The sequence below is a fragment of the Triticum urartu genome, chromosome 5, assembly GCF_003073215.2.
Source record: "Triticum urartu cultivar G1812 chromosome 5, Tu2.1, whole genome shotgun sequence".
In the NCBI taxonomy this organism is placed as follows: Eukaryota; Viridiplantae; Streptophyta; class Magnoliopsida; order Poales; family Poaceae; genus Triticum; species Triticum urartu.
The window spans coordinates 526,424,499-526,496,587 of NC_053026.1; the positions used below are offsets into that span (position 1 = coordinate 526,424,499).

A 72,089-nucleotide genomic window follows, 5' to 3' on the forward strand; every position below is an offset into this window, starting at 1 on the left:
ATATAAGGAAATAAAATAATAACATTATTATTGCCTCTAGGGCATATTTCCTTCAATATATACCTATGTACCCCCAAACGAACAGAGGGGGAGCCAAAAACCTAATTCCACCGCCGCAACTTTCTGTATCCACGAGATCCCATGTTGGCGCCTGTTCCAGAGCTCCGCTGGAGAGGACCGTCATCACGGAGGGCTTCTACATCATCATAGCCTCTCCGATGAAGTGTGAGTAGTTTACCTCAGACCTTCGGGTCCATAGTTATTAGCTAGATGGCTTCTTCTCTCTTTTTGGATCTCAATACAAAGTTCCCCCCCTCTCTCGTGGAGATCTATTCGATGTAATCTTCTTCTTTTTGCGGTGTGTTTGTTGAGACCGATGAATTGTGGGTTTATGATCAAGTCTATCTATGAATAATATTTGAATCTTCTCTGAATTCTTTTATGTATGATTGGTTATCTTTGCAAGTCTCTTCGAATTATCCGTTTGGTTTGGCCAACTAGATTGGTAGTTCTTGCCATGGGAGAAGTGCTTAGCTTTGGGTTCGATCTTGCGGTGTCCTTTCCCAGTGACAGAAGGGGCAGCAAGGCACGTATTGCATCGCTGCCATCGAGGATAACAAGATGGGGTTTATTTCATATTGCATGAATTTATCTCTCTACATCATGTCATCTTGCTTAAAGCGTTACTCTGTTTTTAACTTAATACTCTAGATGCATGCTGGATAGCAGTCGATGAGTGGAGTAATAGTAGTAGATGCAGAATCGTTTCGGTCTACTTGTCACGGACGTGATGCCTATATACATGATCATGCCTAGATATTCTCATAACTATGCTCAATTCTGTCAATTGCTCAACAGTAATTTGTTCACCCACCGTAGAATACTTATGCTCTTGAGAGAAGCCAGTAGTGAAACCTATGGCCCCCGGGTCTATTCTCATCATATCAATCTCCATCACTTTAATCTTGCTTTGCTTTTTTACTTTGCCTTTTACTTTTCACTTTGCATCTCTATATCAAAAATACCAAAAATATTATATCTATCAGATCTCACTCTCGTAAGTGACCATGAAGGGATTGACAACCCCTAATCGCGTTGGTTGCGAGTAGCTATCATTTTGTGCAGGTACGAGGGACTTGAGCGTGGCCTCCTACTGGATTGATACCTTGGTTCTCAAAAACTGAGAAAAATACTTACGCTACTCTGCTGCATCATCCTTTCCTCTTCGGAGAAATCCAACGCAAGCTCAAGAGGTAGCATATGCCAACGCTTAAAGTACGTCCCCGTAAATGGGGCTGATTTCAATGCAGCAGCAAAACCATGGATCAAAAATTGCCTACACAAATTAGGTTTTTGGATTGTTGGGAAATTAAGCAATTGTTCGATTAATTTAATCCAATAATAAATCATGAACATGACATAGGCAGTGCTAATGACATACTGAATTATGGTGATGTACGCACGTGCTAGGTAGATAGTAGAAACATCTATGCAAACTACTAGTACTACACACATGAAAGTAAACAGGAGCGGTGTAAATGTGTTATACCCTCCAGTAGGCCAGTCGGTCGTAGCAGCAGCGGAGGCGTCGGCCTCGTCAGCAATCCTCTTGTCCGCAGCAGCCTTCTCGGCAGCCGCATGATCGGAGTCGGTGCTCATGGTGAAGACGAAGGTGACACAGAAGTAGTCGACGTAGATGAAGTAGTTGAACCAAGGCGAGCAGTCGCGTAGGAGACGCTCCCCAAAAACCTAATCGCCTCTATCCCGTGCAGGATCTGGAGAAGCGGGGTTTCGGAGGCCTGCTCTCCCGTCAGCCGTGTACGCGGCAGACGGGATGGGATCACGGAGGCCAGCAGCAGTGAAAGGAACGACCAGGGAGTAGTGGAGGTGTGAAGCGCATGGAGTTGAGCTGCGATGCCTTATATATATAGTCAGTCGGGTAGGAGAACGATCCAGCAATAAAACGCGTTTAATTACAGACGTTTCATCTCCATAAAAACATGTTTAATTACAGACGTTTCATCTCCATAAAAACGCGTTTAATTATAGACGTTTCCATCTCCACAATAAAACGTATTTATTATGGACGTTTTAAGATGTCACATTCATTTTGTGTCTTTAATGGCTCTCCAATTTTGACCGGCAAAACATTGCATCGGCTCGGCTCATTCCCGCAACCCGCAACCCGCGGCGCGCGCGCGCATCGTGACGAGGCGAGGCGTGGCGTGGCGTGGCGAAGCGGGCGGCGGAGGAGGACGCGCGTGTGGAACACCTCTCCTTCCTTCACACCAACTCATACTAGTGGGAGAAGAGCTCACCTTATAATTTGGTGTACACCTCTCTCAACTAGCCATGTGGGAGTAAACTTCCCACCACTCAATTTACAGCATGGGCCCTTAGGGATTTTCTGAAATTGTTAAATGGGCCTATAGCCCAACTAATATTCAGCAACAACAGTGCGGATGTTGCAGTTGCAACGCTTCGTGGTATGCAACACCCTGTGTGTTGCAATCTAGCACCATCGATGGTAGCGACATGCAACACCGATGATGCTACCCATTGCAACAAGCAATCATGGTGGCGATTGAGCCTTGCAACATGTCTAAAAAAAGTAGTGCCCCTAACGCCTTCGCAACAGGCATGGCGAGTTCACCCCTCCAGCAAAAATCCCACCATTGCACGCGAACGCATGCAAGAGATGAGCCAGGTGGCAGGTGCGCATGCCGGGCCGCGCTCTTGCCTTGGATTCGAAGGAAAACAACATGTGGCGTTGGATCCAGGGCGACGCCCATTGCGGAGCGCAGCTATCGAGGCGATGGCGCGTGTGGTGGCCCCATGGTTGCATCATGCGGGGGCTAGGGCGGCGTGTGTAGCAAACAAAGGCGGTGGCCGAGGCTGGTGCACAGGGAAGGGGAGGGGTGGTATTGCTAAACAATGCGGTGGAGTAGGGGATCTCGAGTGTAAGAGGGCAGGGAGAGAGAGAGGCTCTCTTAGGAGAAGCAATGCAAGGAGCCAACGAGAAAAGGGATTAATTCGGTTGAAAAACGATGCGATGAGAACGCTTTCAGATAAGAGACAGCGAAGGTGTGTATGGTTCACAGGGACACGTGGCATACGGGAAAGGAGGCCCACGAATGCGTAGTCGCTCTGCAATAGCTCCAAAGGGTCGCAATAAGGGTCATGTTGTGCAGACCATTCGATAAACTCGGATCGAAGACCCGAGATCTTAGTCTTGATTTCGGGAAGGTTTTGATCGAGCATTGTAACCGCGAGTCAAATATGGTAGCTCATGTGCTAGCACAAAAAGGTTGTGATGATCCAACAATGTGTGGTTGGACTCACCTCCTGGCTTTATTTGTAATTTTTAGCTGATGGTGTAAGTGTTATTTAAATTTTAATAAAGCTAGCCATGAAGGCCTTCCTTTAAAAAAACTCGGATCCAAAGCCACGGAGGTGGTCGATGCATGCATGAAGAGTTAGGGAAACTCCAACACGCCGATGCATTTGGTCCACGCGTGTTCGTTTGGGTTGAAAGAAACGAAAACGCGGGCCCAAAGTGTGATGCAAATCCAAATCTCGTCCGCTTGTCATATGTGTGGACACATTTCCGGTCCAAATTTGTGCCTGATTTGCGTCCACACAGACACGAGATAGACGTGCCACACATCCCCTCGGTGTCCACCTCGGACCCACGTGTCGGCCGCCCCACTACCACCCGCGGTCATAGTCAATGCGTCCACCTAACTCGGGCCCGCATGGCAACGGCTGAAAGCGTCGCTAGTCCATGCTCTTTTTAAATGGCAAGCGTGCGCAGGGGCACATCCACTTCTAATTTTCACTTCCGTCCACATCTGGCCACACGTGCCCCCTCGCTGGCAGCTAGGAAAACCTAGATGCCATGGCCAGCTTCTTTGGCAAGGGCCCAAGGCCAAGCATGACGCCGAGGCCAGCTCGTCGTGCGGTCCAGTGAGATGGACACTGGTGCCAGCAGAGGGGAGGGGGCGCTCGCCGGCCACGGGATAGGGTGGCATGAAGGAGGCGCTCCAGCTCTTCGCGGCATGCGATTGCGTCTATCCGCTACCGCCACTGTCACCACGGGTACCGCCCACGCCCACGCCGGTGCTAAATTGCCCGATGGTGTCCTCGAGAGGTAGCAGTGGCCCGGTGTCGCTCAGGAGCTGTTCAACGTGCCGGCTGTGTGGATGCACTCCACTGACGAGGAGGAGGTGCAGCACTCGAGGTCTAGAAGGCGCACTAGCTGGCGGACGAGCGGGCTGATGCGGAATGGCGAATGCAGCGGGAGCACGAGGAGGACGAGGAATGGCGGCAACATGCGGAGGAGGCGCGTGCGTTGCGCTAGGCAGGAACAGCCGCCGAGGCAGAAGCCAAAGGAGGCGGCCGGCGGGCCTTTCTTTAGGCAGAAGCGCCGGTGTACTTTGACCTCACGAGCTCTGACTCTCGGAAGAACAACTAGGGCTGCCGGATGCGGCGGGTGGGGAGTGCTTTATTTTTTGAAGTTTTATTTATATTTTATGTATAAATGAACTTTGGCGCCGTTTTTTATTACTCCTTACGTTATACATCCGTATCTAGACAAATCTAAGATAAGAATTTTAGGACGGAGGAAGTATGTTTTATTATTTATATTAATATGCATGCCTATTTGTTAGTTTTTATTAAAACCATGTGGACTAAAATACATAGGCGGTGTTGGACGCACCGACAAATCAGACACGCGCATCCGTTTTGCCGATTCAAACGGATAAATAGCACCGACAAATCGGATACGCTCATCCGTTTTACCAATCTAAACGAATAAATAGCGGACAAAATCATGTCTGTTTACGTCGGGCGGTTGGAGTTGCCCTTATCGTTCGGATGAACCCTAGTTTTTCTTTCTTTCTTATAGAAAAGAGATTTTTTGTGATATGTATATACGTGTGTATATCGTACATATTCCAAAGGGAAACACTTGTTTTCCACCGACTGATAACGACGAAGCTTAAGCCGTCTCTCCCTCCCGCCACGTGTCCGCTGTGACCCACACACCGCTTCCTCTCTCCTCCTTATCTTCTCCAACGGCCGCACGATACTCCCGTATCGCCGTTCTCTCCAGCGAGGAAGCAACGAGCAACCACCGGCCACCGGCGCAACAAAGGACGGAGCACGGCTGCTTCCCATCCCGGCCATCCGGCGTCACCGCCACGCACTGCATAGCGGCAACCGGCGCCGCAACCTCGCGCTGCATAGCAGCAACCGGCGTCGCCGTTCGCTACGTCATCCCTCGTCGCTGCCGCGCGCTGCGTCGAAGTATCCGCTGTCGCCGCCATGCGCCATCAACACCGCGGGATGCATAGCAGCAACCCTCGTCCCCGCCACGAGCTGCATATCAGCAACCCCCGTCGCCACCACGCGCTGCATAGAAGCAACCGTCGTCGCTGCCGCGCGCTGCGTCAAAGCATCCGCCGTCGCCGCCATGCGCCGTCACCACCCCAAGCTGCATAGCAGCAACCCTCGTCCCCGCCACGCACTGCCACTGCATAGCAGCATAGCAGCAACCCCCCCCCCCCCCCCCCCCCCCCCCCGGCCGCCGCCACGCGCTGCATAGAAGCAACCGCCGTTGCCGCCGCGCGTCGCGGCATTCGCCGTCCCGGCCACGCACTGTCACCGCCGCGCGCTGCATTGCAGCAATCGTCGTCACCGCCACGCGCTGCATAGCAGCAACCGCGCGCCGCGTCGCCGTGCTCCACGGATGCTGCAAATGGTGGCCGCCGCCGGCGCTCTCCCGGCGAGGTTCGCGGCATGGCAATGCAACAGGTGGTGTTGCCGTGAACTGCTCGCGTGACGCTGCCGGCGTGCTACGATGACAGCTTTCGATGCTGCTGCGACGCGTCCGTGAGCAACGAGCAAGCATCACTCGGGATGCTGCTACCGCAGGGCGAGTCAGACGGCGCTCCATCGAGAGAAAGCATGCTGTTGTGGAGCGAGTCGGGCAGGGACGGTGCGTTCTGGCGACATGGGGAGAACGCAGGAGTGTTATTCTGTGTTTGTGCGTTGTGTGCTAATGGCTACCTTGGAATCCAGATCATGACGAGATCAGACGGCTACCAACCCGGCTGATTTCTAGGGAGAAATCAGTCGGTTGACGCCTAGCAGCGGCCCCAACCCGTTAAATAGATCGCTCGGGGGTGACAGAAGATTCCAACCTAATTCTCGGATTTTTTGGGCGGCAGCGTCCATGAACGATGTGGCGGCTTCCCTATCCAAGAAGCGGAGGCGGGACGATCCGCAATCTCCGGCAAGCATGGACGTCAGCGGCGGCGATGGTGCGAGCCTCGCCCTCGATCTCATCAGCTGCCTCCCTGACGAGATCCTCGGCACCATCATCTCTCTCTTGCCCACCAAGGACGCCGCGCGGACAACCGCTCTCTCTTCCCGGTGGCGCTACCTCTGGCGCTCCGCCCCGCTTAACCTCGCGGTCGACTACCTCGTCGGCCATATCTGGCGCACCGCCTCGTTCAACCGCGACGTCGACTACAAACCTGTTTACCGCCAGGTGAGCGAGCGCATCGCCGTCATCGTCTCCAAGATCCTCGCCGTGCATACCGGCCCCTCTCGCCGCCTCTCCTTGGGTGACCGCCACGTACGGCATCCACCTCAGCCGTGACCTCTGCGCCAAGTTCGACGGTTGGTTCTGGTCCCCCGCCTTCGATGGCCTCGAGGAGCTTGAATTCTAATTGGGCGACAATCCGTGGTGGACGCTGCCGCCGTCCGTGCTCCGTTTCACGCCCACGCTGCGCATGGTCAGACTGTGCGGTTGTGATTTCCACGAGATTAAAGTTACCCCCTCACTTCATCTCCCTCGGCTGAAGGAGCTCAAGCTCTGTGGTGTCGCTATCTCGGAGGCGACCCTCCACTGCCTGCTCGCTGCCTGCACTGCGCTAGAGAACCTTCAGCTTGATAACATCCAGGGGCCCAGCTCCGTCCGAATCATCTCGTCCACTCTACGGAGTGTTGGTGTCGCTGGTTCTTACTCCTACGGTGAAGAGTCCCTGCTTCAGGAGCTTGTCATTGAAGGTGCACCTTGCCTTGAGAGATTGATCACACTTGGTCCATTTGGTGGCCCGAGGATAGTCAGAGTCCTTGCGGCGTTGAAATTGATGGTGTTGGGCTGCTTGTCTAGCGAAAATTTCAAAACTGTGAATGGAGCAATTCTGCAGGTAAAAAACTTGCATGCATTTCGGTATTTTCTACTTGCAATCTATTGATGCGTGTGTATCTGTTTTCTCTAGGAAATTGTCCCCACTAGCTTGACCGCGTCGGGACGCACAGTGAAGGTTTTGGTTCTAGAATCTATCGGCCCCAATCTAGATGCAGTTGTTGGCTTCCTTATATGCTTTCCCTGCGTAGAGAAGCTATACATCCAGGTGAAAATCTTTGTTGTTAAATCTAGTTACATGGTATTTTAACTTTGATCAATTATATATCTCTGGAAGTTTGGTTTGGACGTAATATTTAGTACATTTTGGTAAAATTAGCCTTCATAGTAAAGATTGTTGTGTAATTTTTTCCCCTATAATTGTACAATGAAAAATATGGTAGTCAAAACTACACGTAGGAGATTTTTAAGTTAAAATGAAGTAAGGGGATTACATTGTTCAGTAATCCCTAATTAATTCAATCATCATGCAAATACAACTAATCCTTATCTAACTAGGTGCCAACTATGTAAAATCATTGTTTCCCTGCCCACAGTAAAGTCACTCCTTTTATCACGACCTAAGTGGCCACCAATACCTATTTTGTTCTTTTGCAGTCACGCCATAGGAAGGATATGAAAAATGTGTGCCAATATAGCACACTCGATCCCATCGAATGCCTTGAACTCCATCTCAGAGCAATAGTTTTGAACACCTATGAAGGCAAGAGAGCAGATGTTAACTTTGCCAAGTTCTTTGTTCTGAACGCAAAGGTGCTCAAGGTAATGAAATTTGGTGCCAGTGGTACCTGCAATGATAAATGGGTGGCTAATCAGCGCAGGCGGCTACAACTGGATATCAGTGCTTCCAGAGGTGCAAGATTTTATTTTAAAAGAGATTTTGATATCCCCAGCTTTTGCGATCACTATCACTTTCATGATATGTGGACAGTTGATCCCTTTGGTAGCTCGTAGTGCAAATGTTGTTGTCTGGTATGATGCCCTTTCAGTGGAGTCTCTTGCAAAACAACAGTAGCCTAAAGTATGCTGAAATTTAGAAGTTTCAGAGCCAGGGGATATATGTGTCTCAGGGTGGACATGGTCCGGGCCGGTCTGGTCCCTGACCGAGCCGCCGTTTGGACCGGCCGGTGGCGGACCGGACCGAGCAGCTCCTCGGTCCTCTTTTCCTGGACCGGACCGGCAGTGGTAAAGCTCGGGCCGGACCGAGTGGACCGCCCATGTTGGTGTACGGCCACGGCGAGTGGCGGCGGACGGTGACGGCGAGCGGCAGCGCACGGCGACGGGAGTCTATAGGGTATGGGAAGGAGAGGAAGGAGAGGGGAAGCAGCCGCGGGCCTCGTCGCCACGCTCGACATGGCCTTCTCTGAGCTCGTTGAGAAGAAGCGCAGGGACGCCTTGAGTAGCAGCGCCGGCGTCACCGTCAGTGCTTTCTGGCTGGTGCCCTAGTTCTTCCTTCCTACCATGTGTAGCTGGAGTTTTTTCATCTGGGAGGCTCCTGAGCGGATGAATCCCATGGACACAGCCACACAGCTATGTTACTCACAAGGTAGTGTTATGCAGTTAATGGTGTTGCCTCGTTGCTTCCTGTTTTTTTGACACGTTAATTCTGATTTCTGTCACGTTAATTCTGTTGAGCCGAGAGGAGTCTGCACTGCAGGGTTGTTGCATGTGCCATGTTGATCCTCTTTACAATTTGCATGTTGCAAATAAACAGGGCCTATCACGGCTATGCCCACGTACAAAAGTATGGTCTGCCTCTGATCGATCTTCAGTTAGATGGCAGATCGTGGGGAGGTGTAGCGTAACGACTGGTCATGATCTCCGAGATGTGTGGATCGGACAGAGTAAAAAGGAAAGAAAACAAAAGAACGCCGATTACGCGCATCGCAGAATCGTGTGCTGGGTTGTTTTTCAGTTGTGTTGTTTCGATTAATCGAGTTGGACCGAGCTAAAACCGTACCGGACCGACACTTTTACATGCCAATATTTCGTAACCGGACCGATCATATTGTTGAGCGGGCCAAGACCGTACGGTCCGGTCCATAGCGGGCCGCGAGCCGGGCAGAAAGCCCGCTCGCCACGTCCAGGCTGATATGTGTGTCTATGCTCTTTCCATACTGAAATAAATTCGTTTCTATCTCTGAAGTATAGTGGACTTCAGAAGTCGGCAGAACCAGAGTTCAGAAGTCGGCAGGGGATTAAGTAAGCACAAGCTCCTGCCTCAGCCGGTGGAAGGGAAGGGCAGCCTCTTACTTTGGTCTCTGAATATTTATGTAAAAGAGTTTGTATTGTTTGCAGAACTGTCTTGCAAAACTATCATGTGATTTGCCACGTTTCAGTGGGTCCTGTAATCTTTCAGTTGGCCAAATTAGGTGTTGTGCATAATCTGATGTCATTTGATTATATCATGATGAATTAGGCCAACTCCACCACGCGACCTCATCTTGTCCGGGTGCGTCCGTTTGGGATAGAATGGACGAATAATGCGGCCCAACGCACAGCCCCAAACGGAAAAATGTCCAGCTTCCGTCTGCTTTCGACCCATCCCCGGCCAAACTTGCGCCGAGTTTGGGGTGAAACGGACATCGCGCGGACAGGCTCGCCGCACGCCCTTGTCTCCCCGTGGCCCGCCTGTCGGGAACACTAGCAGTCCCTTCGCTTCCAACGCTTTCACCCCCTTTCCCCGCCCCTCCCCGTCGCCGGCGCCGCCGCTATTCTCTGGCCGCCTCCTCACCGCGCAGCCCCCGACCGTTCATACCAAACCACGACTCGACATGGCGGCCACCACGCCCGCGCTTTCGCCGTAGTTTTGACCGTCGATTGGAGGAGGTTTGGCCGTTGACGTCGCAGCCGGCGGCAGAGGGAATACGACCGCTGGCGACGTACCACGGCGGCCGCGACAGCTTCCAACGAGTGCTCCAGAGCGGCCAGTAGCCGGCCGCCAACCACCCCTGCTGCATCGATGTGACCATCGTGGCCTCTTTGCCACCATGACCACAAGGTGTTCGACACTTTGCCCACAAAGGTATGGACAGTGGAGATGAGTTTTTTCTTCCACCACTTCATTTGTTCATCAGACGATTCATCGTCAGATGATGAAGATCTTGTGGTGGCTGCACTGGTCGTTCACGGCCACATTCAACGGCAGCTTCCTCGGTACAGGGGGTCACTCCCTGGTCGTCCTCCCAACCTGAACCGCAACAGGAAGAGAGGCCACGCCCTGCTCTATGCCGATTACTTTGTGAACACCCCGCTCTTCAAGCCGGATAAATTCTGTCGCTGTTTTCGAATGGCAAGGCATGTGTTCAATCGTATCCGAGAGGGAGTGGTTGCTCATGACCCATACTTTGAGTGCAAGAGGGATGCCCTTGGCAAGCTTGGATTCTCCTGTTACCAGAAATGCACCGCGGCCATCCACATGCTTGCATATGGAATTCCAGGCGATCTGGTGGATGAGTATGTGCGTATAAGTGAGACAACATGTCTGATATCAATGTACAAGTTCTGCCAGGCTGTGATCGAGGTGTTTGGCCCAGAGTACTTGAGGCAGCCAATTGCCGCTGATACAGAGAGATTGTTGGCGACCAACGCAGCTAGAGACTTTCCAGGCATGCTTGGCAGCATATATTGTATGCACTGGGAGTGGAAGAACTGTCCATTTGCTTGGCAGGGCCAGTACAAGGGGCATGTCAAAGCATGCACTGTCATATTAGAAGCGATGGCTTCGCAGGATCTTTGGATATGGCATTCTTTCTTCGGCATGGCAGGTTCTCACAATGATATCAACGTGCTGCAGCGTTCTCCAGTCTTCGCAAGGCTTGTAGAAGGACACTCCCCACCTGTCAACTTTGAGATCAACGGCCACCAGTACAACAAGGGATACTATCTAGCAGATGGTATATATCCTCAGTGGTCAACTTTTGTGAAGACAATCTTGAACCCCCAAGATGAGAAGAGAAAGAGATTTGCCCAAATGCGAGAGAGTGCTAGAAAGGATGTGGAGCGTTCTTTTGGCGTGCTTCAATCCCAATGGGGTGTCGTTCGAAACTTTGCACTGTCATGGGATGAAAGGAAGCTTTGGGAGGTGATGACTGCTTGTGTGATCATGCACAACATGATCGTCGAGAACGAGCGTGATGACAGTATCTTCGACCAAGGATTTGATTATCAAGGTAAAAATGTTGAGCCCCTGCACCAAGAGCCGACCACGTTTGAACAGTTTGTCCAATTCCATCGTGAGCTGCGTGATCGGCACACTCATTTGGATCTTCAAAATGACTTGTTTGAGCACGTGTGGGATCACATTGACAACCAATAGATGTATTGACTCATTTTTATGTTCATTCAAGACAATTTCGATTTGGTTGTAAAACTATTTTATTAGAGACAATTTTGATTCGGTTGTAGAACTATTTTTATTTTGAGTTGGACGTGCAAACATGTTTCGATATGAAAATATGGGCATTTTTGGCCCTGGCGGACAGGATGGGACAAACGGATGCGGCTGCGCGCTAGGCGCACGGCCACCGCATCCCCGGACAGGCCTGGACACGCCCCCATTGCCCTACTCAAACGGACCGATTACGGGTAAAGCGGACGTCCGTTTGGGGTCACGCGGTGGAATTGGCCTTACTGCTTGATCATTCCATCACAGAGATCCATCCACTAGTGGGGTCTGTTGCAAAAGCAGGACAGGCTGAAAATGGACTAGTACTACCCCCTTTCTTCTCTAAGAGCATCTACAGCTGGGCGCTCCAAATCGCACTCAAATGCCAAGACGGATTGTCCGGTCACAAAAAGTCGACTCAGCCGAGCGCCTCAAACGCCCGAGCTGACCGACACCTCTCATATCCAACCTAAATATGAGGAGTCATATTTATCATATGTGGTTGTAGATGCTTTAACTATAAGAACTTTTAGTTTTTTTTGATTCGTATGTATCTAGGCATATTTTAGTATGTATGTAGTCAATATTTTGAAATAGCTAAAAAGTATAATATTAGGAAACGGAGGAAATAGTAACACAAAGAAATGGCGTTTCTACTAACGAACTCCGTATGAAGACTTTACAGATGGAATGTACGGGAATTCTCCCTGATCCCTTGCAAAACTGAACTGTTCATGGTGACGGCAGAAAGTGCCACCCTCTTGCACGCTCGTCAAAACGCGTCCGTCCTCGAGACTCCGGTGTCATGTAAATCTTTCGGTTGGACAAAGTGTCGTGCAAAATCGAAGGTTGTTAGATTATATAGTGAATCGGTGCTTTTTTGAAAGAGGGGATAAGTGAATCAATGCTTGATTGTTTCTCTTACAAAAACAGGGCATTGCTGAAAATGAACTACTCCCTTCGTCTCATAATATAAGAACATTTTACATATTAATAGTGTAAAAAATGCTCTTATATTAACGGAGGGAGTAATATACAGAAAGAATAGACTGTCACGCTGTGTGCCCATCTCTCTAGACATGGAACCTACACATGGAGCGCGGGAGTTATTCCCGATCATCCCATACAAAACCCAACCGCAGAACGAGTCAAGACGCCAAGGCGCGAGGAATAAATTCAAGCCAGGACGAGAGGATGGACGGCGCGAGGGCGGCGACGAGGTACGCCCACAGGAAGCTGCCCGACGTCAAACGATGAGATGAAGACGCTTGCACGGGAGATGTGCAGGGTCCACGGGAACACGTGGCATGAGCGCTAGCGTTTTTTGTGATATATGTTTACCTGTGTAAATCGCACATGTTGCAAACTTGTTAAATAGATCGCTCGGGGGTGCACAGAAGGTCCCAACCTAATTGCCAGATTTTTTGGGCGGCGGCAGCCATGAACGATGTGGCGGTTTCGCTACCCAAGAAGCGGGGGCGGGACGAGCGGCAATCTCCGGCGAGCAGGGATGTCAGCGGTGGCGATGGTGCGAGCCTCGATCTCATCAGCGGCCTCCCCGACGAGATCCTCGGCACCATCATCTCTCTCTCTCTTGCCCACCAAGAACGCCGCGCGGACAGCCGTTCTCTCCTCCCGGTGGCGCCGCCTCTGGCACTCCGCCCCGCTTAACCTCACGGTCGGCTACCTCGCCCGCTATATCTGGCGCTGCGCCAGGCTCGACCACTGCGGCGGCGTCGACTCCGAACTTGTTCTCCCTCAGCCGTGGTCTCTGCGCCATGTTGGACGGCTGGTTCTCCCCCGCCCTCCACGGCCTTGAGGAGCTCGATTTCTACTTGGGCGGCAAGCCCTGGTGGACGCTGCCGCCGTCCGTGCTCCGCTTCGCGCCCACGCTGCGTGTCGTCAGACTGTGCGGCTGTGATTTTCTCGAGATTAAAGCTACCCCGCACTTCGTCTCCCTCGGCTAAAGCAGCTCGACCTCTCTTGTGTCGCCATCCCAGATGCGACCCTCCACTGCCTGCTCTGCTCGCTAGCTGCACTGCGCTAGAGAGCCTTCAGCTTGATAATATCCAGGGGCTCAGCTCTGTCCGGATCATCTCGTCCACTCTATGGTGTATTGATTTCTCTGGTTCTTACTTCAACGTTGAAGAATCCCTGCTTCGGGAGCTTGTCATTGAGGGTGCACCTTGTCTTGAGAGATTGATCGTACATGGTGGCCTGGGGATAGTCAGAGTCCTTGCGGCGCCAAAATTGATGGTGTTGGGCTGCCTGTCTAGCAACAATTATAAATCTGTGAATGGAACAATTGTGCAGGTAAAACTTGCATGCATTTGGGCATTTTCTGCTCGCAATCTACTGATGTGTGTGTATCAGTTTTCTCCAGGAAACTATCCCCACTAGCTTGACTGCGTCGGGACGCGCAGTTAAGGTCTTGATTCTAGAATATATCGGCCCCAATCTAGATGAGATTGTTGGTTTCCTTAGATGCTTTCCCTGCTTAGAGAAGCTATACATCGAGGTGAAAATCTTTGTTGTTAAATCTAGTCACATGGAATTTAACTTTGATCAACAATATGTAGGAGATTTTCAAGTTAAAATGAAGTTAGGGGGTGCATTGTTCAATAATCCCCAGTTAATTCAATCATCATGCAAATGCAACTAATCCTTATATGCCAGTGATGAGGTCACTGTTTTTTTACCTGCAGTAAAATTACTCCTTTTATCACGACCTAAGTGGCCACCAATACCGATTTTGTTCTTTTGCAGTCACGGATTAGGAAGGATATGAAAAATGTGTGTAAATATAACACACTTGATCCCATCGAATGCCTCGAACTCCATCTCAGAGCAATAGTATTGAACACCTATGAAGGCAAGAGACCAGATGCTAACTTTGCCAAGTTCTTTGTTCTGAATGCAAAGGTGCTCAAGGTAATGAAATTTGGTGCCAATGGTACCCGCAATGATAAATGGGTGGCTAAACAACGTAGATGGCTACAACTGGATAACAGGGCCTCTAGAGGTGCAAGATTTTATTTTAAAAGAGATTTGGATATCCGCAGCTTTTGCAATGACTATCGCTTACATGGTATGTAGACAGTTGATCCCTTTGGTAACTGGTGGTGCAATATGTATACTAAATTTAGATGTCTGCACAGCCAGGGGATATATGTGTCTATGCTCTTTCCATACTGAAGTAATATGTTTCTATCCATGAAGTATACTGGAATTCAGAAGTCTGCAGAACCAGAGTTCAGAAGTCGGCAGGGGATTAAGTAAGCACAAGCTCCTGCCTCAACTGGTGGTAGGGAAGGGCAGGGGCAGGGTAGCTTCTTACTTTGGTCTCTGAAAGTGTATTTAAAGGAGTTTGTATTGTTTGCAAAACTGTCTTGCAAAATTAAGTGTTGTGCAAACTCTGATGTCCTTCGATTTTATAATGAATTAGTGCTTGATCATTCCATCACAGGGATCCTTCCACTAGTGCAGTCTGTTGCAAAAGCAGGACAGGCTGAAAATGGACCAGTATATTTTTCCAGAAAAAATGGACTAGTATTTAGTATACAGAAAGAATGGCGTGTCTACTTACAAACTCTGTAATGAACACTTTACAAATGGAATCTACGGGAATTCTCCCTGACCCCTTACAAAATTGAACTGCTCGTGGTTGCCTGCTTCAGGAGAGGATGGACATGAAAACGGTGGACCAGGTGGTGAGCGCCACGGCCGCGACGAGGTACGTCCACAGGAAGATCACCGAGCACTCCTCCTGCCCGACGTCGAACAGCTGTGCCATGGTCCCGATGTTCATGGCAGGCGGCAGGGCGAATTGCATCATCAGCACGTAGCGGTAGAGCGGGTCGTGGGGAAGGAACCCAACGCCGTGTGCCACGCGCACGACAGCGATCCCGATAACCGGCATAGCCACGTAGCGGATGCACACGATCGCCATGATCACCGTGCGCTTCAGCACCGACTTCCGCAGCCCTACAGAAGAATTTTCAAAGTGACTTCAGAGAATATTTTTCGGGGACGACACGACACTATGCGGATGAACTGCTACCAAATGATCTTGATGGTCGGGACAGTGATGTGTCAGATCCCTACCTTGGGTCAGGTTTCCTCCGAGGATGAGGGTGATGCAGGGTATAGTGCCATTGCTGCAAATGGAAGTACGAAGTCATTGGAGTGAGACTGGATGAATACTGAATTACGTTCAGAGCTTTCAAAATGAATACAGGAAAAAGTTTCATCAGCAGGTATGTTGCTTTGTACCCCATCAACTCTAGAGAATCCTGGATAACTCTGAGAGGGGCGCCTTCGCCGATGATCAGCGACTTCAGCCATGGCACTAGCCCAACAACGAATCCAATTATCTGCCAGGATGCAGTTAAAACCGAATTCAGTCAAAAAAAAAAACCTTTCCCCTAGAAATGATAAATGTTGCAGTTTGTTTGGCAGAGACGTACCGCGGATATGGTCGGCGGCGCCATGAGCTCCTCGATGAGCTGGTGCACGGCCTCCTTCAGGTTCGTCCAGAACCCTTTGTTGTTGGCGACATCGCTCTCGCACGACAGGAGTGGAGTCTCCTGCATTTTTGTCCTAGTCAGTTTCTCTGAACTCTGAGATGCTCCCTAGAACCAACCAACCAACATGAAGAATTCTGAACTTACAATCTGGCTCCCCTCATTCTGTTCTTCAGGTCTAGCGGACGCCGGGAGAGCCGCTTCCTCGTCGCCGGCTTTGAATCCCTCGAGATGCTCCTCGTCACTGTCGGCCGGGCACTGGATGCTCTTGGACTGCATCTTGTGGTACAGCTTGCCAGACTTCTGCATCAGACTGTAGGTGTACGTCCATATGAAGAGGCCACCGAGCTGCAGACATCCTCAGAGTGAATTAACGGCCTGATCTCTCGGCGGCGTCAGAGGGACGAGCAACTGGTACTGGTGGTAAATTCTGCTTACAGCCATGGACAGCGACGAGTAGGAGAGGCCGCGCGAGCGGCACTGGTTCCGGTCGCTCCCAAACGGGTTACCGTCTTCGTCGCAAACGGCCGGGACGACGATCAGCAGCAAGTTTCCGAGGTTTCCTACATTTGTTTGGTCGATGCCGGACACTGTTAATACCATAATACCAACATCAGCATGGCAACTCAAAGTCTGACATTGTGTACCTGCTGAGCAGAAGGCCATGATGAGGCCACGGAAATGCGGCGGCGGTTTCAGGATCTTGCACGCTAGCCAGCCTAGAGCACTGCCAACCAGGAATGTGATTGCTATGTTCACCGGCATGAACCACCTGTATGATGCAAATCTTATCCGTGTCAGTCCACTTGAGCTGGATGTTTATGCAGACATGTTTACTGAATGTTTTGACTCTTGGGGAAAAAATGTGTGTCTTCTTTGACATTCAGAGAACTTGTAAATGGAAGCATGGTGCTAACTCTGGCATATGTTCACCGAATTGCATGAAGCCTGACGAAAGCACTGACTCACCAGGAGATGACGTCGGAGAGTGTGACCGTCTTGGCGAGGTTGGCGAAGATGAGAGATGGGGTGAAGACTGTAAAAACAACCTGCCCAAGAAAACCGAAGGCAGTAAGTATGATGGTAAGGATGTAAGAGAATTGCATGTGCCAATGGAAGCTGGATGACCTTGTTCATGTCCCTGCGGGCGCTGGCGGTGAGGACCTTGCTGTACCCCGAGGCGAGGAAGGCTCCGATGACGCCGATGAGCAGGACCTGCACGATGGGCATGGAGGCCACCACGAGCAGCGACAGGAAACCCATCTTCCCGGCCGGCCCTGATGTAGGAGCAGGATCAAGTCTCCTCCTCAGTCCCCTGCTGATCTGCTTAGCTTCTGTCCTGTGGTGTCAAGGATGGTTTTCAGACACGCCTCCTGACAGATTCAGATAAGAGAGCGACAACAGAGATCAAAATGGCTGGATGATCCACGGAACTGCCGGTAGCCGCAATAAGTCTGGATGGCATTGCTCCGGGGAGCTAAAGCTTTTATCTACTATTTACGAAATCTTTGTTGCTGCTGCTAGACTGCTAGCTTCTGGTATATGCTAGTAGTTGTACTGTGATCCGAAAGAGACGGCAGCAAGTTGCAAGATGTATGCCTGCCTTGTCAGCATACAGGTGGAGGAGGCGAAGGCGTAAAGCACTTGTGCGTTTAGACAGGCAGCACAAGCGTTTGAGGAAAAGAAAACCTGCCGGCGACGATTCAAGCGGACGGACGGACGCAAACTCTCCAAGACTCACGGAACTTACTAATGTTCCCCAAGGTTGAAGAAGAAAAAGAAGAGGAAGAAGAAAGCATGGAACGCAGCAGCATGTAGGAGATGGCCGGACGGAGCTTCCAGAAGAAGGAAAAGCAAATAAAGACGGTGATGGTCCTCGCCCACGGCACGGAGCTGCCGGCTGCATGCTCGATCGCGGACGCAGGAGCGAAGTAATTAAGCTTAATAATTACCTGAAGAATGCGCGGCGAGGCGGAGGAGCGAGGAGGAAGGAGAGATCCGCCGGAGTTGTTCGTGGCCGGACCGCCGGAGACGGGGGAGGGGGCGTACGGTGGTAGCCTGCTCTGGATGGATGGATGCGATGCAGTCAGAGCCCAGAGAGGAGGAGGAGGAGGTTTAAATAGGATAGCGACGGAGACACGTACGTACAGAGTCAGGCGGACTGGGCCGGAGAAGAGATGGCGCCTACACCGCATCCACCTTCCCGTGCTGCAGGCAGCCGCCGCCAACACAGACGTCCGTCCGTCCGTCTGTCGCTTAGCTACCTATACTCGCTTCCCTCCTCCTTCCTCTGCTAATCCCGTGCAGTCAGGCTAAAGCGCACATGGACATGGTTGGTTATCTGGTTGCCCGATCAGCTAGCCGATCGATCGCCTCGCGTCTCCATCTCTTTGACCACGCACGCGCCACACGCATCCAGTGGCAAGTCTCCCCCTCTTTACGAAAGAGCGAGAGCAAGTTGGGCTCGCCTTGGCTTCAGTAATACTCTCCCTCCGTTCCAAAACAAGTGTATCAAAACTTAGTACAATTTTATACTAATATTAGTACAAAGTTGAGACACTTATTTCGGAACAGAGAGAGTGATTAATTGATACAGCTCTACTCAACCTCCTACTACTAAAAAATCATATCCAAATTCAAAATACACACTTAGAAACAAAAATAACTAATCTAAAATGAATAGTGTCACCGAAAGACAACAGGATAATTGGCAATGTTCACAACTGGATTTGTCATTTTCGTTTCTCAATGTGCATTTCGAATTTGAAGCTGAAATTTTTATGAGTTGTAGATACATTCCTTGTGTTCATTCATGATTGTTTTTCAGAATTTTATTCAACACTGAAAATTGATTTTTAAATGGTATCATAGGAGCATTTAAAAGGTGTCGTATCACTGGATAGTCCCCCCTCCTGCTCGTGCTCTCTTCTGCTATAGCTTTCTCTGCTTGCTGCTGATGTACACTAGTCAATGACTACGACACACCCCTCTGTCGGTTGAAGCTAGGAAGGTTAATTGTGTGGAAAATAGTAGATTGCACAAGGATTCAAGACTTGTGAGTTCAGACCGTATGATTGTCCCACTTGTCTATCAGAGGCGATGACGATGGGCGGCGATGATGGTGATCCCGTAACCTGCGGCAAGGGCAGGGCTGAATGCAGGTTCCTACACAAGAAAAAGAATAAATACCCAGGTGCCCACGAGTCGAACGCAACATGTGTTGGAAATGCACTTTTTCGATGAATTTAATCCCTAACCAAATCATGAACCAAGCATTAACAGTATCAACCTCAACTGAAATCTAAACATGTGAGCTCGGACCAAACATAGAACCAAGACATCTATGAACGCATCATATCTGGTTAGCACATGAGCGAGTAAATAGGGGATGAACAGATCATACCCTCCAGTAGGCCAAGCTAGGGTCGAGGCGGAGGCAGTGGCTGGAACTTAGTCGGCAGCCTTCTTCTTGGCGGCGTCAGGGGCGGAGCCAGGGGGGACGAGCAGGGGCCCGCCCCCCCCCCCCCCAATGATCAACAATTTTAATAGAAGCAACTAGTAATTATCAACAAGATTTGATCAATATACGTACTCCCCCCCCCCTATACTCGAATCCTGGCTCCGCCACTGGGCGGCGTCATCCTCAGCCATTGTGTCAGAGTCGAGGAAGTAGTGGAAGCAGAGGACGGAGGCGAAGACAAACTGGGAGCAATCATGCCGATATGCTCCCCAAAAACCATATCGCCCTTCTCTTGGTGCAAGATCACAAAGGACGAGGTTCCGGAAGCCTACTCTCTCGACCGGCCGTGCATACAGTCGTCGGGATGGGATCGCTGGAAGCAGTAGAAAGAGAGGAACAATAGATGACAACTAGGGTTGCACAAGAGGAACTGAGTTAGTCGACCGCTCTAGTCGGCCAACGCCTCCAATGTATAAGCCCACGACAAAGTCGGCATGCAGTCGGGTAGGAAGTCATGGGCTAAGCCCATGATCGAGTCGACATGTAGCCTGGTAGGAAGTCGTAGGCCTGAGCCAACGACCGATTCCGCATGCAGCCGGGTCCAACGTCTCATACAGTGACGCATCTATTAGTGACTCGTAATTAATTCAAGATTAATTAACCGTTCCTGCCCGTTAAAAACATAGCGCAAGCATGGCATAGGTCTAAGCTCGGCTCATTCACGAAACACGACACGCACGAGTGAGGCTAGCATCAGGGAGGGAGTGCGTTGGTCAGGGTTCAGGCCGGAGGGGGAGGCACGTGGTGGTGCGCCATGCAGGAAGGTAATGTTGGGGTTGAAACCACCATGCGTCTCGCCGCCGGAGTAGCCAGACGACGGTGCGTGCCCCAAGGGCGGCGGCGGTGAGAAGTTGGCCGGCGATGCGACGCTCTGTTGGCTCCCCATGTAGCTTGCGGGCAGTGGCCGGGCAGATTCATCATCCCCGCGTGAGACGCGTCTGCCTGCTCCGCCGCTGCTGTGTCCTTGGTCTTGGTGTTGAGCCTGCTCCGCCGGTCGGTGGTGACAGCCTCTCGGTGCTGAACCTCCGCCCTTCACTCGGTGTTGGACACGCCCGGTGGTTTTGCCATCAGCGCCCTCGACTTCCTCTGCTTCGGCTGGGTGGAATCGGCAGCGACAGCGGGGCGAGGAGCCAAATACTTCTTCGGCGGCATGGCGGACGGATGGCGGGGCGCGGGAGGAGAATGGCGGGAGCATCGAGGCAGAAGGGGGGGCAATGAGGAAATGAAGGGAAAGGGAGAAAAATGACGGGAAAAGGCCTGTCTGTCGCCGACAGAGCGGGTGAGGGAGTCCTGGATTAGGGGGTATCCGGACAGCCGGATTATATCCTTTGGTCGGACTAGACTCTCCTTGGCGTGGAAGGCAAGCTTGGCAATACGGATATGTAGATCTCCTTCCTTGTAACCGACTCTGTGTAACCCTAGCCCCCTCCGGTGTCTATATAAACCGGAGGGTTTTAGTTCGTAGGACAACATACAATCATACCATAGGCTAACTTCTAGGGTTTAGCCTCTCTGAACTCGTGGTAGATCAACTCTTGTACTACTCATATTATCAAGAATAATCAAGCAGGACGTAGGGTTTTACCTCCATCAAGAGGGCCCGAACCTGGGTAAAACATCGTGCCCCCTGCCTCATGTTACCATCCGCCTTAGACGCACAGTTCGGGACCCCCTACCCGAGATCCGCCGGTTTTGACACCGACATTGGTGCTTTCATTGAGAGTTCCTCTGTGTCGTCATCATTAGGCTTGATGGCTCCTTCGATCATCGATAGTGATGCAGTCCAGGGTGAGACTTTTCTCCCCGGACAGATCTTTGTATTCGGCGGCTCCGCACTGCGGGCCAACTCGCTTGGCCATCTGGAGCAGAACGAGAGCTACGCCCCTGGCTATCAGGTCAGGTTTGGAAACTTGAACTACACAGCCGACATCCACGGAGACTTGATCTTCGACGGATTCGAGCCCTTGCCGAGTGCGCCACACGGTCACGATGAGCATGACTTAGCTCCACCATTGGACAGTGTTCGGGAGATCGCACCGGCGACCGCTCCGACCCTCAAATCGGAGCCAATCGCCATCCAGTGACGGGTGGATAGACCCCGCCGCGGAGGCCGCACTCTCATCGGCGATCGAGCCGAGTATCGACCTTACCCTTCACAAGAGCCGTGACGCCAAACTGTCGTATTCTTCCCCGGCCACGGACACCGAACCGCCTGCGCCCGTGCCCATCGAATCTGACTGGACGCTGATGTCTACTACAGAACCTTCTTCCTGTAGACGTTGTTGGGCCTCCAAGTGCAGAGGTTTGTAGGACAGTAGCAAATTTCCCTCAAGTGGATGACCTAAGGTTTATCAATCCGTAGGAGGCGTAGGATTAAGATGGCCTCTCTCAAGCAACCCTGCAACCAAATAACAAAGAGTCTCTTGTGTCCCCAACACACCCAATACAATGGTAAATTGTATAGGTGCACTAGTTCGGCAAAGAGATGGTGATACAAGTGGTATATGGATGGTAGATAAAGGTATTTGTAATCTGAAAATATAAAAACAGCAAGGTAACTAATGATAAAAGTGATCGTAAACGGTATTGCAATGCGTTGAAACAAGGCCTAGGGTTCATACTTTCACTAGTGCAAGTCCTCTCAACAATACTAACATAATTGGATCACATAACTATCCCTCAACATGCAACAAAGAGTCACTCCAAAGTCACTAATAGTGGAGAACGAACGAAGAGATTATGGTAGGGTACGAAACCACCTCAAAGTTATTCTTTCCAATCAATACGTTGGGCTATTCCTATAGGTGTCACAAACAGCCCTAGAGTTCGTACTAGAATAACACCTTAAGACAAAAATCAACCAAAACCTTAATGTCACCTAGATACTCCAATGTCACCTCAAGTATCCGTGGGTATGATTATACAATATGCATCACACAATCTCAGATTCATCTATTCAACCAACACATAGGACCTCAAAGAGTGCCCCAAAGTTCTACCGGAGAATCACGCCAAAAACGTGTGCCAACCCCTATGCATAGGTTCATGGGCGGAACCCGCAAGTTGATCACCAAAACATACATCAAATGAATCACGTGATATCCCATTGTCACCACAGGTATCCACGGCAAGACATACATCAAGTGTTCTCAAATCTTTAAAGATTCAACCGATAATATAACTTCAAAGGGGAAACTCAATCCATTACAAGAGAGTAGAGGGGGAAGGAAATATCATAGGATCCAAATATAATAGCAAAGCTCGCGATATATCAAGATCGTATCACCTCAAGAAAACGAGAGAGGGAGATCAAACACATAGCTACTGGTACATACCCTCAGCCCCGAGGGAGAACTACTCCCTCCTCGTCATGGAGAGCACCGGGATGATGAAGATGGCCACCGGAGAAGGATTCCCCCTCCGGCAGGGTGCCGGAACGGGTCTAGATTGGTTTTCGGTGGCTACGGAGGCTTCTGGTGGCGAAACTCCTGATCTATTGGGCTCCCAGATGTTTTTTTAGGGTATATGGAGATATATAGGCGAAAGAAGTACGTCAGGGAGGCCACGAGGGTGGAGGGAGCGCCCAGGGGGGGTGGGCGCGCCCCCCTGCCTCGTGACCTCCTCGCAGATCCCCCGACGTGCACTCCAAGTCTTCTGGGCTTCTTTCCTTCCAAAAATGAGTTCCGTGAAGTTTCAGGTCAATTGGACTCCGTTTGATTTTCCTTTTCTTCGAAACCCTAAAACAGGGTAAAAACAGAAACTGGCACTGGGCTCTGGGTTAATAGGTTAGTCCCAAAAATGATATAAGAGTGTATAATAAAGCCCATAAACATTCAAAACAGTAGATAATATAGCATGGAGCAATCAAAAATTATAGATACGTTGGAGACGTATCAGCATCCCCAAGCTTAATTCCTGCTCGTCCTCGAGTAGGTAAATGATAAAAACAGAATTTTTGATGCAGAGTGCTACTTGGCATAATTTCAATGTGATTCTTCTTAATTGTGGTATGAATATTCAGATCCGTAAGATTCAAGACAAAAGTTCATATTGACATAAAAATGATAATACTTCAAGCATACTAACTAAGCAATTATGTCTTCCCAAAATAACATGGCCAAAGAAAGCTATCCCTACAAAATCATATAGTCTGGCTATGCTCTATCTTCACCACACTAAATATTTAAATCATGCACAACCCCGATGACAAGCCAAGCAATTGTTTTATACTTTTGATGTTCTCAAACTTTTTCAATCTTCACGCAATACATGAGCGTGAGCCATGGACATAGCACTATGGGTGGAATAGAATGGTGGTTGTGGAGAAGACAAAAAGGGAGAAGATAGTCTCACATCGACTAGGCGTATCAACGGGCTATGGAGATGCCCATCAATAGATATCAATGTGAGTGAGTAGGGATTGCCATGCAACGGATGCACTAGAGCTATAAGTATATGAAAGCTCAACAAAAGAAACTAGTGGGTGTGCATCCAACTCGCTTGCTCACGAAGACCTAGGGCATTTTGAGGAAGCCCGTCATTGGAATATACAAGCCAAGTTCTATAATGAAAGATTCCCACTAGTATATGAAAGTGACAACATAAGAGACTCTCTATCAAGAAGATCATGGTGCTACTTTGAAGCACAAGTGTGGTAAAAGGATAGTAGCATTGTCCCTTCTCTCTTTTTCTCTCATTTTTTATTTTTATATTATTATTTTTTATTTAGGCCTGCTCTTTCTTTTATGGCCTCTTTTTTTGGGGCTTCTTTGGCCTCTCTTTTTTCGTCCGGAGTCTCATCCCGACTTGTGGGAGAATCATGGTCTCCATCATCCTTTCCTCACTGGGACAATGCTCTAATAATGATAATCATCACACTTTTATTTTCTTACAACTCAAGATTTACAACTCGATACTTAAGACAAGATATGACTCTATATGAATGCCTCCGGCGGTGTACCGGGATGTGCAATGATGCATGAGTGACATGTATGAATAATTATGAATGGTGGCTTTGCCACAAATACGATGTCAACTACATGATCATGCAAAGCAATATGACAATGATGAAGAGTGTCATAATAAATGGAACGGTGGAAAGTTGCATGGCAATATATCTCAGAATGGTTATGGAAATGCCATAATAGGTAGGTATGGTGGCTGTTTTTAGGAAGGTAAATGGTGGGTTTATGGAACCGGCGAAAGGTGCGCGGTACTAGTGAGGCTAGCAAGGGTGGAAGGGTGAGAGTGCGTATAATCCATGGACTCAACATTAGTCATAAAGAACTCATATACTTATTGCAAAAATCTACAAGTTATCAAAGCAAAGTATTACGCACATGCTCCTAGGGGGATAGATTGGTAGCAAAAGACCATCGCTCGTCCCCGACCGCCACTCATAAGGAAGACAATCAATAAACAAATCTTGCTCCGACTTCATCACATAACGGTTCACCATACGTGCATGCTACGGGAATCACAAACTTCAACACAAGTATTTCTCAAATTCATAACCACTCAACTAGCATGACTCTAATATCACCATGCTCATATCTCAAAACAATTATCAAGCATCAAACTTCTCATAGTATTCAACACACTCATAAGAAAGTTTTATTAATCTTGAATACCTAGCATATTAGGATTTTAAGCAAATTACCATGCTATTTAAGACTCTCAAAATAATCTAAGTGAAGCAAGAGAGTTCATCTATTTCTTCAAAATAAAACTACCACCATGCTCTAAAAGATATAAGTGAAGCACTAGAGCAAACGACAAACTACTCCGAAAGATATAAGTGAAGATCAATGAGTAGTTGAATAATTATGCAACCATGTGAGGACTCTCTAACATTTAATAATTTCAGATCTTGGTATTTTATTCAAACAGAAAGCAAATAAAAATAAAATGACATTCTAAGAATGGCAAACATTATGTGAAGAAGCAAAAACTTAGGATCAACCGATACTAACCGATAGTTGTTGAAGAAAAAAGGTGGGATGCCAACCGGGGCATCCCCAAGCTTAGACGCTTGAGACTTCTTGAAATATTATCTTGGGGTGCCTTGGGCATCCCCAAGCTTGAGATTTTGTATCTCCTTAATTCCTCTCATATCACGGTCTCCCTAAATCTCAAAAGCTTCATCCACACAAAACTCAACAAGGACTCGTGAGATAGGTTAGTATAAACCATTGCAAAAACCGTATCATATTCTACTGTAGAAAATCACTAAAATTATTATTCAACATTGCATACTAAATGCCTCTGCATATTTAATAGTCCTATCCTCAAATAGAATCATTAAAGAAGCAAACATATGCAAACAATGCAAACATAACAGCAATCTGCCTAAACAGGATAGTCTGTAAAGAATGCTGCAACATCCATACTTCCCTAGCTCCAAAAATTATTAAAGAAAATTCCCACTGTATTAAATTTATCAGAGCTTAATATGTAAAAGGTTTCAACATTTTATCACATTCTGACTTTTCTAGAGAATTATTGCAACAGAGGTAAACTTTCTGTTTTCAAACAGCGACATGTATACTTGTAACATAGGCATAGTAAAGGCTATCAATGCCACTTTTATTAAAATAAAAGATGCAAAACATTGTTCTAAATAACATAAAGCAAATCCTAACAAAATAAATTGATGCTCCAAGCAAAACACATATCATGTGGTGAATAAAAATATAGCTCCAAGTAAAGTTACCGATGAACGAAGACGAAAGAGGGGATGCCTTCTGGGGCATCCCCAAGCTTAGGCTTTTGGTTGTCCTTGAATATTACCTTGGGGTGCCTTGGGCATCCCCAAGCTTAGGCTCTTGCCACTCCTTATTCCATAGTCCATCGAATCCTTACCCAAAACTTGAAAACTTCACAACACAAAACTTAACAGAAAACTCGTAAGCTCCGTTAGCGAAAGAAAACAAAACACCACTTCAAGGTACTGTAATGAACTCATTCTTTATTTATATTGGTGTTAACCCTACTGTATTTCAACTTCTCTATGGTTTAGAAACTATTTTACTAGCCATAGATTCATCAAAATAAGCAAACAACACACGAAAAACAGAACAGTCTGTAGTAATCTGGATCAAACGTATACTTCTGGAACTCATAAAATTCTCAAATAAATTGCTGGACCTGAGGAATTTATCTATTAATCATCTTCAAAAATAATTAACTAAATAGCGCTCTCCAAATAAAAATGGCAGCAATTCTCATGAGCGCTAAAGTTTCTGTTTTTTACAGCATGATCAACAAGACTTTCCCCAAGTCTTCCCAACGGTTCTACTTGGCACAAACACTAATTAAAAGCATAAAACCACATCTAAACAGCAGCTAGATTAATTATTTATTACTAAACAGGAACAAAAAGCAAGGAGCTAAAAAAAATTGGGTTGCCTCCCAACAAGCGCTATTGTTTAACGCCCCTAGCTAGGCATGATGATTTCAACGATGCTCACATAAAGGATAAGAATTGTAACATAAAGAGAGCATCATGAAGAATATAACTAGCACATTTAATCCTAACCCACTTCCTATGCATAGGGGTTTTGTGAGCAAACAACTTATGGGAACAATAATCAACTTGCATAGGAAGGTAAAACAAGCACAACTTCAAAAATTTAAGCACATAGAAAGGAAACTTGATATTATTGCAATTCCTAGATGCATATATTCCTCCCTCATAATAATATTCAGTAGCATCATGAATGAATTCAACAATATAACCAGCATCTAAAGAATTCTTTTCATGATCTACAAGCATAGAAATTTTATTACTCTCCACATAAGCAAATTTCTTCTCAGTCGGAATAGTGGGAGTATCATAAGAGACTTGAATACTATAAAATGTTTCCACATTAAAAGAGTAATGTTCAGAGAAAGGGTACTCATAATCATGACAAGTTTTATAAATATAATCATCACTACTCTTTATAGCATAAGTTTCATCACAATAATCATCATAAGTAGCAACTTTGTTCTTATCATAACAACTTTGCATATCAAAACTTGGAAGACTAAAAATATCATCATTAATAAACATAGCATCCCCAAACTTGGGACAAACATTAATTGCAGCAAATATATTCTCAAAAACATCATCTTCATCAAACATAGCATCCCCAAGCTTGGGCCTTTTCATATCATAAGCATAATCACTCTCATCATTAATTGTATGAATAGCACCAATAGTATAGCAATTATCATATTCTTCCAAGCAAGTGCCAAAAAGATTTTCAAGATCATAAGAAGTATCATTATCTTCCACAATTATATTTTCATGAGGCACAATAGTAATAGGATCAGCATTAATTGGAAGAGATATCTTTTTACCTCTCTTCCTTTTTCTTTTCTTCTACTTCACCACATCATGTGTGGGTTCAATCCTCTTTTTGGAGCTCCTTATTAATGAGATTGGTTGAATAGGAGGCTCTTCCTCGTTACCTGATTCATCATAAGAAATAATAGGAGAGTATTGGGAAGTCTCTTCCCTTTCATTAGTATTCTCTTCATCTTCTATTTGTTTTCTTTTCTTTATGTAGTTGGCAATATAAGGATTTTCAATACAATTCACCGCACAATACATATAAATTTCCTCTAGATCAAAATGAAGAACTCTATCAAGATTAAATTTTGAAATTCCCTCAGTTATACGTTTCATTTCTTGATAACCCAAAAGAAGGCTAAGGTCTTTATGATGCTCAAGGGTAATCAAATTATCACAATGTTTGGACACGACTTGATCATGAAACAAATAGCATTGGAGCTTTAAATGACCATGTTCATTGCAAAGTACACAAGGGGCGTGAAAAATATTGAATTTTTCAGCACAATCATCAAGACTCTCTTGCAACAATTTAGTTTCTAAGTACTTATGCCTCTTGCAATATCTATCTTCCCTATTTGGTGTGTACTTACAAACCCAATGCACTCCACAAAAATTGACATGTTTATAGGAGACATTTTCATCATAACTAGTGCAATCATCATTAGTGTCATGGATATTCAAAGAATTCGTACTAACAACATTGCAATCATGCTCATCATTCACATATTTTATGCCAAGCATTCTATGTAATTCTTCTTCTAGCATTTGAGCACAATTTTCCTTTCCATCATACTTACGAAAAATATTAAAAAGGTGAAGCGTATGAGACAAACTCAATTCCATTTTTTATAGTTTTCTTTTATAAACTAACTAATGATAAAACAAGGAACTAAAGACTCGATTGCAAGATCTAAAGATATACATTCAAGCACTCACCTCCACGGCAACGACGCCAGAAAAGAGCTTGATGTCTACTACACAACCTTCTTCTTGTAGACGTTGTTGGGCCTCCAAGTGCAGAGGTGTGTAGGACAGTAGCAAATTTCCCTCAAGTGGATGACCTAAGGTTTATCAATCCGTAGGAGGCGTAGGATGAAGATGGTCTCTCGCAACCCTGCAACCAAATAACAAAGAGTCTCTTGTGTCCCCAACACACCCAATACAATGGTAAATTGTATAGGTGCACTAGTTCGGCAAAGAGATGGTGATACAAGTGGTATATGGATGGTAGATAAAGCTATTTGTAATCTGAAAATATAAAAACAGCAAGGTAACTAATGATAAAAGTGAGCATAAACGGTATTGCAATGCGTTGAAACAAGGCCTAGGGTTCATACTTTCACTAGTGCAAGTCCTCTCAACAATACTAACATAATTGGATCACATAACTATCCCTCAATATGCAACAAAGAGTCACTCCAAAGTCACTAATAGTGGAGAACGAACGAAGAGATTATGGTAGGGTACGAAACCACCTCAAAGTTATTCTTTCCAATCAATCCGTTGGGCTATTCCTATAGGTGTCACAAACAGCCCTAGAGTTCATACTAGAATAACACCTTAAGACACAAATCAACCAAAACCCTAATGTCACCTAGATACTCCAATGTCACCTCAAGTATCCGTGGGTATGATTATACAATATGCATCACACAATCTCAGATTCATCTATTCAACCAACACATAGGACCTCAAAGAGTGCCCCAAAGTTCTACCGGAGAATCATGACGAAAACGTGTGCCAACCCGTATGCATAGGTTCATGGGCGGAACCCGCAAGTTGATCACCAAAACATACATCAAGTGAATCACGTGATATCCCATTGTCACCATAGATATCCACGGCAAGACACACATCAAGTGTTCTCAAATCTTTAAAGACTCAATCCGATAATATAACTTCATAGGGGAAACTCAATCCATTACAAGAGAGTAGATGGGGGAAGAAACATCATAGGATCCAAATATAATAGCAAAGCTCGCGATACATCAAGATCGTATCACCTCAAGAAAACGAGAGAGAGATCAAAACATAGCTACTGGTACATACCCTCAGCCCCGAGGGAGAACTACTCCCTCCTCGTCATGGAGAGCACCGGGATGATGAAGATGGCCACCGGAGAAGGATTCCCCCTCCGGCAGGGTGCCGGAACGGGTCTAGATTGGTTTTCGGTGGCTACGGAGGCTTCTGGTGGCGAAACTCCTGATCTATTGGGCTCCCAGATGTTTTTTTAGGGTATATGGAGATATATAGGCGAAAGAAGTACGTCAGGGGGGCCACGAGGGTGGAGGGAGCGCCCAGGGGGGGTGGGCGCGCCCCCCTGCCTCGTGACCTCCTCGCAGATCCCCCGACGTGCACTCCAAGTCTTCTGGGCTTCTTTCCTTCCAAAAATGAGTTCCGTGAAGTTTCAGGTCAATTGGACTCCGTTTGATTTTCCTTTTCTTCGAAACCCTAAAACAGGGTAAAAACAGAAACTGGCACTGGGCTCTGGGTTAATAGGTTAGTCCCAAAAATGATATAAGAGTGTATAATAAAGCCCATAAACATTCAAAACAGTAGATAATATAGCATGGAGCAATCAAAAATTATAGATACGTTGGAGACGTATCAGGTGACGATCATGGAGTTCACCTCTGCGGATATCTTTCGGCACTCGCCTTTCGGAGACATACTGAACTCATTAAGGTCTCTGAGGGAGTCCTGTCCGGATGGCCGGACTATACCTTCAGCCGGACTCCTGGACTATGAAGATTCAAGATTGAAGACTTCGTCCCGTGTCCGGGAGGGACTTTCCTTGGCGTGGAAGGCAAGCTTGGCGATACGGATATGTGGATCTCCTACCATTGTAACCGACTGTGTGTAACCCTAACCCTCTCCGGTGTCTATATAAACTGGAGGGTTTTAGTCCGTAGGACAACATACAGAACAACAATCATACCATAGGCTAGCTTCTAGGGTTTAGCCTCTCCGATCTCGTGGTAGATCTACTCTTGTACTACCCATATCATCAATATTAATCAAGCAGGACGTAGGGTTTTACCTCCATCAAGAGGGCCCGAACCTGGGTAAAACTTCGTGTCCCTTGCCTCCTGTTACCATCCAGCCTAGACGCATAGTTCGGGACCCCCTACCCGAGATCCGCCGGTTTTGACACCGACATTGGTGCTTTCATTGAGAGTTCCTCTGTGTCGTCGCCGTTAGGCTTGATGGCTCCTACGATCATCAATAGCGATGCAATACAGGGTAGGACCTTCTTCCCCGGACAGATCTTCGTCTTCGGCGCTTCGCACTGCGGGCCAATTCACTTGGCCATTTGGAGCAGATCGAAAGCTATGCCCCTGGCCATCAGGTCAGATTTGGAAGTTTAAACTATACGGCTGACATCCGCGGGGACTTGATCCTCGACGGATTCGAGCCACTGCCGAGCGCGCCGCGCTGTCACGACGAGCATGATCTAGCTCTGCCGCCGAACAGTGCCCTGGAGGCCGCACCCGCATAGGCTTCGACCCTTAATTTGGAGCCAACTGCGCCGATCGAGGATGGTTGGTTGGACGCCGCCTCGGGGGCTGCGTCCCAACAGCGGTCGAGCCGAACACCAGCCCTGCACTCCGCGGGACTCGTGACTCCAAGGAGCCGGACTCCTCTCCGAACTCCGAACCCTCCGCGCCCCTCCCGATCGAATCCGATTGGGCGCCGATCATGGAGTTTACTTCCGCGGACATCTTTCAACACTCGCCTTTCAGCGATATTCTGAAGACACTAAAGTCTCTCTCTTTATCAGGAGAGCCCTGGCCGGACTACGGTCAGCAAGGTTGGGATACGGACGATGAAGAAATTCAAACCCACCCACCACCCACTTTGTAGCCACTGTCGACGATTTAACCGACATGCTCAACTTCGACTCCAAAGACATCGACGGTATGGACGCCGATGCAGGAGACGATGAAGAACCAGCGCCTATTGGGCCCTGGAAAGCCACCTCGTCATATGACATATACATGGTGGACACCCCAAAAGAAGGATATGGCGATGGAACAACGGAGGATGACCCCTCCAAGAAACAACCTAAGCGCCGCGTCAACGGCGCCGCTCAAAATCCTGCCAAAGCAAATACGGTGATTCCAGCACGGGAGATAATAGTACTCCGGAGAGTGCCGAAGAAAACCCCCTCCAGCAAGATTCAGCACAGGAGAATGGAGAAGCCATCCCTCATAAGAGAGCGGCAGACAGAGAGGTCGAGGACGATAATCATATGCCTCCCTCCGAAGACGAGGCAAGCCTCGACGATGACGAATTCGTCATGCCAGAGGATCCCGTCGTGCAAGAGCGTTTTCAACGCAGGCTTATGGCCATGGCAAGAAGCCTCAAGAAAAAACAGCAACAGCTTAGAGCTGATCAAGATTTGCTAGTCGACAGATGGACTGAAGTCCTTGCGGCCGAAGAGCATAAACTCGAACGCCCCTCCAAGAGCTACCCAAAGCATAGGTTGCTACCCCGATTAAAGGAGGAAGCACTTAAACCTACATCACCAGCACTTGATACGGCCGACTGGCCACCTCGTGGCCGCGACAGAGAGGCCTCTCGGCCCTCGACTCAAGCCGCACCCCGTACTAAGGCACGGGAAAATGCGCCAGGCCTGCGAGATATGTTGGAGGACAAGGCAAGGCAAACAAGATCGATCTACGGATCGCGTGGGCGCCCCACGACTCGAGACGATAACCGTCACGCCGGACACAAATCCGGTAGGGCCGAACACAGTAGACAAAGCTCATTGGAGCTACGTCATGATATAGCCCAGTACAGAGGCGCCGCACACCCACTATGCTTCACAGACGAAGTAATGGATCATCAAATCCCCGAAGGTTTCAAACACGTAAACATCGGATCATACGATGGCACAACAGATCCTGCGGTATGGATCGAGGATTATCTCCTTCATATCCACATGGCCCGCGGCGATGATCTCCACGCCATCAAATACCTCCAACTCAAGCTTAAAGGACTAGGTCGGCATTGGCTTAACAGCTTGCCAGCAGGATCAATCAGTTGTTGGGAGGACCTGGAAGCCGCATTCCTCGACAATTTCCAGGGCACTTATGTGCGACCACCAGACGCCGATGACCTAAGCCACGTAATTCAGCAGCCAGAGGAATCGGCCAGGCAATTCTGGACACGGTTCCTAACAAAGAAAAATCAAATAGTCGACTGTCCGGACGCAGAGGCCCTAGCAGCCTTCAAGCACAATATCTGTGACGAGTGGCTTGCCCGGCACCTTGGACAGGAAAAGCCGAAATCTATGGCAGCACTCACGACACTCATGACCCGCTTTTGCGCGGGAGAAGACAGTTGGCTTGCTCGTAGCAACAATATGACCAAGAACCCTGGTAATTCGGATACCAGGGACAGTAGTGGTAGGTCGCGTCGCAACAAGTAGAAGCGCCGCATTAACGGCGACAATGCTGAGGATACGACAGTTAACGCCAGATTCAGAGGCTATAAATCCGGTCAGCGGAAAAATCCATTCAAAAGAAATCCTAGGGGCCCGTCTAGTTTGGACCGAATACTCGACCGCTTGTGCCAAATACATGGCACCCTCGAAAAGCCGGCCAATCACACCAACAGGGATTGTTGGGTGTTCAAGCAGGCAGGCAAGTTAATGCCGAAAATAAAGACAAGGAGCTGCATAGCGATGATGACGAAGAGCCCCGGCCACCGAACAACAGTGGACAGAAGGGTTTTCCCCCACAAGTGCGGACGGTGAACATGATATACGCAACCCACATCCCCAAGAGGGAGCGGAAGCGCGCGTTAAGGGACGTATACGCGGTAGAGCCAGTCGCCCCAAAGTTCAACCCATGGTCCTCTTGCCCGATCACCTTTGATCGATGGGACCATCCCACTAGCACCCGTCATGGCGGATTCGCCGCATTGGTTCTAGACCCAATTATTGACGGATTTCATCTCATTAGAGTTCTTATGGACGGCGGCAGTAGCCTGAACCTGTTTTACCAGGATACAGTGCGGAAAATGGGCATAGATCCCTCGAGGATTAAGCCCACCAAAACGACCTTTAAAGGCGTAATACCAGGTGTAGAGGCCAACTGTACAGGCTCAGTCACACTTGAAGTGGTCTTCGGATCTCCGGATAATTTCTGAAGCGAGGAGTTAATCTTCGACATAGTCCCATTCCGCAGTGGCTATCACGCACTGCTCGGGCGAACCGCATTCGCCAAGTTCAATGCGGTACCGCACTACGCATACCTTAAGCTCAAGATGCCAGGCCCTCGAGGAGTAATTACGGTCAATGGAAACACCGAACGCTCCCTCCGAACGGAGGAGCACACGGCGGCCCTTGCAGCGGAAGTACAAAGCAGCCTCTCCAGGCAGTTCTCCAGTCCGGCCGTTAAACGTCCGGACACCGTCAAGCGCGCCCGGAGTAACCTACAACAAGACCGCCCGGCACGTTCCGAGCAGGCGTAGCAATGCGGCCCCAACCCCAACCCTCACAAAAATGCGACACCAGTGCTTCGCGTACATAACTACGCTCTAGAAATACCATGGGTACAGGGGGAGGGGCACCATCACGGCACGCCCGAAACACGGCTTAAACCACACCAGGGGCTGCCGATTTTTTAATTTTCTCTTATTTTTAGGACTCCATTCTTCGGAAGGCCTGTTCGGCAGTTCAATTGCCGCACAAATGATGCAAGAACCAAGGAAGCAGACAAGCCATGCTGCATTACGGAACTCCCAGGTGGTCTCTATCACGAGCAGTATACCTGTTTCGCATACCATTCCGCAGCCAGCCCCTGGAACGGACATGTTAAATAGTTCAACCTTTTGCTTATCGCATTATTTGTATCGTTCTGCTTTGATCACAGCCCTTTTTAATAAACAATGCATAGCTTTTGTCTATTTTTGCATTACTCTTTTTTTACAAATATATGTTCCTTAATGACATGTTGCACCCGTACACTTTGGTACGACCAAAACATGCCAGGGGCTTTAGTACCCCTCAATATGGTGTGAGAAGTCCGAACACTTTAATAAGTGCGGCACCCCGAACTTATAGCATTATATGCATCGGCTCCGAATCATGTCTTGGGTCAATAGTTGGGTTTGCCCGGCTCCTATGTTTTGGTGCCTTACGTTCCGCTATATCGGCTAAGGTAGCACTAGGAGAACTACTGCGATTGTGCCCCAGTTGAGCTGGGTCAAGCACCTCAGTAGAGAAAGCTAAAACTGACTGTCATGATGAAGCGAGAGCTGGTCGCTGTTCGAGAGGTTTTTCGAGTCCCTAAAGACTTATGCCGCTTAGAGCGAGGAGTCGGCTCTGTACGGCCAAGGCGTGGATAGCGCCCCGAACTCGGTCTTCCGAATACCAGGGGCTTCGCCAAAATTTAAAATTATAGAATTCTATGGCTAAGTGAGATTGTTCACGCATTATAGTCTGATTGCCTTGTTCGTTGTGCTGAGCGCCTCCCTCGAAGGACCCAAACATGGGAAAAAGAGCGCTCAGGTTTATCCCCGAACACCCCAGCACTAGCGGCACAGGGGTAGAAGCCGACGACCCGCCATCTCCCAGAATTGATAAACAGCCGCACAGAAGGTAATATTTTAAATTCCAACAGCATTGCTTAGCGCATATGAACAAGTTTTCAGCGCACAGGACAAAACGAGCGAGTTTTACTAAAAAATTACATCCCTGGAACATTCATCCGCCATAAGGCGGGCACCCTTCAGAACATCCTTATAATAATTCTCGGTCTTGCGATGCTCTTTCCCCGGCGGTGGCCCGTCCTTCACAAGCTTCTCAGCATCCAGCTTGCCCCAGTGCACCTTAGCACGGGCAAGGGCCCTACGGGCACCTTCAATGCAGATGGAGCGCTTGATGACTTTGAGCCTTGGACAGGCCCCCACCATCCGCCGCACCAGCCCGAAATAGCTCCCAGGCAGAGCCTCTCCAGGCCACAGCCGAACTATGAGGCCCTTCATGACCTGTTCGGCCGCCTTGTGGAGCTCGACCAGTTGCTTCAGCTGGTCGCTCAGGGGCACGGGGTGTCCGGCCTCAGCATACTGAGACCAGAACACCTTCTCTGTCGAGATGCCCTCCTCGGCTCGATAGAACGCGGCGGCATCGGACACGCTACGGGGAAGATCTGTGAATGCTCCTGGAGAGCTCCGGATTCGGGTAAGTAACAAGTAACTCACGTTTATGTGTTTGCTTTGCATAAAGAATGCCTTACCCGCCGCTATCTTTTTCACCGCATCCAACTCCTGGAGGGTCTTCTGGGATTCGGCCTTGGCAGACTTGGCATTTTCAATAGCCACCGCGAGCTCGGACGCTCGCGTCTTTGAGTCAAGCTCCAAACTCTCATGTTTTTTCATGAGAGCCTGGAGCTCTTGCCGCACCTTGCCAACCTAGGCCTCATACTTCTCCCGCTCGGTGCGCTCCGTGGCCGCCCTCTTCTCGGCCTCGAATACCGCTTGCTTAAGGGTCGCCACCTCAGACGTGGCCCTTACAATAGCCACGATAATCCTGTCATTTTTTGCAATTGCACTTTATATATATATATATATATATATTTAAACAAGGTATTTCTTACCTTCCTTGTCCTCGAGCTGCTTCTTGGCATGCCCGAGCTCTTGCTCGGACTGCTCGAGGTGCTGGTTTAGCATGTCCACTTCCGCAGTCAGTGCGGCGGACGCCAGCAGAGAAGCCTACATACGCATATTGACTCCTTTTTGTTAGACTCCTGCGAGTTTTATTTGATCCTCTATTCGGCTTTTCTTCCCGAACGCCAAACAGAGCATCAGGGGCTACTGTCTATGCGGTAATATTATTTGCACATTCTTTACTTACCTCAAAGCCTGTTAAAAGGCTAGCACAAGCTTCAGTCAGTCCGCTCTTGGCGGACTGAACCTTCTGGACCACCGCACTCATAATGGTGCGGTGCTCCTCGTCGATGGAGGCGCCTTTGAGCACCTCCAACAGATTGTCCGGCGCCTCCGGTTGGACGGGGGTCACCGGCACGGTGGGCTTGCTCCTCTTGGAAGGAGGTCGCCCGCCGGACTCTGGAACCTTTGAAGGTTCCGGAGCGGTGTCCGGCCTAGAGCCGGACTTGGAGCCCTGGGGGGTTTTATCCCCTTTACTCCTGGAGTCCGGGAGGTCGCCTTGCGGCGCCTCCAGGACCACCTCCTCCTGGCTTGGAATATGTTGGGACAACACTTCGGCATCGTCCGTAGGGCGGGGGGAGGTAGCCGTCGGAAGCGAATTCACATCCGACGAGTCCAGTGAGCCGCTCGGCGACGCGTCGAGCCGGTCTTTGGGTGGGCTGCATAATCATATTCGACGTAAGGGAAAGCTGTGCAATAAAGGAATACTATGAATTACTCTGGTATCCGGATACTTACGATTTCGCCAGGGGCTTGGCCCTGAGCGGCCACTCCTCTCCGCCATCGTCGGCGTTGGTGGAGTAGTCCGGAGGAAGGGTTTTCCCCTTCTTGGACCCTTCGGCCTCCCCAGTGAGGGCGGCCTTCCTTTTCTTCTCTCCCCCCGCTGGAGGGGGAGAGGTCTCTTCTTCCTCCTCCTCGTCTTCACGGGAGGAATGTGCCTTGGAGCCGTCGGATGATGAACCCAACACCTCCTGGCGCCGGGCACTTTTTTGAGTCCCCGTGGCCTTCTTCTCCGGCACCACATAGGGTGCCGGAACCAGCAGCTTCGCCAAGCGGGCATCGGCTGGGTCTTCAGGCAAAGGAGCCAGACAGTCGATCTGTCCGAACTTCGCTTGCCAATCCTGTCAACGGTAAGGGAGCTTAGATCCCGCATAGAGTTAAACTATGAAAAACTAATACCCTGTAAAAGGTACAAACAACTTACCGCGCTAGCGTGACGCTGCACGCTGAATCCGCGATCCTCGATAGCGGATGCGGGAGCCTCGGCGCCCTTGAAAAGCACCTTCCAGGCATCTTCGTACGTCGTGTCGAAGAGCCTGCTCAGAGTTCGGTGCTGTGCCGGGTTGAACTCCCACAGATTTAAGGTCCGTTGTTGGCACGGGAGGATCCGGCGGATGAGCATAACCTGGACTACGTTGACAAGCTTGAGCTGCTTGTCCACCAGGGTTTGGATGCATGTTTGCAGTCCAGTCACCTCTCCTTTGCTGCCCCACGACAGGCCCGTCTCTTTCCAGGACATGAGCCGCGTTGGGGGTCCGGACCGGAACTCGGGGGCTGCGAACCACTCAGGGTCGCGCGGCTCGGTGATGTAAAACCACCTCGATTGCCACCCCTTCAGGGTCTCCACAAAGGAGCCCTCGATCCATAAGATGTTGGGCATCTTGCCCACCATGGCGCCTCCGCACTCCGCCTGGTTGCCGCGCACCACCTTCAGCTTGACATTGAAAGTCTTGAGCCATAGGCCGAAATGGGGGCGGATGCGGAGGAAAGCCTCACACACGACGATAAACGCCGAGATGTTGAGGATGAAGTTTGGGGCCAGATCATGGAAATCCAGGCCGTAGTAGAACATGAGTCCCCGGACGAATGGGTGGATAGGAAAGCCCAGTCCACGGAGGAAGTGGGGGTGGAACACTACCCTCTCATGGGGCCTTGGGGTGGGAAGGAGCTGCCCCTCTTCGGGAAGCCGGTACACGATGTCGTTAGACAAGTATCCGGCCTTCCTCAGTTTTTTGATGTGTCCCTCCGTGACGGAGGAGACCATCCACTTGCCTCCCGCTCCGGACATGGTTGGAGAAGGTTGAGGTGGGGAGTGCGGACTTGGGCGCTGGAGCTCGAGTGCGCGAAAATGGATAGGCAAAGGAGGAAGAAGGCATAGGTGAAAAGGTGGATCCTTATCCCCTTATATGGGTGGACGCAACTATGTGTCCCCACCAGTCTGGTAAAACTCGCTTATCTCCAAGCGCCGTAATCAATGGCGCAGTTGGGTTACCCACGCCCGTATTGATGAGAATCCCGGAATAAGGGGACACGATCTCTGCTTCGACGAGACGTGCCAAGGAAACCGCCTCGCATGACACAATGAGGTGGGACAATAAAACGATTCGAATAAAGGCTTGGCCATGGTGCGATGTCACACTACGGAATACGTCAGCAGATTAGATTTGTGTAAATATTATTCTCTCTATGGCAATATGTGGAAACTTATTTTGCAAAGCCGGACACTATCTTTGTGTTCAAAATCTTCTATAAAGTACTTGGAGTAGGAACCCGCCTTGCAATGCCGAAGACAATCTGCGCGCCGGACTCGTTGTCATTGAAGCCTGGTTCAGGGGCTACTGAGGGAGACCGGATGGCCAGACTATACCTTCAGCCGGACTCCCGGACTATGAAGATACAAGATTGAAGACTTCGTCCCGTGTCCGGGAGGGACTTTCCTTGGCGTGGAAGGCAAGCTTGGCGATACGGATATGTGGATCTCCTACCATTGTGACCGACTTTGTGTAACCCTAACCCTCTCCGGTGTCTATATAAACCGGAGGGTTTTAGTCCGTAGGACAACATACAAAACAACAATCATACCATAGGCTAGCTTCTAGGGTTTAGCCTCTCCGATCTCGTGGTAGATCTACTCTTGTACTACCCATATCATCAATATTAATCAAGCAGGACGTAGGGTTTTACCTCCATCAAGAGGGCCCGAACCTGGGTAAAACTTCGAATCCCTTGCCTCCTGTTACCATCCAGCCTAGACGCATAGTTCGGGACCCCCTACCCGAGATCCGCCGGTTTTGACACCGACAGTCTCTCTCTCTGTCAGGAGAGCCCTGGCCGAACTATGTCCGGCAGAATTGGGATGCGGATGACGAAGAAATTCGCCGCCCACCCACCACCCACTTAGTAGCCACTGTCGACGATTTGACCGACATGCTCGACTTCGACTCCGAAGGCATCGACGGTATGGACGACGATGCAGGAGATGAACAGGAACCACTGCCCACAGGGCACTAGACACTCACTTCATCATATGATGTATACATGGTGGACACACCCAAAGAAACCGATGACGAAGAACGGAAGGACGCAGCGAAGGGTTGTTCCCTCGAGAAGCAGTCAAAGCGGCGGCGTAAGCGCCGCTCCAAATACCGCCTCAGCAGAAGCAGCGATCATATAAACCCAGCGATAGAGCAAGGCGAGCCAGCGGACGACGAACACGGCATTGAACCATCGTCCGACCGCGGCAAAACGGAGAATCAAACCGAACAACCCGACTCCGTCGAAGATAACAGTCCGTATGACATCACACCGGACAGGCACCCGGAGCAACAGAATACCCATCAAAGGCTTGTTGCCACTGCGAGGAGTCTGAAAAAGCAGAAGCAAAGGCTCAGGGCTGCACAAGACACACTCAGAATCAGATGGAGTGAAGTACTCAACACTGCAGCGAAGTACGGTGGTAATCTCCACACCAAGAGCTACCCGAAGCGAAAGTTGCTACCAGAATTCGATGAGGAGGCCTTAGATCCCCCGCAATTAAAAAACAAAACGGCCATCCGGTTGGATAGACGACCTCGTGGCCAACATAGAGCGGCAAACGACGCCGCACATAAGCTAGTACATGATCCACGTGAGGGCTCGCATCAAAAGGACGGCGCAACCAGATCCATCTACGGGCCACGCAAGCGCGCTCCAGCATGCAATGCAACACAACAAACATCCCAACACCATGGTACACCCAAATACAGGGGTGCCGCACACCCCCTGTGTTTCACCAATGAGGTGCTGGACCATGAATTTCCAGAGGGATTCAAACCCGTAGACATAGAGGCGTACGACGAAACGACAGACCCTCGGGTCTGGATTGAGGACTACATCCTCCATATCCATATGGCTCGTGGAGACGATCTCCACGCCATCAAGTACTTACCCCTCAAGCTCAAAGGGCTAGCTCGGCACTGGCTTAAAAGCCTCCCCAAAAACTCCATTGGAAGCTGAGAAGAGCTCGAAGACGCTTTTTGGGCAAATTTTCAAGGGACCTATGTCCGACCATCGGATGCAGACGATTTGAGTCATATAACTCAACAGCCTGGAGAGTCAGCCCGAAAGCTTTGGAACAGGTTTCTCACCAAAAAGAACCAAATAGTCGACTGCCCGGACGCTGAAGTCTTAGCAGCTTTTAAGCACAACGTTCGAGACGAATGGCTTGCCAGAAACCTCGGCCAAGAAAAGCCGCGAATAATGGCAGCATTAACAAGCCTCATGACCCGCTTTTGCGCGGGCGAGGACAGCTGGTTAGCCCGATGCAGCACCAGCGACCCAAGTACATCCGAAGTTAGGGACGGAAACGGGAAACCACGACGCAGCAAAAACAAGCGCCGGAATAAAGAAGACAGCCTGAAGAGCACGACGGTAAATGCCGCATTTAGAAGCTCTCGGTCAGGTCAACAAAAGCTGCCCTCCAAAGGCAACGGAGACAAACTGTCCAGCCTAAACAAGATTCTGGATAAAATATGTCAGATCCACACCACCCCCGATAAACCTGCAAATCATACCCATAGAGAATGTTGGGTCTGCAAGTAGTCCGGCAAGCTCAACGCCGAACACAAGGGGCAGGATACACCAAGCGAAGACGAAGACGAGCCTCGCAAGCAAAGCACTGGGGAACAGAAGAAATTCCCACCAAAAGTCAAAACAGTAAACGTGTTACATGTGACAAAGGGGAGAAACAAAGCGGCACTCCTAGAGACACATGCCCCAGGGCCTATCACCGCGGAGTTCTGCCACTGGTCATCCCACCCAATCACCTTTGACCATCGGGATTACTCGGCAAGTATCCGGCGTGCAGGATGGGCTGCCTTGGTATTAGACCCAATAATTGACAGATACCACTTCACACAAGTCCTAATGGATGGCGGCAGCAGTTTAAACCTGATATATTAGGACACAGTCCGCAAAATGGGGATAGACCCAACAAAAATTAGCCGCAGCAATACTACCTTTAAAGGAGTAACGCCAGGCCCAGAGGCCCATTGCACGGGCTCCCTGCTACTAGAGGTTATATTCGGCTTTCCCGATAACTTCCGCAGCGAAAATTTAACGTTCCACATCGCTCCGTTCCAAAGTGGTTATCAAGCACTACTCGGACGCGAAGCTTTCGCTCGCTTTAACGCAATACCGCATTACGCTTCTCTCATGCTTAAGATGCCCGGTCCACGTGGCATCATTACATTAAATGGAAATATTGAGCGCTCCTTGCGCGCGGAAGACCGTGCGGCTGCCTTGGCAGCCGCACACTAAACAGCCTCACCAACTAAAGCATCTGACAGGTCGTTAAGACCACGGACGCGGTTGGACGAGTCCGGTGCAGCTATATATAACCATCGTGCTACACCCGTCCAGAATACGGCACAACGGAGACACGGGCACAGACGTGCAGCAGGGACCCGTTTTGAGGATTCTTTTTAGATTAAGACCCTGTGTAAACCTTTTTTACTGTCTCTTATTGATACACATCCCTCGAATTCTCAGTACAATCGAGAAGGATGTTGACATATTGGCATGTGGCCACGTCAGAATATTGCACGTACCTGGACACCAGGGGCTCATTACAAAGGGCACTGTTTCGACCCGGTTTACATCATAAAGACCGAATACCCTAGGGAGTGTTCGGCGTCGCGAGTTTGGTCTTATATGCATCAGCTCCGAATCATGTCTTTGGTCAAATGTTGAGTTTGCCCGGCTCCTGTGTTTTGCTGCCTTACGTTCCGCTCTATCGGCTAAGGCGGCACCAGGAGAACTACTGCGATTGTGCCCTGGTTCATCCGGACGAGCACCTCAGTAGAGAAAGCCGAAAACTGACTGTCATGATATAGCGTGAGACTGGTCAACCACTCGATGACCTAGAGGAATCTTCGGGATTCCTCCGCCTTAACGAAGGGCCATTTCCCGGCCAGGCATGTACGCGCCCCGAATCCGGATGAGCGCGGAGCCACCAGGGGCTATATAGTAGCCCCACTGTCAAACTCCTCTGGCTAAGTGAAAGTGTTAAAGCATTACAGTCTGATTGCCTAGTTCGCTGCGCGATCACCTCCTTAATGGACCAAGACGTTGGATCAAGTGTGAACATGCGTCTTCTGCGAACACCCCCGCATTATATGCGTGGGGGCTGAAGCCGACGACTGCCATCTTTCAGGTTATATACATATATACATAAACGGTCGCACAGGAGGCATCATAGCACTTTCGGGCAAAAGTATAAATACAGCCTTGATAAATTCAATAAAACATTGTTCTTACACTGGGAATACATGTCACTTAAACATAATATTCTTTGAGCACTGGGCCTCTATCAAACGAGCGCCTTCAAGAACTTCTTGAAAGTAGTGCTCGGCAGCCACTCGGCCTATGGCCGAACTCTGTGCCGCAACAGTGCTGGCATCCATCTCCGCCCAGTATGTTTTGACACGGGCAAGGGCCATCCGCGAGCCCTCTATGCACGCCGACCTCTTTACAGCATCGATGCGTGGCACAGAACCAAGGAATTGTTGCACCAAGATAAAGTAGCTATTCGTCCTTGGCCCTCCCGGCCACAGATGATCCACTACGGACCTCATGGCAAGTCCAGATAATCTATGGAGCTTGGCCCAACCGGTCAATCGCTCATTCAGCAACAGCGGACCGACTGGAGCGTGAAATTGTGACCAGAACAGCTTCTCCACTTTAGGACCCTTCTGATCCTTGAAGTACTCGGCCGCATCAGCAGCACTTGTAGCCAAATCCATGTACTCGTCCGCAGAACTCCATAGCCGGTCTAGAGGAGCATATTTTGGATCTCCGAACTTAGTCCGTAACAAGAACGGCTTACCAGAAACGATATCCGCAGCTTGATTCAGCTCCTCATTCGTCGCTCTAATTTTGGAGCGGGCTTCCTTGGCAGCCACCCGGGCCTTCTCCAGGCCGGTCGCCTTTGCCCGGTTTTCTTCTTCAAGAAGCCGGTAACGGTCAGCAGCATCTTTTAAATCCACGACCATCTTGGCAATTTTTTCTTTGCTCTCGCAATGTGCGGCCAGTTCGGCCCTTAAACCCTCAGCCGCCTTTAAAGCGGCCGCATTACTGCTCCTTGCATGCTCCTTGGCTCGGGCAAGCTCCGCCCGAAGGGTCTCCACGGTGACAGCTCCATCTGCAGTCACAACACATTAAAGATACTGTCATCATGCTGCTCTTATTATGTGACGATCACCAGAAAAATCACTGACCATGTGCCTCGTCAAGCCGCTTGTTGACAAGAACGATGTCGGCATCTGCCGCATCCAGCTGCCGCCTTAGTTCGGCAAACCCATCAGTCCGACTAGCCACCGGAGCTTCAACCACCTGCATATAAAAGCGGTCTAGTTATTACCTGGGACTATGATCCTCTGTTTGCCGCCGTTTTCGACGACAACCAGAGTCTCAGGGACTATTATCTACACAGGGCACATCTAAAAATATGCGGTACTGTAAAAAATGTACATCATTTCACATACCTCAAAACCCGTCAGTAGACTCATAAAGGCTTCATGCAACCCGCTTTCGGTGGACGAAATCCTTTCAATCACCGTACCCATCAACGTGCGGTGCTCTTCTGAGATAGCCGCTTGCTCTAGCAGATCCCTCAGTACGCCCGATCGCACACCAGACGGTGTCGGACTCTTTTGGTTGCTCTCTTCAAGAGCCGGATACTGAGGACTTCAGGTGGCCATAGGATTACCTTCCGGCCTTGCCGGATCAGGAGAAACCTTCCGCGACGACACCTCAGGGTCGCCCGCCTCTTGAGGCGGTGTGGCAGGGGGAGGCGTTTCGCTCTCCATCATCTCTGGAAGAAGATCCCCTGAAGACGAGCTCTACTGAGAAGGGCTAAGATCCGAACTGCAAGATAAATGCTTCGGTTATTTTCCTCAGAAGTAAAGCGAGATATTTTCATTATTAAGTACCCTTTTACTTACAGCTCGGTGGAGGGCTGATCCCCTTGAGGGCGTAGTGCGGCCAGGGTAGCCCCCGAGGCAGGACCCTCCGGCGAAGATTTCTTCCCCCGTTTGGAGACCATTGTCTCCGGGTCCTCGGAGGCGGTCCTCTTCCTTCCCTGGGGAGAGGAAGTTTCAGTCCCTCCTTCCCGGCTAACCTCCTTCATGGAGGCGCTAACCTCCTTGTCCCCCCCTTTATCTTCTCCCAAGGGCGCTTGATAAGGCGCGATCTCCAGCATCCTGGTTAGCACGGGATTTGGTGAGGTCTCAGGGAGGGGGGCCGGACACCTGATCAACTTTGCCTTCGCTATCCAATCCTAAGCCAAGAGCGGTTTTTCTTTTTTAGGGCAACGTTGCTATAAATAAAACGGACAGTGTGTTCGGATGCGGGGCTACTTACCTGGGTATCTGGGCGATTGCAGCTCAGACCTGCATCCTGAGTGATGTCCAGACACATTATTTGTGGTCCGAAAAACAATTTGTACATCTCTTCGTGCGTCATGCCGAGGAAATGTTGGATAGCTCGCGGTCCTTCCGGGTTGAATTCCCACATGCGAAGGGCCTAACGTTTGCAAGGCTGGACTTGACAGGCTAGTATAACTTGCACTACCATAACCAGACTGATATCTCTCTCGATGAGATCTCATATACGGCTTTGCAGTATTGGCACGTCCTTGGCTGGACCCCAGCTCAGCCCCCTGCTGATCCATGACATCAATTATGGTGGGGGGCCTGAGCGGAAGGCAGGGGCAGCTACCCACTTGGCACTTCGGGGAGCTGTGATGTAGAACCACTCCCGCTGCCACAATCCGGACACCTGTGGGAAGTAACCCTCAGTCCATGGAGCGTCAACAATTTTGCTTATTGAATCGCCTCCGCACGCTGCGTGCTGCCCCTCGATCATCTTCGGCTTCACATCGAAGGTCTTGAGCCACAGGCCGAAGTGAGGGGTAATGCGGAGGAAGGCCTCACATACGACAATAAATGTCGAGATGTGAAGAAGGGAATCCGGGGCCAGATCGTGAAAATCTAGCCCGTAATAGAACATAAGACCCCTAACAAAGGGATCCAGAGCGAGGCCTAGTCCTCGGAGGAAGTGGGAGACGAACACGACGCTCTCGTTGGGTTCAGGAGTAGGGACGACCTGCCCTCTGGCAGGCAGCCGATGCGAAATTTTGGCGGTCAGATATCTGGCCTCTCTCAACTTCTTGATGTCCTCCTCTATGATGGAGGAAGGCATCCACCGACCTTGAAGGTTGGATCTGGACATAGTTGAAGGTCCGAAGTGCCTAAACCTGAGCTTCGGGTGTTGGAACTCAATGCGAGAGGCGGATTCGATTAAGACCGAGAGGAAAAGGCCTTGTCCCCTTTATAAAGAGGGTGAATATCAAGCGTCCTCCTCGTGGCCGTTTAGGACTTGCCTGAGATTTAGCAGTCCTACTAATAGGCGCGGTTGGGTTACCCACGTCCGTACTAATGGGGATCCCGTAATAAGGGTACACAATCTCTGCTTCGACAAGACGTGCTAAGGAAACCGCCTCGCGAAACACCCTGAGATAGGTTAGGAAAAACGATTTGAATAAAGACCTGGCTGTGGTGTGATGTCACACTACGGGATACGTCAGCAGATTAGATTTGTGTAAATATTATTCCCTTTACGGTGGTATGTGGAACTTATTTTCCAGAGCTAGACACGATCCTCGTGTTCAAAATCTTCTATGAAGTATTCGGAGGAGAAACCCGCCTTGCAATGCCGAAGACAATCTGGGCGCCAGACTCATCGTCATTGAAGTCTGGTTCAGGAGCTACTGAGGGAGTCCTGGATTAGGGGGTATCCGGACAGCCAGATTATATCCTTTGGGCGGACTGTTGGACTATGAAGATACAAGATTGAAGACTTCTTCCCGTGTCCGGATGGGACACTCCTTGGCGTGGAAGGCAAACTTGGCAATACGGATATGTAGATCTCCTTCCTTATAATCGACTCTGTGTAACCCTAGCCCCCTCCGGTGTCTATATAAACCGGAGGGTTTTAGTCCATAGGACAACATACAATCATACCATAGGCTAGCTTCTAGGGTTTAGCCTCTCCGATCTCGTGGTAGATCAACTCTTGTAATATTCATATCATCAAGAATAAATCAAGCGGGACGTAGGGTTTTACCTCCATCAAGAGGGCCCGAACCTGATAAAACATCGTGTCCCCTGCCTCCTGTTACCATCTGCCTTAGACGCACAGTTCGGGACCCCCTACCCGAGATCCGCCGGTTTTGACACCGACAACGGGCCCACGTGCCTTTTCGCTTCGGCTGGCGCCCCCCCCGGCGCCCCCCGGGGGGGGGGGGGGGGGGGGGGCGGTTCAGCTCGGGTACGCCGATTATTATTTTGACACAAACTGATGATAAACAAGAACGTGAGACGCGACTAGACTGATTTTTCATCGCGGACGTTAAAAAAGACGTCCTGAGGGCCTGTTGTGGGAGGGTGGAGGGGGCGGGGGCAGAGTGGAGATGCTCTTAGGTATCAGCCGTGGTCCTGGACGGATGCGCCGGCCGGAGAAAGACGTAGGTGGTGTTTATATATGGGCGAGCCGCGCAACCACAGGGGGAGATGGCGCCTACACAGCCCCGTGCAGCCGTGCTTCCATTCCACCCGTGGCGTCGTCAAATACATGCACAACGACGTACTACGTCGCCAGCCCATCCCGGCTGCAGCCGCAAGTCGCCAGTTTCCCCTTCCCCTGCGCTCTTATATCGCGGCCAAGCTAAATAAAACACGTGGTTATCTATCTATATCAGCTCGTGACCACGACGAACGCTTGGCATTTTGTAAGGACCCGCGGAGCGCCATCCATATCCATGATCGATCAGACTCCTCTCTCTACGGTCTACGCAACCTTTTTTTTTTTAACATACGGTCCACGCGACTTTTTTTTGAAGCATACGGTCAACGCGACTTTGCAGATCGTTCATCCATATCCATGATCAGGACGGGCCGCGCGCCGCACGCGAGTGCGACGAGTCGACACAGCGTGGTTTTCGCACGGGCGCACACGCCTCGGGTGCGTGCCAGCCACAAAAAGAAAAATCAAATCGGATCAGCTCAGCTTGTGTGATTAAGGCCATGAGCCGCACGCGCGAGCTAGCTAGCCAGCCAGCCAAGTCCTCTTGGAAATTTGCTTGTTGGAGCCTGGCCTTGGTCAGGCAGGCGGCTGTCTGCTTGGGCCGCATGCGTGCTGCAGTCCCTCTACGCGACTTTGCAGGTGGTTGTCTGCAATGAGGGCCGGCCGTGTGCCGCCACGCGAGCGCGACGAATCATACACGCCGCCGGGCGTGGTTTCCGTACGGGTGCACACGTCTCAGGTAGCAGAAAAGAAAAATCAAATCGAATGAGCTCTACTACTACTATACTTGTGTAATTGCAGGTGATTAAGGCAAGAGGTGCACGAGCTAGCTGACAAGGATCGTGGATCCATCTCAGGCAGTTCAGCGGCAGCGCTCCGAATCCCCATCGGCGGCGGCAATCTATCCAGCCGGTGGGCATGGGCATGGGCATGTGCGGGAGCGGGACAGCGACTGGGCCGTGGCTGATTTCCTGTGGCCGTGCTGGACTGGAGCCGTGTCGGTTTCAACTGGCCGGAGTGCTACTGTGTGTGAGTCAGCCATGACGTACGTACGTAGCAGGCGTTTCTCTGTCGGCCTTGCGTTGCGTTGCTGGCTCCTGGATTGTGGGGGTGCAATCAGCATGCTCGACGGCTTGGCTTGGCCTGGCTTGACTTGACCTGCCCGACAGGGAGATGAAAGGAAGGAAGGTGCGAGCGATCTCATCATCATAAATTCATAACTAATAACGCATGGTTGGCTCTGCTGCCTCCGTCCCCCGCAGCCTCAGATCTCAGACGCTGGACTGTCAAATAAGGCTGATATGCATGCATGCTCCTGCTCCTGCTCCACCCACTCCATCCTGTGTGGCGGCCGGCGTTCGTCGTCAGTGCAATAACAATGCACATGCCATGCGTCTTTGGACGCCAACATACATAAACGGAGCAAGGTCCTGTTGAACGGAAGGCCAACAAGAGAGAAAACGTGGTACGTCCGTGGCGAGGGGAAATGGCCAATGGGCTATGGACGCATATGCCTCTTTTGGAACTGTCCGTAAATACCATCTGGTCCAACCAAGTTTTTTTTTAGGCAAACTGGTCCAACCAAGATATTCTGGGCCGTACCTCCGGCAAGATACACCTAATTTGGTCCACCTAGCCTGCAATCAATTTGGTCCACCTAGCCTGCAATCAATTTGGTCCACCTAGCCTGCAATCAATTTGGTCCACCGAGGAGACGATCAATTTTTTTTTTGACGGGTAACTAGGGACTTTATTAAAAGGAGACGATCAATTTGGTCCACCTAGCCTGCAACCACAACGTGATCCATAGCCCATTGTCCATGGCCCATGGGCCTACCGGTCTGTAGGATATTCGCATCTACTCTCTCCGTTCCAAATTACTCGTCGCAGAAACGGATGTATCTAGAACTAAAATAATTTGCTCGTGGAAATTTCCATCGGTGGATCACAAGCAAATATCTGCGAATTCGAGACTACTCCCTCCGTTCCAAATTACTTGTCGCAAGTATGGATGTCGTCAAGACTGGCCTCTCTCTTTAGGTGCATCCACGTTGAAGATGGTGTTGCTTCCTCGTTCACACGAATGAGGTGGGTACAAGAATGAGTTGATCCGCCTTGACGTACATTATTGAAAAAAGGAGTGTCTGAATACTGGTTGGTTTGTGCATAGTATTACCTTGCAACAGAATATGGATGTGTGTAGGCCTTCTTCGTCTTGAAAACATTGCTTTGTAATGACAACTTATTACGAAATATGTTTTTTGGGTTTGATAATCATTGTTCAAACAATTGTTAGATAGTGTCATATATGTCCATCACCACTTGTTTTGATCGCCTCGTGGTACGCTAACTTCTCAGTCAATGTTGGTCAATGTGTTCAGCGGGCATTGCCCCTCTCTATAATTTGGTGGATCAAAGTTGAAGGTGGTGCTACTGTCCCGGCCACGCGGACAATGGTGGACACAATTGTAAGATTGCCCGAACTTGTGTGAATGCGCAGTTGGTTTATGCACAAAATATTATCTTCCAAGGTGTTACTCTGGACAAAACATGTTTTTTGTTCATATGTTTATACCTCCCCTTTGTATTTCGTAGTAGTTGATCCCGCCAACGGTGGCCATACTCCAAATGTCACAAATTGTGATTGCTTGCATCATGCAGTTGTAGAGGCCACAAATAGTTTTTTCCTCCAAAGTAAAAACACGTGACCTCACGCAATCTTCACCGTCGATATATAGTAACTGGGCGGGCATGCCGATGAGAAGAGACAGTAGGCATCGCGACCGAACGGTGAAGGTCCTCCAAGCCCAATGCCATTATATTTATTTTATAAATTTTGGCATCACGAAAGAACGGTGATTTTTTCATTATTTTTATAAAATTTAAATATTATTTTATCTTAACAGGTAATTCAAATATCACTAGTTCATTCTTCTATAGAAACTTCACTTGTTCTTTAATTCATTTTCGTTCTTTTTAAGTGTAATATCAATGCCACTAATTTGTTCCTTCTTAGAAAACGTCTTTTGCGAGAACTCCACTATTATATTTTTATTCTCGCATAAATTGTGTGCTTTTTTTATTATTTATTTGTTTCATTCTTTTTCTTCATAAAGCGCTATACCAATGCCACTAATTCATTTCTATCAGCACCATTGCTAGAGAGCTTAGTTTTTTTGTTCATCTATTCTTTAAGTCTATAATAGGTTCATTCTTGCATATTATATGTTTATTTTTTCTTATTATAATAGTGTACTTTCCTTGTAAATTGTCTACAAGATTTTTTTTTTGCCACTTTCTTTCTTCTTTATGTGTAAAATACCAATGCCACTTATTCATTCTTCTTTAGAAAATTTAATTCTATGATTGTTTTTAGTTCTAACTTCAGTTTTAACAGAGTGGGAAGAAGAATGAAGAAGCCAGCTAGGCCTTTGGATCTAGATCAAATGGGTGGGGACTAATTTTATTGAACGCCAACAAAAATGAGACAGCTGACACACAGTCACCCCATTTTTCATTTTCTTTTTTAGGTAATATCACTGCCCTTAATTCATTTGTTCTTAAATACTTTTTTAAAAAATTTAACTCTTCTCCATCGGTACTATAGAAAAATCAAATGATGAGCACGCCATGTCTGCAGATGTGTCTCTGTGTATTGTGCCTGTATTTGTATGCACGTGCATACGTGTTGGCCTTTGTCCATTGGTATCTGTGTTTTGTGCAGAAATACATGGATAAATCTGGATACATCTGCACCCACTTTGGAAATTTTCTAAATGCCAAAAAAATCTGAAAAAAGTTACACGGGTATATCTCCGCGTTCTATGTGTACACAGAAAGATTCGCGGAAAAAAACTTTGTTGGCATGTACAAAAAGACAAATAAATCTCTCGTGGAACGCTATTTTCCAGCACTAAATTTTTCTTTTTCGCGGAGGCAAAATAAAAGAACGGGTGCAGATGTACCATGTTCAGGACGTCCTCACTCGCGTGTGTGCATGCGTGTGTCGTATGCATGTGTGTGCAGCCTAGCCTGGTATTTTCAAGCATGCACTAGTAAAAAAGGGAAACACATATAATCTGTAGTCTGATTAGAAGCAGTGCGTTAGACCGACCGAATACAGTTGATCTAATTGTAATATCACGGTTAGGATACTTCTTATCCCGTCTCTTGTTTTTGAATAAAAACAAGCCTTGTATAATGAGAAATGCTATGTACAGGTGCTTAAAGAGAGAGAGTCTACTTGCTTCCTAGAAAAAAATGGTACCTACAATGGGCAGTGCCTCGTACAAGTGCTTAGGCTGGATCAGTACATGTGATTAAGGAGAGGGAATATGTTTTTAATACCATCAAAAGACTGGAGCATCGGTGCCAAGCGGAAGCAAACTTTGGCTTCCGTTGCCTCTCTGAAGCACCTGATCAAGCGCCCATGAGCAAAAAAACCCGGTTTTTTTTTCCTGAAGCACCTGTGGAGGCACCTCCATTGTACAGGGCCTAATCAGTCGCGCGGGATCCCTCCCAAAATTTCACTTTCCTCGCACGCACCTCCACCTAGATCGCCGTCAACCGCACTGCTCCTTCACCTCCATTTGCTCCTCCCCTCTTTTTCTTCTCCATCGATGCGGCCCCCGGGCGAAATTTAGTTGCAGGTGCGCCATCCTCTTGTTTGGTGCTTCTGCTTTGACGGGTTACCCGCGGGCTGAAACGGTTGCCGGAGTAGCACTAGCCGGCTGGAGAACAAGCAGTGGCATGCGGTGATTCCCCCCTCTTCAAAGTGCCCCTGCTTTGCAATTAGGTTTCTAATGCATTGCCTGTGGATCCCAAGTACTCATCATACATATTTTCAGTGTGTGTACTCAGGTGTAGCATGCTTCAATGCAAACTTATACGTATTTGTTTAGCTTCATAAATTTGCTTCAACCGCTACCAAACATGCTTCATTATTTCTCGCACTTTTACTTTGCAACTGTCGTGCTTCCGTTGATTCATATGTATGCGTCTGTTGTATAAATGTTTTGCTGCTCAGATATATGTTCTTCTTTTTACCTGCTACTATGTTTCTTTGTTCAGATGTTTATCTTGATATATGTATGGTAATTATTTAGTGCTGCTACCATTACCAATGTTTGGTTCTTTTATTTCTCATATGTGTTGCACAGCCTCGTGTTCTCGCCTGTTTCAAATATTTTGCACAATAGTTCATTATTTCTCACATATGTTTTCATGTTTTCCTATTCTAACTTCAACCGTTGTGAGTATGTGCTTCCTTTAATTCTCATGAGTCCATGGTCTGACAATCAGGTTGAGATTGTTGTTCCCATACCCACTGTATGCAACTATGCTTCGCTGTTTATTTATATCCCTACCAATGGTTGTGAAATTTTGCATCAACCACAACCATTGTATGTTTCTTATTGTACAAAATATTTTATCTGAAATCATGTGTGCTTCAACCACTATGAGCATAGCTTCTTCTTTTTTGAGTTGACAAGTATAGCTTCTAGTAAAGTTTATTGTACCAACATTTTTCTTATCATCGTACATTCCACTGCAAGCGTGTGCTTCTGTGTTTCTGAATATTGTTCTAGTTATAGAATATTTTTTGCAGCCATCTTGAGCCATGTTTCTTGTTATACACAATGTCAACGAGGCTACATTGATGCCATGTGATGGGAATGGGACCTGATGCTGCTATTTGCCGACGACTATTGTGTTGGCCACAAGGAGGTTGTGGCGTGTATTGTGTTTATGATTAACCAGCCCATTTAGTATGACGTCGATTGGGCAGAAGCAAAATTTCATTGTAATATTGTTTCATTTTTCATTGAATATAAAAGAGCTGTAATTGTTGTTGATCCCAATTTTATTTGTTTTGATTCTTCATGCTTCTTCCACATGTCTTTGTTTGATAGTACTATGTTTGATCACACTATAAAATGGTGCTTCCTTACAAATATGGTTGTGGAACGGAAAAGAGATTTCGTACTATGAACAGTTTCTGCCCTTCACAAATCACAACAGAGAAAATGATGCTTCCGTGCGTCAAGAAACATGTTTCTGTGATATAAAATTGTGTTGCCATTAGTATAAAGAAACACATCTTAAAAGATATGGTAATTAATTGTCATATTTAATTGTGAGAATTCTGCCAAAAATGGGATTTACCGTCCTTCCCAAAATTATGCTTCCATGCATCAAGGAAAATGCTTCCGTGGCATAAAGATGCTGCTGCCATCGATGCAGAAACACATCTCAGAAAAGATCGTAATTTTCCATCTAAAAGAAAAGATCGTAGTTACTTGTTGAATCTAATTGTGAAAGATAAACAAAAATGTTTTTCCGCAACAAAAGGCACGTCATTCCCGGGAGCAGTTTTAGGAAACAAAACTCAGTTTTGGGGTGTTAGCGATTAAGAAGCAGCTAACATTACGATAAAGGCTTTCTCTAACACGTTCGGTTCACACCGCATATCCCAGCCGCTGCCGAGCGCATGTGGGTCCACACCAGCCGGACCCGCAGCCCATGTGGCATTTCACTCCGACCCCACCTCTCGGAGCTTTAGAAACCAATACGCTTTGAATACAGAGACGAATCCTCCCATATGGTGTCAGATACGAATCAGTCCTATACCTATACGGCCTTCATGACCCCACCGATTGGAGAGATTCTCACGCTTCAAAATTTGAATCCCGTCCCAGTTCCGGTCCACAACCCCGATAGAACGCGAGGTACATCCCGAGCGCCCAGAGAGAAATCCCTGCTGTCCATCGATGGACCGGCCGCCACCGGCAATGTACCTCTCGCCGGAATCATACACCCAACTCCTTCTAAGGTATGCTCAAACCCGGGTTCAATCCATTCAAGTTCTTGTTCTTCCGCATCTCATCTCTACATTGGCTTGGGCGGCCAGCTTCTCCTCCATCCCTGATCTAGATCCAAATCGCGGTTGGACGCAACAAGAAGAACAAGAGGAGGGGGTGTTGCTGATTTGGCCGGTAGCGGCGGCGATTGGGCAAGCTGGAGTGAGACTGAACATGAATGCCAGTCCGACTCCTCCACACCAGATCCATCCGCACAGAGTGCCGAGGCCCACCGCCAAGTGAATCGTGAGAACCAAGATCTCCGGCGAGACTCGCCGCCGCGAGATTTCGGCGGAGACACTTGGTCAGGAGATGATTCGTTGCAATCTCCAATCTCAGACATTCAGGCAGATATTTCTTACCAGCAGGAATAGGAAACCAACACTACAAACGTGCTGCAATCAGAACGGTCTCCAAGTGACCAATGTACATGGAAAGGAAGGTAACCACATGCTTGTTAGAAATCTCACGCTTGTTTTTCACGCTCGTGTTGAATCATATTGGTGGTTACCTTCTTTTCCATTCTTTCTGTAGCTTCATTCCTGGTTTGTTCTAGAGCAGGGATAAACACTTGTTTGCTGTCAATTGGTTAGAGTTGGTACTGTGGGTATATGAAGACATGTTTCAAGGTCTATTTACACTTGCATATAAAATGATGTTCAATAAAACAGTTTGCGCTAATCATGCATGCTAGGTAGTAGTATTGTTTCATCCAAATTTATATGCTGAACTTTGGGGTTGTACGGTGGTTTCTGGTTGTAATTGGTTGTCTGAATCTCTGAAGTTCGGGGATTGAGGTGTATAACGATTTCTGTGTAAATGCAAAAGGAACAGTACATGCCCAAAGTGTATTTGTAAAGTGCTTACCTCCATGGGGGATGGAAATTTTTTACCTGCACTTTGAAATAGTTTTAAACGTGAATCAAATGCATAATCTGACAGAAATTGAACAACTTGCAGTTAACATTATACACCGAAATGCCGCTTTAAAGCAGAACCTTACATCATTTTTTGGCAGGATACGTCGTGGGGAAATACCATATCAGCATCAGTCTAAAGAGGGAAGGGTTTGTGCGCTTGAAAAAGCAATGCGTAGCTTTGTTGAACGGAAGTCTGGACAAGTGGTCGCCCCTGAGATTGGAAGAGTATTCGACTCAATCGCAGAGGCATTTGAGTTCTACAACCTCTATTCTTGGGAGATTGGGTTTGGCATCCGATATGGTCAATATAGGACAAATGCACAGAAAAGCAGAACCGTTCAAGACATCGTTTGTGGTTGTGCGGTTAGTATAAATAACCGAAAGTGTTGTGTTGGCTGCTATCCTTGTTATTCCACCATACTAATCTGTGCATTTGTCCTAACAGGCCAAAGAAAGAAAACACGAAGTCAGTAGCATGCAACTGCCAAGCATTGATCAGACTACACCGTACAACGGATAATGGATGGTATATACACGATTTCAGACCTGAACACAACCACCATTTGTCATCATTGTGTGGCAAGAAACTACATTGGCCATCACACAGGCACATTGACACACACACCAAAGATATAGTGAAGCACTTGAGGAGCAACAACATTGGGATAACCAAGGTTTTTTGTGTCATCGCAAGCTTCTTTGGATCAATGGAGAGTGTACCATTCAACAAAATATCTCTCAAGTATATGTGCAAGAGGATGAACTAAGAGACTGCAGATGATGACATCAGGAAAACAGTTGAGCTCTTCTCTGAACTTAAGAAGAATGACCCAATGTTTGCTGACAGTGTCCTTGTTGACAGCCATAGCAAAATTCAGGCCCTTATGTGGACCAATGGAAGGAGTAGATACCAATACAAAATTTTTGGAGATTCTATCACATTCGACACCACATATCGTACAAACCAGTACGATATGCCATTCGGCCTATTTGTTGGTGTCAACCATCATTTGCAGAGCATAATATTAGGAGGTGTTATGATGAGAAACGAGAAGCAAGAATCATTCGAGTGGGTATTCAAGGAATTTGTTTCATTGATGGGAGGTAAAGCACTTGTAACTATCCTAACAGGTAAATACATTCGTAAGGGTAGCAATACAGAATATTAAATTATTATCCTATCTTCCTTCTCACATACTGACCATCTCTCTCAAATTAGACCAATGCCGTGCAATGGAGTTGGCTATTGCTAAAGTGTTGCCAAGAACGAAACACCGGTGGTGCAAATGGACCTCATTTATGCGCATCTCGCACTTGAAATATCCATGACAGCGAACTCTCCAATACCTGAAAGATGCTTAGAACTTATCTTCAACGCGTGCTGCACTTAATATACAGGGGACGAAGAACTTGTGTCATTTGCATATCTCTTTTGAAGTACTTTGTCAACACACGTATCACACTTTAAAGATCGATGCAGTCATGCAGAAGAACTAAAAGACAATGTTCTTAAATGTGTACGGACTTTGCTATATCATACGGCGCACTTAATTCATAGGGCACGAAGAACTTGTCATCGTTCTGTATCCTTTTTACAGAGCTTTATCCATGCATGAATCACACTTAACATATCGGCGTGTAAGACCTTTTTCGTCGTCCATACCATTGTAGAAACTTTTCTATAGCTCGTGACGCGGTTAGGTTATAGACCACAAAGTACTTGTTTTACGTTCAACGCTCTCTTGCAGAGCTTTGTCCATAGACATTCGGAACTTGGTAGATCGATGTGGAAGTACTCTAACTTAATCCTTCGTATCATAAGGACTTTGTTGTAGTATGTGGCGCACTGAAGGTAGAGGGAACGAAGAAGTTATAGTATTTCGGTCACTTATTACGAAAAGAAATCATTGATGCACGACTTGCACCTGATAGATACATATGTCGTCCTTGCATATCTCTTGAGAAGGACCTCATTTACGCAAATCTCGCACTCGAAATAGCCATTACAGAGAACTCTCCAATACACGAAAGATGCTTAGAACTTAGCTTCAACGCATGCCGCACTTAATATATAGGGGGGGGGGCAAAGAACTTGTGTCATGTGCATATCTCTTTTGAAGTACTTTGTCAATACACGTGTCACACTTCAAAGATCGATGCGGAAGAACTAAAAGACAACGTTCATCAAATGTGTACGGACTTTGCTATATGATACATGTATACAAGTATCACACTTAAGGTAGAGGGAACGAAGAAGTTATAGTCTTTTGTTCTCTTATTACAAAAAAAATCATTGATGCACGACTTGTACTTGATAGATAGACATGTCGTCCTTGTATATCTCTTGAGAAGGACCTCATTTATGCACATCTCGCACTTGAAATATCCATGACAGCGAACTCTCCAATACCCAAAAGATGCTTAGAACTTAGCTTCAACGTGTGCTGCACTTCTTGGTAGATCGATGAGTAACTTTTGTTACTAGTTACCTTGCTGTTTTTATATTTTCATATTCCAAAAACCTATATCTACCATCCATATTGCACTTGTATACAAGGGGGCGAAGAACTTGTGTCATTTGCATATCTCTTTTGAAGTACTTTGTCAATACACGTATCACACTTTAAAGATCGATGCGGAAGAACTAAAACACAACGTTCGTAAATGTGTATGTACTTTGCTATATCATACGACGCACTTAATTCATAGGGCATGAAGAACTTGTCGTTGTGTATCCTATTTATGGAGCTTTATTCATACGTGAACCGCACTTGACATATCGGTGTTTAAGACCTTTTTCGTCGTCCATAACATTGTACGAACTTTTCTATAGCTCGTGATGCACTCAGGTTATAGACCACGAAGCATTTGTTTTCCGTCAACGCACTTTTGAAGAGCTTTGTCCATACAGATCTGGAACTTGGTAGATCGATGTTGGAGTACTCTAACGTCATCCTTGGTATCATAAGTACTTTGTTTTAATATGTGGCGCACTTAAGGTAGAGGGCACGAAGAAATTCTAGTCTTTGGGTCTCTTATTAGGAAAACTTTATTCATGCATGGTTTGCGCTTGAAAGATACACTTATCGTCCGTGCATATCTCTTGAGAAGGACCTGATTCATGCACATCTCGCACTTGAAATATTCATGACAACGAACTCTATAACACCCGAAAGATGCTAAGAACTTAGCTTTAACGCGTGCCGCACTTAATATACCGGGGGACGAAGAACTTGTGTCATTTGTATCACTCTTTTCAAGTGCAAGGATGTTACATGTATCACAACTTACAAAATCGATGCGGAAGAACTCAAAGACAACATTTGTAAATTTTTAAGGACTTTGCTATATGATGCGGCGCAATTAATTTATAGGGCATGACGAACTTGTCGTTGTTGTGTATCCTTTTTAAGGAGCTTTATTCATGCACGAATCGCACTTAACATATCGGTGTGTAAGGCTTTTTTCTTCGTCCATAACATTGTAGAAATTTTTCTATAGCACGTGACGCACATAGGTTATAGTCCACGAAGTACTTGATTTCCGTTCAATGCTTTTTTGAAGGGCTTTGTCAATAGACATCCAGAACTTGGTAGATCGATGTGGGAGTATGCTAACGTAATCCTTCGTATCATAAGGACTTTGTTGTAATATGTGGTGCACTTAGTATGGTGGGGGACGAAGAACTTGTGCAATTTGCATCAATCTTTTCAAGTATTTTGTCAATACACGTATCACTTTAAAAGATCGATGCGGAAGAACTAAAAGACAACGTTCGTAAATGTGTACGGACTTAGCTATATGACACGCCACACTTAATTCATAGGGCACGAAGAACTTGTTGTCTTTGTGTATCCTATTTATAGAGCTTTATTCATACATGAATCACACTTGACATATCAGTGTCTAAGACCTTTTTTCGTCTTAACATTGTACGAACTTTTCTATAGCTCGTGATGCACTTAGGCTATAGACCACGAAGTACTTGTTTTACATTGAACGATCTTTTGAATAGTTTTGTCCATACACATCTGGAACTTGGTAGATTGATGTTGGAGTACTCTAACGTCATCATTGGTATCATAAGTACTTTGTTATAGAATGTGGCACACTTAAGGTAGAGGGCATGAAGAAATTCTAGTCTTGCGGTCTCTTATTAGGAAACCTTTATTTATGCACGGCTTGCGCTTGAAAGATTCACTTATCATCATTGCATATCTCTTGAGAGGACCTCATTCATGCACATCTCGCACTTGAAATATCCATGACAACAAACTCTCACTAGTAGAAAAAGGGTCAAATGTGAAGCACATTAGTGCCGGTTTGAATTTGAGCCGACACTAATGTGTGCATTAGTGCTGGTTCCAACGGCTAGCCGGCCGCTCTCATTAGTACCGGTTCGTGGCGAACCTTTAGCACCGGTTCGTGCCACGAACCGGTACTAAAGTGAGTGGTGGCAGGATGTTGTTAGTCCGGGGCCCCTCCAGCACCTTTAGTACCGGGTCGTATCACGAACCGGTACTAAAGGTCGTCCTACATAGACCCTTCGTCCACCCGAGCTCGCTCTGTTCTTCCCCTTTTCCCTCTCCTCTCTGTTCTTTTCCTTCTTCCTCTCAAGCTCATCACACATTTTTCCCAAAATTTGTCAAGATTTGAAGGCCCCATCCATTCAAATGATCACAAAGGTTAGCAACTTTGTCCTTTCATCTCTCATTGCTAGATTAGCTCGTGCAATGCTTTATATAGTGATTGATTTTTGAGTTTAGTAATTTGGGAGGAATTATATATATGTGCTAGTATTTGATTTATATGCAATTTGAGGTCAAAAATAACACTTAGTTTGCATATGTAGGTGTGGTTTACTTAGTACCTTCTAAATCTCCGTCATAACCACCGTCGATCGCTCGCAACGTCCCGTCACCGGCACCACCTTGTGGTGAGCCTCTTGTTCATGAAGTTTTATATAAAAAATTGATGTTTGTGTGATTTGGATATAAAGTTACTCGTATAATTATCTTACCCATACGTTGTTTGTTATACATAGTGCCATGGTTTTGATATCCGTCCCCGTCGGCCCTCGTCCGGGTTATGATTCGGATGTGGTATATTCTCTTTTAAAACTATTCAATGCATTTCGTGTTTATGACAAATTATGCCCATCAAGTTGACATAGATATTTGTATGTAGGAGGTAGTTGAACCGGAAATTCCAACCGACCCTATTGTCGAGAGGTTAAATTTAGTTGAAAGAGAAAATGAGGATTTGAAGAAAAAATTGAAAAGAATTGAGGGGGAGAAGATGGAATTGGAGTTGCATGTTGCCGATGTCGTCGATGATCACAAGATTAAGATGGACAAAATGCGCTTGAAGATTAGAAAGATTAGAAAATATGCCATTCATAGTGAGGCTTGGTATCATTATGCTGTTGGATCAATTGTTACCTTAGTTGCGATCTTGATCGCATTTGTTGTTGCATTTAAATTCTTTAGCTAGAGAGTTATTTGTTTGTTGCATTTAAGTGTTGTATGATCTTTATGTATGAACTTTATGTATTGTATTAATTTGGTGTGTTTGGTGCTGTGTATTGAAGATGAGCCGGCAATGGATGTACGATGACCGATGCTCTCCCGAGCTCATTAATGGCGTGCGTACTTTTCTGCTTGCGGCTGAGACAAACAAGCGGGCGGATGGTTTTATGCCTTGTCCATGTGCTGGCTGTAAGAATGGTCACAATTACTCTACGTCAAGAACCATTCACGTCCACCTATTTGAGTCCGGTTTCATGCCCCACTATAATGGTTGGACCAAGCATGGAGAAAGAGGGGTTATGATGGAAGACAATGAAGAAGAAGAGGACGACGTCAGCTATCCTGGCCATGGGTTCCCTGAATACGATGATACAACAATGAGGGAAGACAATGAAGAAGAAGAGGACGACGTCAGCTATCCTGGCCATGGGTTCCCTGAATACGATGATACAACAATGAGGGAAGAAGCTGAGCCGGTAATGCGGGAAGAAGCTGAGTCGGCAATGCGGGAAGAAGCTGAAGAAGAGGCATCGGATGAGCCCGTTGATGATCTAGGTCGGGCTATTGCCGATGCAAAGAGAAACTGCGCAAGTGATTTGGAGAAGAAGAAGTTGCAGCGCATGTTAGAGGATCACAAAAAATTGTTGTACCCGAAATGCGTAGGTGACAAGAAAAAGCTGGGCACCACACTTGAATTGCTACAATGGAAGGCAGAGAATGGTGTATCTGACAAGGGATTTGGAAAGTTGCTGGTAATGATAAAGAATATGCTTCCAAAGGACAACTAATTGCCCAAGAGTACGTACGAAGCAAAGAAGGTTGTCTGCCCTCTAGGGTTAGAGGTGCAGAAGATACATGCATGCCCTAATGATTGCATCCTCTACCGCGGTGAAAGGATCGATATAGTTGACTAGAGGGGGGGGGGCGGTGAATAGGCAACTAACAATTTTTAGCTTTTCTTTAACAATTTAAACTTTGCATCAAAGTAGGTTGCCTAGATATGCAACTAGGTGAGCAACCTATATGATGCAGCAAGGATAGGTACACAAGCAAGCAAGAGATATAACACAAATAAGCTTGCACAAGTAAAGGCACGATATAACCAAGAGAGGAGACGGTGAAGACGAGGATGTGTTACCGAAGTTCCTTCCCGTTGAAGGGAAGTACGTCTCCGTTGGAGCGGTGTGGAGGCACAATGCTCCCCAAGAAGCCACTAGGGCCATCGTATTCTCCTCACGCCCTCACACAATGCGAGAGGCCGTGATTCCACTATTGGTGCCCTTGAAGGCGGCGACCGAACCTTTACAAACATGGTTGGGGCTCTCTCCACAACTTAATTGGAGGCTCCCAACGAAACCACGAAGCTTCACCACAATGGAATATGCCTCCGAGGTGACCTCAACCGTCTAGGGTGCTCAAACACCCAAGAGTAACAAAATCCACACAAGAAAGTATGGGGGAAGCAATTATCCTTTGGTGGAAGTGTAGATCTAGGTCTCCTCCTTCAATCCCTAGCAAATCAACAAGTTTGAGTGGCTAGGGAGAGAGATCGGGCAAGAGAGCTTGAAGTGCATTAATGGTGGAGTAAGAGAGGTCAAAGGTGAGAGAGGTAGGTGGGAGAAACACTCTTATATAGCAACCCTAAAAATCCAGCTGTTGCTGCGTTTTCAGCCCCGCAGCGGAACAACCGGTCCTTGTCCCGGTACAACCGGGACTCACGGTGTAGCTGCAGAACCCTACCAGGCGGTACAACCGGGCCACTGGGCGGTAGTACCGGTTAAGAAAAATGACCGGACCAACCGCCCAGCCACCGCACAACTACCGCCTCAGAACAGAGACGAGACCGGTACTTGAGCGGTGCAAGACCGGAACAACCGCATGGCCTTAAGCTCTTGGACGACGAAGTTCTGAGCGGAAGAACCGCTCAAACCACCAGTGGTACCGGTCAACGAGGATTGACCGGATCAACCGGGCCACCACCGCCCGAGAACCGCATCAAAACAGAACCTTGAGCGGTACTTGAGCAGTGCATGGCTGGAACCACCGCCCTAGCCTTTGTTGAGCAAGGTGGTGGTACCACCGCCCGGAGGCAGCGGTACAACCGCTCGATAAAAGCTGGAGAGCGACAAGGTCCAGCGGTACAACCGCTCCAGGGGGCGGTACAACCGCTGGGAAGAGCAGAAAACAGAAGGAAAGATAGGGGGAACACTCTCTCTCACAACTGAGGAAGACAAATGAGGGGTGAGGAAAGTGTACGTGAAAAGATTCCCCCAGAGCTTCCTAATGAGGATTCCCTGTTGATAGTATGGGTACTCTACGACCAAAGAAAATAAAAGCGTAGAGGACACGTCTTCGATCTTTTCTTACGAGAGGCAATAGCAATCCGATGTAAGCCTAAGCATCAAGAACCTGAAACATATAGCACACGATTAGACCAACAAAGGGTTGTCATCATCATCCAAAACATAAAGTAGGGAAATGCCCTTTCACGCGGTGAGTACGAGGATTTGAACGCTTGCCCAGTATGCGGTGCATTGCGCTATAAGATCAGCCGCGATGACCCTGGTGATGTCGAGGGCGAGCGCCCCAGGAAGAAGATTCCTGCCAAGGTGATGTGGTATGCTCCTATAATACCACGGTTGAAACGTTTGTTCCAAAACAAAGAGCATGCCAAGGCGATGCGATGGCACAGAGAAGACCGTAAGAAAGACGGAAAGCTGAGAGTACCCGCTGACGGTTCGCAGTGGAGAAAAATCGAAAAAAGTACGGGAAGGAGTTTGCAGATGACGCAAGGAACGTATGGTTTGGTCTAAGCGTAGATGGCATTAATCCTTTTGGGGAGCAGAGCAGCAACCATAGCACCTGGCTTGTGACTCTATGTTTGTATAACCTTCCTCCTTGGTTGTGCATGAAGCGGAAGTTCATTATGATGCCAGTGCTCATCCAAGGCCCTAAGCAACCCGGCAATGACATTGATGTGTACCTAAGGCCATTAGTTGAAGAACTCTTACAACTTTGGAATGGAACAGGTGTACGTGCGTGGGATGAGCACATGGGGGAAGAATTTGACCTAAAGGCGTTGCTGTTCGTGACCATCAATGATTGGCCTCCTCTCAGTAACCTTTCAGGACAGACAAACAAGGGATACCAGGCATGCACGCACTGTTTGGACGATACCGACAGTATATATTTGGCTAATTGTGAGAAGAATGTGTACCTGGGACATCGTCGATTTCTTCCGAGCAGGCATCCCGTAAGAAATAAGGCAAGAATTTCAAAGGTGAGGCGGATCACCGGACGAAGCATCGCCACCGTACTGGTGCTGATGTACATGATATGGTCAAGGATTTGAAGGTGGTCTTTGGAAAGGGTCCTGGTGGACAACCTGTTCTGAATGACGCTGACGGACGCGCACCCATGTGGAAGAAGAAATCTATATTTTGGGACCTGCCCTATTGGAAAGACCCAGAGGTCCGCTCCGCAGTCGACGTGATGCATGTGACGAAGAATCTTTGTGTGACCCTGCTTGGCTTCTTGGGCATGTATGGGAAGACAAAAGATACACCTGAGGCACGGGAGGACCAGCAACGTATGCATGGAAAAGACGGCACACATCAGGGTCATGCAAGCTACGCTCTTACCAAAGAAGAGAAGGAAATCTTCTTTGAATGCCTACTCAGTATTAAGGTACCGTCTGGCTTCTCGTCGAATATAAAGGGAATAATAAATATCGCAGAGAAAAAGTTCCAGAACCTAAAGTCTCATGACTGCCACGTGATTATGACACACCTATTGGAAATATGCCCTAGAGGCAATAATAAATTGATTATTATTATATTTCCTTGTTCATGATAATCCTTTATTATCCATGCTATAATTGTATTGATAGGGAACTCAGATACATGTGTGGATACATAGACAACACCATGTCCCTAGTAAGCCTCTAGTTGACTAGCTCGTTGATCAATAGATGGTTACAGTTTCCTGACCATGGACATTGGATGTCATTGATAACGGGATCACATAATTAGGAGAATGATGTGATGGACAAAGACCCAATCCTAAGCCTAGCACAAGATCATGTAGTTCGTATGCTAAAGCTTTTCTAATGTCAAGTATCATTTCCTTAGACCATGAGATTGTGCAACTCCCGGATACCGTAGGAGTGCTTTGGGTGTGCCAAACGTCACAACGTAACTGGGTGGCTATAAAGGTACACTACGGGTATCTCCGAAAGTGTCTGTTGGGTTGGCACGAATCGAGACTGGGATTTGTCACTCCGTGTAAACGGAGAGGTATCTCTGGGCCCACTCGGTAGGACATCATCATAATGTGCACAATGTGATCAAGGAGTTGATCACGGGATGATGTGTTACGGAACGAGTAAAGAGACTTGCCGATAACGAGATTGAACAAGGTATCGGGATACCGACGATCGAATCTCGGGCAAGTGTCGTACCGATAGACAAAGGAAATTGTATACGGGATTGATTAAGTCCTTGACATCGTGGTTCATCCGATGAGATCATCGTGGAACATGTGGGAGCCAACATGGGTATCCAGATCCCGCTGTTGGTTATTGACCGGAGAGTCATCTCGGTCATGTCTGCATGTCTCCCGAACCCGTAGGGTCTACACACTTAAGGTTCGGTGACGCTAGGGTTATAGAGATATTAGTATGCGGTAACCCAAAAGTTGTTCGGAGTCCCGGATGAGATCCCGGACGTCACGAGGAGTTCCGTAATGGTCCGGAGGTAAAGAATTATATATAGGAAGTGCTATTTCGGCCATCGGGACAAGTTTCCGGGTCACCGGTATTGTACCGGGACCACCGGAAGGGTCCCGGGGGTCCACCGGGTGGGGCCACCTGCCCGGGGGGCCACATGGGCTATAGGGGGTGCGCCTTGGCCTATATTGGCCAAGGGCACCAGCCCCAAGAGGCCCATGCGCCAAGAATCAAGGGAGAGGAAGAGTCCTAAAAGGGGAAGGCACCTCCGAGATGCCTTGGGGAGGAGGGACTCCTCCCCTGGCCGCACCCTTCCTTGGAGGAAGGGCCAAGGCTACGCCCCCCTCTCCCTTGGCCCTATATATAGTGGGGAAAGGGAGGGCAAGAAAATCGAAGCCTTGGCGCCTCCCTCTCCCTCCCATGACACATCTCCCTCCTCCCGCAGCGCTTGGCGAAGCCCTGTTGGAATCCCGCTACTTCCACCACCACGCCGTCGTGCTGCTGGATCTCCATCAACCTCTCCTCCCCCCTTGCTGGATCAAGAAGGAGGAGACGTCGCTGCTCCGTACGTGTGTTGAACGCGGAGGCGCCGTCCGTTCGGCGCTAGGATCATCGGTGATTTGGATCACGACGAGTACGACTCCATCAACCCCGTTCTCTTGAACGCTTCCGCGCGAGATCCACTCCTCCCTCGTTGCTAGATGACTCCATAGATAGATCTTGGTGACACGTAGGAAAATTTTGAATTTATGCTACGTTCCCCAACAGTGGCATCATGAGCTAGGTCTATGCGTAGTTTCTATGCACGAGTAGAACACAAAGTAGTTGTGGGCGTTGATTTTGTTCAATATGCTTACCGTTACTAGTCCAATCTTGATTCGGTGGCATTGTGGGATGAAGCGGCCCGGACCGACCTTACACGTACTCTTACGTGAGACTGGTTCCACCGACTGACATGCACTAGTTGCATAAGGTGGCTAGCGGGTGTCTGTCTCTCCCACTTTAGTCGGATCGGATTCGATGAAAAGGGTCCTTATGAAGGGTAAATAGCAATTGGCATATCACGTTGTGGTTTTTGCGTAGGTAAGAAACGTTCTTGCTAGGAACCCATAGCAGCCACGTAAAACATGCAAACAACAATTAGAGGACGTCTAACTTGTTTTTGCAGGGTATGCTATGTGATGTGATATGGCCAAAAGGATGTGATGAATGATATATGTGATGTATGAGATTGATCATGTTCTTGTAATAGTAATCACGACTTGCATGTCGATGAGTATGAAAACCGGCAGGAGCCATAGGAGTTGTCTTAATTTATTTATGACCTGCGTGTCAACATAAACGTCATGTAATTACTTTACTTTATTGCTAACCGTTAGCCATAGTAGTAGAAGTAATAGTTGGCGAGACAACTTCATGAAGACACGATGATGGAGATCATGATGATGGAGATCATGGAGTCATGCCGGTGACGATGATGATCATGGAGCCCCGAAGATGGAGATCAAAAGGAGCAATATGATATTGGCCATGTCATGTCACTATTTGATTGCATGTGATGTTTATCATGTTTATACATCTTATTTGCTTAGAACGACGGTAGTAAATAAGATGATCCCTCATTAAAATTTCAAGAAAGTGTTCCCCCTAACTGTGCACCGTTGCGAAAGTTCGTCGTTTCGAAGCACCACGTGATGATCAGGTGTGATAGATTCTTACGTTCACATACAACGGGTGTAAGCCAGATTTACACACGCAAAACACTTAGGTTGATTTGACGAGCCTAGCATGTACAGACATGGCCTCGGAACACAAGAGACCGAAAGGTCGAGCATGAGTCATATGGAAGATACGATCAACATGAAGATGTTCACCGATGTTGACTAGTCCGTCTCGCGTGATGATCGGACACGGCCTAGTTGACTCGGATCATGTAATCACTTAGATGACTAGAGGGATGTTTATCTGAGTGGGAGTTCATGAGATGAACTTAATTATCCTGAACATAGTCAAAAGGTCTTCGCAAATTATGTCATAGCTCGCGCTTCAGTTCTACTGTTTAGTTATGTTCCTAGAGAAAATTTAGTTGAAAGTTGATAGTAGCAATTATGCGGACTAGGTCCGTAAACTGAGGATTGTCCTCATTGCTTCATAGAAGGCTTATGTCCTTAATGCACCGCTCAGTGTGCTGAACCTCGAACGTTGTCTGTGGATGTTGCGAACATCTGACATACACAGTTTGATAACTACATGATAGTTCAGTTAAACGGTTTAGAATTGAGGCACCGAAGACGGTTTCGAAACGTCGCGAAACATATGAGATGTTTTGAGGGCTGAAATTGGGATTTCGGGCTCGTGCCCATGTCAAGAGGTATAAGACCTCCGACGATTTTCTTAGCCTACAAACTAAGGAGAAAAGCTCAATTGTTGAGCTTGTGCTCAGATTGTCTGAGTACAACAATCGCTTGAATCGAGTGGGAGTTGATCTTCCAGATGAAATAGTGATGGTTCTCCGAAGTCATTACCACCAAGCTGCTTGAGCTTCATGATGAACTATAATGTATCGGGGACATATATGATGATCCTTGAGATATTCGCGATGTTTGACTCCACAAAACTAGAAATCAAGAAGGAGCATCAATTGTTGATGGTTGGTGAAACCACTAGTTTCAAGAAGGGCAAGGGCAAGAAGGGATACTTCATGAAACGGCAATTCAGCTGCTGCTCTAGTGAAGAAACCCAAAGTTGAACCCAAGCCCGAGACTAAGTGCTTCTGTAATAAAGGGGAACAACCACTGGAGCAGAATTACCCTAGATACTTGGTAGATGAGAAGGCTGGCAAGGTCGATAGAAGTATATTGGATATACATTGTGTTAATGTGTACTTTACTAGTACTCCTAGTAGCACCAGGGTATTAGATACCGGTTCGGTTGCTAAGTGTTAGTAACTCAAAATAAAAGCTACGGAATAAACGGAGACTAGCTAAAGGTGAGCTGACGATATGTGTTGGAAGTGTTTCCAAGGTTGATATGATCAAGCATCGCACGCTCCCTCTACCATCAAGATTGATATTAAAACCTAAATAATTGTTATTTGGTGTTTGCGTTGAGCATAGACATGATTGGATTATGTCTATCGCGATACGGTTATTCATTTAAGGAGAATAACGGTTACTCTGTTTATTTGAATAATACCTTCAATGGTCTTGCACCTGAAATGAATGGTTTATTGAATCTCGATCGTAGTGATACACATGTTCATGCCAAAAGATATAAGATAGTAATGATAGTACCACCTACTTGTGGCACTGCCACTTAAGTCATATCGGTATAAAACGCATGAAGAAGCTCCATGTTGATGGATCTTTGGACTCACTCATTTTTGAAAGGATTGAGACATGCGAACCATGTTTGTTGGTAGATATGCATGAGGAAACTCTATGCAAATGGACCGTTTGGACTCACTTGATTTTAAATCACTTGAGACATGCAAATCATACCACATGGACAAGATGACTGAAAGCCTCGTTTTCAGTAAAATGGAACTAGAAAGCAACTTTTTGGAAGTAATACATTTTGATGTGTGCAGTCCAATGAGTGCTGAGGCGTGTAGTGGATATCGTTATGTTCTTACTTCACAGATGATTTGAGTAGATATTGAGTATATTTACTTGATGAATCACGAGTCTGAATTATTGAAAGGTTCAAGTAATTTCAGGGTGAAGTTGAAAGATCGTCGTGACAAGAGGATAAAATTTCTATGATATGATCATAGAGATGAATATCTGAATTACGAGTTTGGCACAGAATTAAGACATTGTGGAAATTGTTTCACAACTAATACAGCCTGGAACACCATAGTGTGATGGTGTGTCCGAACATCATAACTGCACCCTATTGGATATGATGCATACCATGATGTCTCTTATCGAATTACCACGATAGTTTATGGGTTAGGCATTAAAGACAACCACATTCACTTTAAAAGGGCACCACGTAATTCCGATGAGATGACACCGTATGAACTATGGTTTAGAGAAACCTAAGCTGTCATTTCTTAGAAGTTTGGGGCTGCGACGCTTATGTGGAAAAGTTTCAGGCTGATAAGCTCGAACCCAAAGCGGATAAATGCATCTTCATAGGACACCCAGAACAGTTGGGTATACCTCCTGTCTCAGATTCGAAAGCAATAAGGGATTGTTTCTAGAATCGGGTCCTTTCTCGAGGAAAAGTTTCTCTCGAAAGAATTGAGTGGGAGGATGGTGGAGACTTGATGAGGTTATTGAACCGTCTCTTCAGCTAGTGTGTGGCAGGGCACAGGAAGTTGTTCCTATGGCACCTACACCAATTGAAGTGGAAGCTTATGATAGTGATCATGAAACTTCAGATCAAGTCACTACCAAACCTCGTGGGATGACAAGGATGCGTACTACTTCAGAGTGGTATGTGATCCTGTCTTGGAAGTCATGTTGCTAGACAACAATGAACCTACGAGCCATGGAGAAGCGATGGTGGGCCCGGATTCCGATAAATGGCTCGAGGCCATAAAATCCGAGAGAGGATCCATGTATGGAAACAAAGTGTAAACTTTGACAGGAAAAATCGATGGTCGTGAGGCTGTTGAGTACAGATGGATTTTAAAAGGAAGACGGACAATGATGGTAAATGTCACCATTAAGAAAGCTCGACTTGTCGTTAAGATGTTTTCCGACAAGTTCAAGGAGTTGACTGCGATGAGACTTTCTCACTCGTAGCGATGCTAAGAGTCTGTTGGAATTATATTAGCGATTACTGCATTATTTGTGAAATCTTGCAGATAGGATGCAAAAAAAACCATTGTTTCCTCGACGATTTTTGAGGAAAGGTTGTATGTGATACAACCGGAAAGTTTTGTCAATCCTGAAAGATGCTAATAAATATGCAAAGCTCCAGCAATCCTTCGGAGGACTGGAGTAAGCATCTCGGAGTTGGAATGCATGCTTTGATGAGATGATCAAAGATTTTGGGTGTATACAAAGTTTATGAGAAACTTGTATTTCCAAAGAAGTGAGTGGGAGCACTATAGAATTTCTGATAAATATATGTTGACATATTGTTGATCAGAAATGACGTAGGATTTCTGGAAAGCATATAGGGTCATTTGAAAGGTGTTTTTCAATGGAAAACCTGGATTGAGCTACTTGAACATTAAGCATCAAGATCTATAAGGATAGATCAAAACGCTTAATGGTACTTTCAAATGAGCACATACCTTGACATGATCTTGAAGGTGTTCAAGATGGATCAGTCAAAGAAGGAGTTCTTCCTGAGTTGTAAGGTATGAAGTTAAGACTTAAAGCTCGACCACGGCAGAAGAATAGAGAGAAAGGACGAAGGTCGTCCCCTATGCTTAAGACATAGGCTCTACAGTATGCTATGCTGTGTGCCGCACCTGAAATGTGCCTTGCCATGAGTCAGTCAAGGGGTACAAGAGTGATCCAAGAATGGATCACAAGACAGCGGTCAAAGTTATCCTTAGTAACTAGTGGACTAAGGAATTTTCTCGATTATGGAGGTGGTAAAAGAGTTCGACGTAAAGAGTTACGTCGATGCAAGCTTAACACCTATCCGGATAGCTCTGAGTAGAGATACCGGATACATATAATGGAGCAACAATTTAGAATAGCTCCAAGTAGAACAATTATTTGAAATGGCTCCAAATATAGCGTAGTAGCTGCATCTACAAGATGACATAGAGATTTGCGAAGTACATACGGATATGAAAGATTCAGACCCGTTGACTATAACATCTCTCACAAGCATAACATGATCAAACCCAGAACTCATCGAGTGTTAATCACATGGTAATGTGAACTAGATTATTGACTCTAGTAAACTCTTTGGGTGTTAGTCACATGGGGATGTGACCTTGAGTGTTAATCACATGGCGATGTGAACTAGATTATTGACTCTAGTGCAAGTGGGAGACTGTTGGAAATATGCCCTAGAGGCAATAATAAATTGATTATTATTATATTTCCTTGTGCATGATAATCGTTTATTATCCATGCTATAATTGTATTGATAGGAAACTCAGATACATGTGTGGATACATAGACAACACCATGTCCCTAGTAAGCCTCTAGTTGACTAGCTCGTTGATCAATAGATGGTTACGGTTTCCTGACCATGGACATTGGATGTCATTGATAACGGGATCACATAATTAGGAGAATGATGTGATGGACAAAGACCCAATCCTAAGCCTAGCACAAGATCATGTAGTTCGTATGCTAAAGCTTTTCTAATGTCAAGTATCATTTCCTTAGACCATGAGATTGTGCAACTCCCGGATACCGTAGGAGTGCTTTGGGTGTGCCAAACGTCACAACGTAACTGGGTGGCTATAAAGGTACACTACGGGTATCTCCGAAAGTGTCTGTTGGGTTGGCACGAATCGAGACTGGGATTTGTCACTCCTGTAAACGGAGAGGTATCTCTGGGCCCACTC

At 47.5% G+C, this 72,089-nt stretch overlaps 1 protein-coding gene and 1 long non-coding RNA gene across 4 annotated transcripts; one reads left to right on the top strand and one right to left on the bottom strand.

Moving 5' to 3' along the window:
• Window positions 1–15,112: 15,112 nt before the first annotated feature.
• LOC125510372 (protein PIN-LIKES 7) lies at window positions 15,113–18,292 on the bottom strand. 3 transcript variants are annotated; one of them, XM_048675523.1, is made up of 11 exons: window positions 18,274–18,292; window positions 18,082–18,187; window positions 17,258–17,468; window positions 17,099–17,178; window positions 16,777–16,901; window positions 16,568–16,692; window positions 16,277–16,477; window positions 16,073–16,192; window positions 15,879–15,979; window positions 15,711–15,763; window positions 15,113–15,590 (listed from the first exon to the last, which is right to left on the bottom strand). In XM_048675523.1, the coding sequence occupies exons 3-11, from the start codon at window positions 17,390–17,392 to the stop codon at window positions 15,280–15,282; spliced, it is 1,251 nt and encodes a 416-aa protein (XP_048531480.1). In that variant the 5' UTR covers window positions 17,393–17,468; window positions 18,082–18,187; window positions 18,274–18,292; the 3' UTR covers window positions 15,113–15,279. The 3 variants fall into 3 exon arrangements, with proteins under 3 accessions (XP_048531480.1, XP_048531481.1, XP_048531479.1); XM_048675524.1 differs by having other exon boundaries at window positions 17,258–17,502; XM_048675522.1 differs by lacking the exon at window positions 18,274–18,292 and having other exon boundaries at window positions 17,258–17,502; window positions 18,082–18,223.
• A 35,921-nt stretch (window positions 18,293–54,213) lies between these two features.
• On the top strand, window positions 54,214–56,877 carry LOC125556584. Its single transcript, XR_007305142.1, has 5 exons — window positions 54,214–54,397; window positions 54,476–54,867; window positions 55,444–55,708; window positions 55,791–56,476; window positions 56,565–56,877. It is a non-coding gene; the product is annotated as an uncharacterized LOC125556584 (long non-coding RNA).
• Window positions 56,878–72,089: the final 15,212 nt, after the last annotated feature.

What these genes read in the sequence shown, in the direction of transcription:
- LOC125510372 (XM_048675523.1), bottom strand. Translation starts at nt 17,392, where the DNA reads ATGGGTTTCCTGTCGCTGCTCGTGGTGGCCTCCATGCCCATCGTGCAG. An exon ending in CATGGCCTTCTGCTCAGCAG is followed by an intron (nt 16,693 to 16,776) that starts GTACACAATGTC and finishes AAACAAATGTAG; the next exon opens with GAAACCTCGGAAACTTGCTG. An exon ending in CGGAGGAAACCTGACCCAAG is followed by an intron (nt 15,591 to 15,710) that starts GTAGGGATCTGA and finishes ATTCTTCTGTAG; the next exon opens with GGCTGCGGAAGTCGGTGCTG.